Here is a 70,027-nt window from a genome sequence, read left to right as displayed (position 1 = left end):
TGTACAAAACCATCAAAATAAATACCATGAACATAAGAAAAAAAAAGCTGGCGTGGCGGAGTGGTTAGCGTGCTCGCCTCGCACTCCGGAGACACTGGTTTCATTCCCCAACTCGACCAATTTCCTACGCGGTTTTATTCATTTTTCTCGTCTGACTACCAGGGTTTCTTAGGCTAATTCGTTAATTAACTGATTTACTAAACTCAGTCACACTTACCTGCAGCATCACTATACCATCCCTTTAATTGGTTGCATGGTTACTAGCCAAAGTACAATTGGCCCCATTTGAAATTAACGCACTGTGACGTCAACACCATTTCGACCAATTGAAAAGAGTGAAATTTTTGTCGACAACTCCTGGTTCCAACGATGAGGCATTAAAGGCTTCCGCCTTAATACGGCAGGAGTGCCTTCCGATATCCTGGCCAGTGAGGGCCCTTCGAAACGGCCGAGGGCTCAAGACATCGCATTAGTCTAATGAAAGTGCGCGCATAATAACAACGAAGAACAGTTGGAGAGTTATAATAAAATTACAGGACACTTAAGACTACTGTGAATGCAAAAGAATTTGTGTGTCATCGTGGGCTACCTCTTATTATATTCTTCTATTAGCTCGTACTAGTTAGTAAATAGAAGTAATGATTGACAGGCCTTTAGGACGGACGATACGACATATGCCTACATATAAAGTGTCGCTTTAACCAAAATCCCGCATTATTTTCGGTCACTTCCCGCTTGACTTCCGGTTCATTCGGCTTCACTTCCGGTGTGATGAGGCCATTTCTGGTTGCGAAGCCGCTGTGGCATCACACTGAATTGTCGCGGCCTGGGTTGAACTGAAAATGAGCATAGAAAAAAATTCAGGGGGCACTTTGACTGTCTAAAGAGCGTAGAGGCGAAAGCGTTTTCCGCACCACTTTGGCTGCTTATGTGGCAGTGGTGGCGTCACATATAATTGAGTACTAATTACTAAGTAATGACAAATCACTAATTAATGGTTAATTGCTGATTAATGCCTGAATACTAATTAACTGCTAATCAATAACGCTTAAGCTTCGCCTTTAGGAGTGGAACGCGACAGCGTGTTGTAGCGCTGCCAGGAAGTCCACGGAATGCCACCACTCGTTCACCGCAGTGCCTTGACCTTTGAACGCAACGCTTTTTGAGGAAAGGAAATGCTTACGGTAGCGAAGGGATGCAAAAGGAAATGCTTACGGTAGCTGCCGGAATTGCAGATGAAAATAGCTCGTCAGGCTCGGGGGGCGATAGATCCCGGATATCTAAGGATGATGCATGGAAAGTTACTAGAGATAATGGGGTCCGCAATGTGGCGAAATAAGGTCAGAATTAGGGGTGCGCACTGTCATTGTAATAACGGTGCACCAACTTGTAGGGGTAGTAAGGGTAGATAATATCGCTAAATTCATCAAGAATGTAGAGGGCATTTATGATACTATTCTTATGTGGGTTCCTCAAGGCAGGCAAAATTAAAGTTCGGTGTGATTATCAATTCATAAACCATCGACTTCCGGCGCTGTTGAGAGTGTTGTGAATAAAGAAAAATAAACTAAAAAATGGCGGACGATTCAGCGTGGTTAGGCCAAATGCCAATAAGGTGCACCCGCACTTCGGTTTTCATGCGCTCATTGATAGTTCTCTAGCTTATACAGGGTCTGTTCTGAAAGTAGTAGGACTCATTTTTTTTTTAATTTATTTAAAATAGTACAAACGATTAGAATTCTTCAAAGTAGCACTCTTCCGCACATACACGCTGCTCCCAATGAGTTTTCCAGTTTTCGTACGCCTTCAGGAACGCCTGAACCGGAATGCTGTTTAGCTCCCTCGTCACGGCCAGTTGAACTGCCTCTACCGATCCATGATGTTTCCTCTTGACCATCGATTTTATTGTCGGAAATAGAAAAAAGTCTGGCGGTGCCAGGTCGGGGCTGTAGGGGGCCTGAGGCAGCGTTGCCGCCTTGTGCTGGGCAAAAAAACCAGAGTCCTCATTCACGTGATGAAGATCCTGGCAGATCGCTTTCCGGTTGGCCTTATGCTCCTCTGACAACACTCCCGGCACCAACTTCGCGCATACTTTCCTCATGGCTAAGTTTTCTGTCACGATCTCATACACTTGGGTTAGAGCAATGCTCAAGTCATCAGCAATTATTCTGATACTCATCCTACAATCACTGTTCAGTAATGTTTCATTTGCTACACGCTTTCGTTGGTCTTGCTGGTCGAATTGCGTCCGGAGCGGTCGTCGTCTTCCACTCTTTCCTGACCTTCTCGGAACAACTTGTGCCACTCAAAAAACACCTGATCTATCCATGGCAGCGTAACCGTAGGCCTTAATTATGTCGCGAGTCTCTTTGCCCGTTTTACCAAGGTTTACACAAAATTTGATCACGTATCGCTGATCCAGAAAACGCTCTATGATTCTCCGTGACGAGACGTTTCGACAGGGGTCCACAGTACAAGCGACCTGCTCTCTTCAACGGCCGAGAGCCGACTGCCGATTTTCCCCAGCATTCCCAATATCCCCCTTCAACGATCCTGCACGACCAGATCGCCTCTCGTCCGCCCGGTTTCCCAGGAAAAAACCAGTCCTACTACTTTCAGAACAGACCCTGTACTCCTACATCGCTTCAAGTCATCATACAATTCCTGGTGCAGTAGAGCCGCAGCTCGCACAAAACAATAATTAACCTGCCACCTGCCACGGTAAGCAGTTGCTCACAATCCTGTAGGCATGTTGTGATGATCTCTTCAAGGTTACAGAGAGACCGGACGAAAATCGGTGAAATTGGCTAGGAGGGCTCCTGTGCTGCCGCACCAAAGCCCCCAGAGAAGCAATCTAGGTGGAAAATGGGTCAGCTAGTTCGCATAACCTTGTGACCTTATCGCAGCAGGACCCCAAAGAGGGACCGTACAGACAAAGACTGAGAGGCCGGGTAGAGGCTCTAGTGATAGCGTAGAAAAACATATGCACTATGTCACATGATACACCAAAGGTACTGAGAGGTGAGCTGCATTTGTGCGCAGGGTGCACTTTTTTTTCAGCTGCGCGAAACATTGGACGCACGCCGCGCAGAAACAGTTGCACCCTCTCGCTCCCTCGTGTTCCAATGCTTGCCGCTCTGCATGGGGGCGCCACCTGACGAAGCCCTCCTGCCGTCGGGACTGGCCGACAAGCTTAGGAACGCGAAGGGCGCTCTTACTTTTGCCCACGGCAGAACATGGTGCACACTCCCGGCGGTGACGTGCCAGCTTCTGATCACGACGCTCCGTGGCCTTTAACAGAACGGCAGATTGGGCGAGTTGGTGTTCCATGGTGGCAAGTACATACAAACGGCGCCGTGGGCCCCACCTACGTTTGTGCAGCGCGGCGAAGGAACTCATGTAGTTGACACACTCTGCTTCGACACGCACGTATCTTCCGTCGCTGCCCTTTGATGTGTGTGGTCACGACAGGCCATTTCTTTTCAGACTGGTGATCCCCCTGCTCTCCTGTCTGTATCGTGCTTCCTTTATCCTTTCCCTGCTAAGAGAACCGAGTGAACCCGCTTCGCGATTTGCTCTCTTCTGGAAGCTTCCACCCTGCCCGTAAATGAGGAATAGGAAAGGGACGTGTGCGTTTGGGGGGACATCATGTGGGAATTGTCGTGGTTTCTGCATATAATAAAATAGTGTGTGGAAGTTTTTAGATAAGTATTTAAAAGACGAATGACATTAGGTTTGTTGCTTAACCGACACTGGTGGTGTAATCTGATTTTTAGTAAAGCTAGAGGACAAATAACGGGAAATTAGAGTGTAAAAAATACGTTTGGATTTCTGACATTTGAGAATTATCTCTTGACATTGCTTTATTCTAGAATGTGTGGCATTTCTGGAGAACTTGTTTTGGGGGATGTAATTTACTACTCCCACAAATGACGCAGTTGTTTGAGAACATGTCAATACAGATAGACGCACGAAGTGAGACGCCGTAATGGGTGGACACGACTTTCAATGCAAAATTTATTTTAGATTTATTTCAATGAAACATTTTTTTGTTAGTAATGTTTTGAAACGACGGTGTAAAAACTGCACGGTTATATGTGAAGAAGCTTTTTGCTTGAATTGTTTTTTCTTCTGTATGTTGTGGAAAGCCTGGAGATTTGACAGATTATAGTACAGCAGTGTTTCAACCGTCATTGAATATTTCAACGTATCCTAAACTTTATGATAATCTTTTTTTCTCAGCACAAAATTTTTACGGTTGAACTTTGTAGTGTGGTTGCTACAAATGTTTTTAGAAAATGACCAACGTACCAAGAACAAAATATTTCTCACCTGAAAAAATTAATTATCATGAAATTATTTTATGAACCACGGAGTGCAAATAGTGGGTCAAAATAGACGCAACAGCGCTCAAGGAATCAGTTCTCTAAAGTGAGCGACAGCCTTAAAAATCTGGTTGGAGAAACAGGCAATGAAAGTTGAGTATCGCGTTTATTCCTTTGGAGGAGAAAAAGATTGTAGTCCTCGGTGCCATTTCGAATGCAGTATAAATTGGCGATCTGGTGTTTTCTTTTCTCCGCAAGGCATGCTCCCAAATTTCTTATAGCAGATTGCTGCGTGGTAGCAAAGCGCACGAAGAGCTCAGCTGTGCCTGCGTGGCGTATGCTGCGGGGTTTCTAAAGCCGATCTAGCCAGTTTCCTTGGACGCACTACCAGCGGACTCTCAAGTGGTCGAGTAAGAGTTTGTGACGCCCTCTACAATAAATTCACTCGCAACAGTTCGCAGAGGGTTTTCATTATTGTTCTTGGTAGATGGCGGCTTTAGCCGGCGACAACTGTAAGAATGCGCCGTTTCGTACTTATTTTCGAAGGGGCGTCGCTCGCCGAAGTCTTCAGTAGCACTTCATTAATATGAATCGACACGGGGAAGCGTATTGGCGCATCAGCAGACCTCAGGCCTTTGGCTCCACTGAAAAGTCCGCCGGCTGCTATGAGCAGCCGCAGGGTGGGCGAATGCTTATGCGGGCAGCCTGATTCTGATTCCATCCTGATTCCGCGTTGCTCTAATGCCTAGGCATGAAAACCAGTGTTAAGAAATTCTGGCAGCCAGAGATAGGCAAATGCCCTGATTTCTGGCTTCCCTCCCTCACCTTCATTCTGAACTTTTTAGGCCTTCCTCACCCTCATCCTCATGCTGTATAATTCCCTAGCCCTCATTCGCTTTTGCATTCAATTCGCCGGCCCTGTATTGCGCTCACAACCACCAGTCTTGACATTCGAGCCACTTTTCCTTATTACAGATATGTGCTGATGTTACAAAGTGGCACTAGACGCAAACTATTGTCCACTGATTCCAGGTTACACTGCGACGAGACCCGTAGATCTTGCTTAGTAATCCGCTTGTACCCAAGAATTGTCGAAATAAATGCCAAAGGAATTGCGAATGTGCTGTAGCCGATGACTAGCAACTGCTGCCTAACTCGGCTACTTCCCCTGAAGGTGGTCAAATGAACTGTTCCCGGAGAACAGTTCCCGAACAACTGTTCCTGGAGGCCGCGGAGGGAACTTAAAAGCTCAGGGCACCCTAATAAGCAAAGTAGAGGAGACTGCCGGAAGAGTTTCAACCAGAAAACAAGGCAACAAACACTAGTCCAAGCCTGAAAACGCACTTAGCATACGGATTGCCAACCGTACAAGATGATTTCACCATCTTCGCTGCTCCTAATAAGAAGGTCGTAAGATGGTGCCCTTTGTTGGAAAGGTCTGTACACCGAGCCGTCGATTCTTCGGTGCTTGCTCAGGTCAGAAAGAAATGTACGAGTCACCATGAATAATATATTTAAATATTCCCCCAAAACCAAATCAACATTACCCTAAAAGCAATAAAGTTTTCGAGTAATTCCAACCTGATATGTCAGATATGTGAGAAATTTAGGCTTGAACCTGACAATAACGTGGGACAATTGCGAATGATTGCTTTCGCAAGTTCATAGTGGACAAATATTCTACTCTCTTTAGTCCAGTACCCGTGAACCCTTTTTTGTCACTCGTTTAGTTAACGTAGAAGTGTTCGAAAAATTTGGTATTGAGCGGATGAATTTTTAGAAAAATTGCGGGGTGGCAGCGGAGCGCCAAAACCAGAAGTGCAACACGGTAGGCTTCTAGGACCGAACTGCTGGTGCCTGGATTGCGCCCCCGGGGCTTGCATAGCGGGGCTTGCACCCCGGGCACGTGCCGCTCTGCTTTATCTTGAACTTCTGCCGCATTGCGCAGCAAGGAATTTGTAGCGCCCACCGCTCTGCGGCAACAGTCGGCGCTACAAATTCACGTTCTCGTTTGTTATTGATTTGGTTTTCGTGCGCTGTGGTTAATTTTGGGGCTTTACTCCAATAGGTTTGCTTTTATCTGTTTCGAATGATGTGACCTGCTTCGCTCAATTGCTTTCTGCCCGTAATCAGTAGCGCCCGTGGTGTGCATTTTGATTGTTAATCTTTTTGTTAAAGGCTTCTGTAATGCGTCTCGGATAGTTCATAAAAATGCAAGGGTTTGTAGGAAGAAACCTCAGTTGAAATTAGGCGCCTGTCGCCTCGTTTACTTGTGCTTTCCTTGTCGCTGCTCCTTTTACGCCGTCTTCAAAGTTAACCTTACCAAATATCTTATGTGAGCATAAAAAACATTTTGTACACATTCTATTTTGTAAGATAAATTAACTTCCATACTATGCATTTGTGACTTGACTGAGTGTGATAATGAACTGGCCTGTAGATAAATCGTGGCTACGTTCTTTTCCTGTTGTCTTGTTCGGCATATGATAATGAACTGGCGTATATAAGAAGCTGTTTTCAGCAATAAACTCTGTTGGTAGTTGGCGCTCTTCCTGTCCGTTTCTTTCTGTCTTTTCCTCTCTGTGTGCTTTTTTTGCGCCGTTAAAAGTATTGTAACAATAACCATCAATCCCTGCATCAAGTACTTTTGCTATGCATTTCGTTCCAAAAGTATCGGCAGTTTATGTCAGGACGGCACAGTTCATAACTACGGAAATCAAGCCCACAGAAGAACAGATGCTTCACAGCTGCTTTGCCTAATACTAGCTGGTTATAGTTTAATAGGTGTGAGCGGACCTCGAATTTTTGGGTGCCGCAAAACGCACCAGCAGTTGGTTTGCCGGAAGATTTAGTTCCATCTGTTCGACCGCGGTGGCTCAATGGTTATGGCGCTCGGCTGCTGATCCAAAAGACGCGGGATTGATCCCGGCTGCGATGGTCGAATTTCGATGGAGACGAAGTTCTATAGGCCCATGTACTGTGCAATATCAGTGCACGTTAAAGGACCCCAGGTGGTCGAAATTTCCAGAGCCCTTCAATACTCCCTCATAACCTGAGTCGCTTTGGGGCGTTAAATCCCAATAAACCAAACCAAACCAGCTCCATCGGACCAGCAGCATAGCAGCCAACCAGGTGTGAAGTTTTGCAAAAGATTATCTCGCAGAAACTATTTGCAACTGACTGCAACTATTTTACTAACTGTCACGTCTTCTTGGATATTGACAGCGAGAGTGGTTTTCATAAACAGCTCATAGGCATTCGTCAGCCTTTTTGCTTTTTATCAAATACACCACATTGACATGTTAACGAATACGCTTACAATGTTATTTCACGCAATCGGGAGGTAAAGCAAACACACCTAACACGCGACCACTCCAGCATATTTGAATCTTGCCTGTGTTTTCCACTTTCTTACACTGTCCCTTCATTCCTCTGCAAACATAGTGTCTTGTGCGTCACTCTTATAATTATATATGCAAAGCGAAATACGCCACTACAGGGCTATAAATGTACACAAAAAATGGTCGCGCTCAGTATGCATGCAGATTCATGTCATCATGTGTGCATATTTCAGACATGTTGAAAGAACAAACGCGCGTTAAAGACATTCTAGTGGAAATCACGAGGAAGAAATGGGCTTGGGCAGGGCAGGGCATGTAATGCGAAGGCAAGATAACCGCTGGTCATTAAGGTTAACGGAGTGGACTCCAAGAGAAAGCAAACGTAGCAGGGGGCGTCAAAAGGTTAGGTGCGCGGATGAGATTAAGAAGTTTGCGGGGATAAGGTGGCCGCAACTGGCAAAGGACAGGGTTAATAGGAGAGACGTTGGAGAGGTCTTTGCCCTGCAGTGGGCGTAGCCAGGCTGATGATGATGATGATGACATATGGCGGGAATTACCGAACGCCTCTTCAACACTTAACTGTCTTTGAGGGGACCTTGCTGTCTTGTGTCGTGCAGTAAACGCTATCATTAAAGGGGAGCCTGCATAATTCCGGCATCGTCTGTATATGGAGTGCGATGTGTAAAAGAAGCCACTTTGTATTCCGGTTCTTTCGGACTGAAGAACGTTATCAGAAATTTTAGTTGCCCCCTTCACCTCTCTTTCATACCGTCGAAAAATGTAAGTTATAAGGGAGTAATTCCTCACTGACGTCCACCCGAGCGCAGCCATAGGGCTACAAAGGAAAGCTATACAGCTTTCTCAGAAACTTCGTAGTTAAAGAAAAATTCGTCCTGATCCGGGGTTCGAAACCGGGACCACCGGTTCACCGGAGCAGTCGCTCTACCAACTACTAAGCCATAAGCTAACCGGGACGGCAAGCTTATAGCAGGGCGAGAGCGAATTGATCAACAACTCGGAGTCGAACAGTGTTGACCAAATTTTTAGGGGAACCCCCAAGGTGGAGTAGATTTGTAATAAGCAAGTAATTACTCATTGACGTCCACCGAGCGCAGTCATACCCGGGTGGTCCCGGGTATGGCTCCGTATGGCTGCGCTCGGGTGGACGTCAATGAGTAATTACTTCCTTATTACAAATCTACTCCACCTTGCGGGATTCCCCTAAACAATTGGTCAGCACTGTTCCCACTGCGAGTTTTTGACCAATTCGCTCGCGCCCTACCATAAGCTTGTCGTCCCGGTTAGCTCAGTTGGTAGAGCGACTGCTCCGGTTAAGCGGTGGTCTCGAACGCCGGATCAGGACGAATTTTTCTTTAACTACGAAGTTTCTGAGAAAGCTGTATAGCTTTCCTTTGTCGCCGTATGGCTGCTCTCGGGTGGACGTCAGTGAGTAATTACTCTCTTATTACAAATCTACTCCAACTTTCCAACTTAGGGGATTCCCCTAAACATTTGGTCAAAAATGTAAGTTAGATGACACCATGGGTTATCATCCTATGCTTCCTTTTGATTTTCCCTGACGGAATTATGTTAATTCTTTTGCACAATTTTATTCAGCGCCCTCCATAGAGCGGCCATAGAGTTCCCGTGAAAAAGGTCGGAACTACCAGTGTTCTGTAAAACATCCGTACACATTTCACCTTTTATGAAATGCATAAATACCAGATCAGTATTCTTCCGAACATTCCGCTAATCCCTATTCACCTTTCATGTTTCGTATAAGCCCCGCACTCACCCTTTGCATCACATGGACGCACATGATTTCATCAAATTACTCTCTGAACTGCCCTTCACAATATAAGGGGGAGGGGGGGTGCACTTGACGCTGTTCCGAGAAAGAAAAAAGTCCTTGCTGATATTTTTTTACTCCCACAGGATATGCCAGGATCATCTGGAGGCGAGGGGATCTTAAATGTTGCGGTAATGGCGCGTCGGAATTGTGAAAAGTCAAACATAAAGCTGTCGAGGTTTCTCCCGTACGATTAGTTGCAGTACTGGCCGGTTCGCCCGTTCATAAGGGACATGCCAGCATAAAACTAGTGTAGAACATTCTGTGGTTCAAGCGACTATCTCAGTGCAAGCATGCTACCGCACTCTGGGCAGCAACATGTTAGGCGTTCCCAGTTCTTAAGAGTTTGCCTCTTCTTCCTTTTACGCACTACTGAATGCGCCAAACGTAAGTCTTTTTTTCTATGGCAGAAATCCACAGGCATGTTTAACCTCACCAAATCATATAAACTGCTGTGGTGCCTTATTCACTCTAATTGCTGCGGAATACGACGTGGTGTATAAACTAATTTCGAAATAGCTCTTGGATGGAAATCCATGATCACTTAGGGAATTTCTTCATGATTTCTTGTGTATTACTGTTGACCCTAGTTTTCAGTTAGAGAATTTTTTCGCGACTTCTTTTATAATACTATTGACCCTAGTTACATTTATAGTGAATACTTAAGGAATGTGAAAAATGTGAACGTGATGATAATAGGTGTAAGGATCTTCTGTTTGTCATATGTCATCATCATCATCATCAGCCTGACTACACCCACTGCAGGGCAAAGGCCTCTCCCATGTCTCTCCAATTAACCCTGTGCTTTGTCAGTTGCCACCACTCTATCCCCGCAAACTTCTTAATCTCATCCGCCCACCTAACTTTCTGCCGTCCCCTGCTACGTTTGCTTTCTCTTGGAATCCACTCCGTTACCCTTAAGGACCAGCGGTTATCTTGCCTTCGCATTGCATGCCCTGCCCAAGCACATTTCTTCCTCCTGATTTCAACTAAGATGTCATTAACCCGCGTTTGTTCCCTCACCCACTCCGCCCGCTTTCGATCTCTTAACGTTACACCTATCATTTTCCTTTCCATAGATCGCTGCGTTGTCATATGTAATCGCCAACAATTTTGAGCACTAATTGAGATCAGGCTGTCGGGAGAAATTTTTACCCCCTGCCCTTGTCAGACCCTTTTTCCGAAACACGTGCATGACCCTTTTAGTCTGGGACATAGAGAACTCTTAACGACCGCTCACCTGCTTCCACGGCGGTGTGGTTGGGCGCCGTCGGTGCCACTGCCTATATAGAAGGCATCTAAAACTTTACGCAACTTTTAAAAAACAGGTTTTATCATATCTCTTTTTTTTCTCTCCCTCCTTCGTTTGTCCCTTCCCTCACGGCGCGGTTGAGGTTTTCATCGAGACGTGACAGATATTGTGCCAATTCCTTTCCCCAGAAAACCAATCTAATTTAATTTAATTTAATTTAAATTAAAAGAGCACTCTTATCGGTGTAGCATTGTCTGCGAAGTAATACATCAGAATACAGAAAAGCTGTAGTGATACATCATAATAGAGCTAAGAAATGCTAACTATAACTAGCATACTGTTCAACTAATATCGAATACTTAGCTTTTTAACTATTACTGTTAGGCTGCTTAATTATTAGTGGCTGATAGTCAACCGCAAATATTATCCATATAGCTTTTTAAAATTTTGAAAGCGCGGTTATCCTTGGCGCTGAGTGGTCCAGCAAATTTCGGCTACATCGCGCCGAAATACATGCGATTAGAGAATCTTGCATGCAAAGCAACCTCTGGAGTGCTCCTATCTCATCGAGAAAGCCAAAATTTGTTGGGCCACAGCGCCGAAGGCAACCTCACTTTTGAAATTCTGAAAAGTAATATTGACAATGTTTAAGGAAGGCTAGAGGCCTTTGAATAATTAAGTAGCCTGAAAGTGGTAGTTAAAAAGTTAACTATACAATATTAGTTTAGTTAAACAGCCTGCTAGTTAGCGCAGCTTCGCTGTATTCTGATGTACTTCACCACTGAAAATGCTATGCCGAAAAAATCACTCGTCTGTCTCAAAAACCGTATTTTTAAGAATTATGTAAAATGTTAAGTGAAGCACCTTGTACATTCGACAGCCGCAGTCATTTCATCAACACACTGGTGGCTGATGGCGTCAGGCTGCGAGTACCACTGAGTCGTCCTTGTTGAACTCATCGTCATCAGCTTCATCTCTCTCTTCACCAGGCGATACTTACGTAGCAGCTAAGCGAGAAAGGCGCTGCAGCACCAGTGGGATACAGAGAGAAGTAGAGGAAGTAGGGCTGCTATACCAAGGCCTCCGAGATCACCCGCTCGTTCGTTGCGGATGATCTGGGAGGCCGTGACAATTCCATGAAACGACGATCACAGGCGATGCCCGTCGTCGGTAATTGTCGGCGATCGCCCACTACAGCGCCGTCCTAGAAAACAAATTTTCGATGACGACGTGACCGATCCTAGAAATGATCGCACAGGATTAGGACGTATTTTAAAGGCAAAACCTTTACAGGCTCATGACTCGCCGGCGTGTATGTCCGCACAAGTTGTCGCTCTCTAGGTGTCAGTCAAACTGATCACGTCATCAGCAAGTTTTCGTCATCAGCATTTCGTGTTTCGTAAGACGAAATTAATTGTAATACCTTAGCTGTCAATTAATTAAAACTGATGACATCTTAACATAGCGTAGTACGTCTTAATTCGAAATTAATTACTTAAAATTGGTTACATAAAAATTATTAAAAATATAAAGGAAAACTGATGACGTCATTGGCATTGCCTAGTATATCGTAACACAAAATCAATTAATACTAATTAAATAAGGACTAAAAATAAAAACAATTAACAAAAACTGATCACGTCATAACATGACGTAGCATGACGCAACCGGACATGTACAGCACATAAGCACGACGTACCCTATGACGTCATCATCACGGTCTAGATATGGAGTGCTGACCGCCGCTCTGACTCCACCCTGGAAGCGGCCGCTTCATGCGCGTGACGTCACGTATGAAATCATCACTACAGCAACAGGGGCAGCAACAGAGGCGGGAATAGCTTTCGCCTTATAGCACTTTAGTAAGAGCAAAGTGCCCCCCCCCCCAAATTTTTCTACGCCAAGTTCTTCAATTTTGAGCGAAGAAAAGAGCAAGAAACTTCGGTATGGCTCAGTGCTTGGCCCCTAAACGTATCCTTAAGCATCACATTTGTTTGGACGGCTGTTTTTATGAAGCGAAAACAAAATCCCAAGTCGATTCGCTTCACCGTATCGACAGACACGCATACTTCGCCAGAAAAGTTTAACTGAATTTGCGACAATTGGCAAAACACGTCCGCAAAAATCTTGGACGAAGATGTCCCACCTGTCTATTGGCTTGTGAAAGATGAGGTTGCGGTCCCTGAGTGGGTCAACAATCACAGCGCGTTTTTCTTGCCTCCCCCTCACACAGAAGGCAAAACACTTGTCTAGAAGGCCCCAGCGGCGTGTTTCAGACTGCGCGAAAACGGCTACCAGAGCCATAGGGACCAGCGCGAGCAGAATTGACGATGCACTCCTAAGGGTTTAAGTACGAATGCTTACATACAGACCATTTTCAACCACGAATTATCGCTATAGATCTCCGGTTTAGTCTCAAACTCGTCCAGAGCGTGCAGCTCAGGTGCTTTGAACGAGTGTTTCGCTCTCTGTATATGATTTTCTCAAAATAGGTGGAATTAAAATGCCGACTCACAGAACCTTACCTTTACTAAAAGTCCTACGGCAACCTATTCGAGCATTTTCCCGATTTCGTTTCCTACAAAGTGTACAAGTATTAAGTTCATTTTCATGTACTTTTATTGGTTTAAAGTAGAAAACGCGAGGACAGTGGTATCGCCCTCCCTGTTTCCTCCGTTTCTACGTGGGGTATCAACGCCGCGTTCTTCGTGCAAAAGAAATGTGTATCCACCACTGAATTTTAATGTATATGTGCTGAAGTCAATGAGCTTAATTATATTAAGCCCAAAATGAGCTTAAGTGTATTAAGCGCTACACGTAGTGAATCATTCTACATGTTCAGTTAATCATAAAGTAATATCCACAGCGGGGGCTTGCAAAATATGACCTTCCGCGGCTGACCTGAAGTTAGCAGGAACAAATCTGCTCAGTGGCCGCATTTCAGTGCATTCGATGGAAAAAAAAAAACATCCCGAACTTTGTATACCAGTTCACGATGAATAGCATCAGGAGACAAAATTGACGCCGAGTGCTGTTCACAACTTATAGTATTGCCCAATCGGAGCCTAGATACGTCAAAGCCACCACATTACACCGATGTCATAGCACACTACAGGAGACGTCCTACTATAGTGTGGCGAAGTGTTTTGTTTTGTTCTTTGCCTATCGGAGGAGGTGCGTGGGTTTACCGCTTTTTGTTGTCTAAGCGAGGTTCTGCCGTAGTGGTGAACCTGTCATATTCGCATGTAATATTTATTCCAGTATTCGCAATTGTTGTCTTTTTATTTGGCCCCTCATCTTGAAGCTTCGCTACCGTCTTTGATTTGACCGCTGCTGCTAGCAGCAGGCGTCTGGATCATCAACGTCCGCTGAATTAGTTGATGGTGTCGCCATCGCAGAGTTGTTCAATTCATCAGGGCAGAAGTTCGCCTAGTAGAGAGTTCGTTTGAGTGCTACGCCAGCCTGCTTTGCATTTGTCAACCCAACTGTCCATGACTGCCAGAGCAGCAGTATCTCGATACCTGCACTATGTACCATACGGTTTCGTGCCATACCATATCATACCGTACCGCACCCTACCGTACCATGCCGTATCTTACCTTACTGGACCTTACCGTACCTCGCCCTGCCGTGCTGGCTCAGTGGTTACGGCGCTCGGCTGCTGACCCGAAAGACGTGAGTTCGATCCCGGTCACTGAGGCCGCACTTCAATGAAGGCGAAATTCTAGAGGCCCGTGTAGTGCGCAATGTAAGTGCGCATTGAAGATCCTCAGGTGGTCGGGATTTCCGGACCCCTTCAATAAGACGTCCCATATAGCCTGAGTTGCTTTGGGACGTTAAACCCAAGAAACTAAGAAACCAAAGCTTACCGTACGTCATCGTACCTTACCGTGCCTTGCCGTACCGTACCATGGCATACCACTCGTGTCAAACCCACCGTCAAAGACTGCTGGAACAGGCGTATCACGAAACCTGCGCTATATGCCATACCATTTCATGCCATACCACACCTTACCGTACCGTACCGCATCGTACCTTAGCGTACCTTACCGTACCATGCAATACCATACCATACCGCACCGCACCGCACCTTACCGTACCGTGCCGTATCGTGGTATGAGTCCGCCATGAATTTATGGGCACTTAAGTGCTGTGCATGTATTAGCTGAATTAATCGGAAAATTCACTCCTCTTTCCGCAGAAAGACGCAGTTTTCCGCTCTTTGGTTTCAAGGGTCCATTTGTCCGCGTGTGTGGAATGCCATGCAAATTTCATCCGTCCATCTACGTATACATATCCTGATAGCAACTTATTCGCATTTAGGAGATTATCAGCTTCGTGTGGAACATTCAATGTAATCACTGGTAGTGATGACAACTTCCGGATTTCGTTCAAAGGCATGTTCACGCTACTAGCATTTGTACTATTTACGCTCACTGTGCAAACAATCGGTTTGCTTTTTGTTTCTTTTTCAGTTTCAGAAGGACAAACGCTCGTTTTTCCCACACTTGTGGAGAGCCGCAGTAGCAATGGTGTGAGAGTCGTGCAAATAACAAAGGATCTTACGCTCAAGTTGGAAAAAAGCTCTGTTGTAGGAAAGGAATTCCTGCTTCGCACATACCAAGAAGGGTTCATGCAGCACACCTATGTAAGAAGGCCAAATTATCTTTCAGTCTTTTTATGCTTTGAGAATTCTTGTTCACTTCATTGTGCACTTCGCCTGGATCCAATCAATGGAAAGAAAGTTGAAATTTTCATTATCACAAGTAAATCGGCTGAAATAGGACTATAGTGGCAAGTCTCGCAACAATGGCTGTCCTGATTGTCTGAGTGTTTATGCCATGCAGGTAATCTCCTAATTTTGATTTTGCCGTATTTTACTTATAGACGTTTGGTTTATATTCACTTATATTCAAAAAAGTAGGACATTCAAACACAACAACATATACTGTAGCCTTGCTCGTGGAACCTAGAAAATACAACGATTTTATTTGAGCCAGATTTACTGGAGTCGTAGAAATTAAACAGCTTATTCCACCATGCATAAACGTTTTGCACTGAGAACATTGTTCGTCAGTTTATATAGGACGTATGTGAGCAGTCGTTTATAGGAGGAAGCCGCACTTTGATACTAACCGCTAATATTTAAATGGCTGTACTAGTCTTGATGTTGATTGGTTCGCCAGCGCAGGCCAAGGACTAGAACTGAATATCTTGCATACTGTCATGGGCAAAAAGGAAACTATAGTTTTTTACCCCAGAAGAGTCCATTGTATCAGAATTTTTTTTTTATGTTTTGGGAAGCTAATATCGTGTGCATCATTATTGAATGGTTTGAATTTTCTTCTCTTGAAGGCGCAAATCAAGCTTCTTGAACGTTTTTTGTGATTTTTTGTTTTCTTGTCTTGCTAATGTTTTTCATGGTTTGTTTTGGTATTCAGAGTTTCCCTGTATATTTGCTGGCTTTGATGCAAATAACGACAGACAGCGCGTTTCCTTGTCTTTCTCGTCCTTTTGATGAACGTATTTTTCTGCCTTATTATTTCATTTAAAAAATGCTATGCACCATATAGCCCATTTGAAATTTTTCGAGTTAAAACTGCCATATAAAAGCAATGTGGAATATTTTTGATGATGCAAAAACGTCAATAGCGAAAAATGTAAGCTTACCGACCTGCGGGTATAGTGATTTTTATAGAGAACTCTTACAAGATGTGAAAAAATTGCTTTCATAACCTCTGTCTCACTAGAAATACTTTTGTCCCGGTTTGCTCCATATGCAAAAGTTAGGTTATCGTGCACTTTGAAGTATCCAAATTCGTTGTGCCATCATTTTAAATGACAATATAAAGGCCATTTTTTGTCTCTGCTTGGGGTATTATTTATAAGAAGCAATAAGTATCTCCTTTTAATCTCGAAAATAATCATCCAGTGGATACTTGGAATTCCAATCAAGTTTTCGTTTTTTGCTGATGTCACTATATGCATTTCCCTCCTTCAGTTAGACGGCGAAGCACTCGAGGAAGACCTCTATCACGACGTTGAAGCTCTGGCGTCTGTAATGGTGTCTGAAGGAGACGGACTTAAAGTGGTCTGTATATTCAAAATAACTGGTTTAGGGAAATGATTTTCGGATATTTCAGTATTAGAAACGCGTTTGCTTTGTTCAGGCTGGTGCTTAATTCTTTACTTCATTAATATACTTTTCTGTTTGCTTTTATTCTTGAAGCTCTCGTTTTTCCGTAATTATTAAGTGATGCCAATTTGCAACTTGCATGCAAAAACACAGACATCGTTCTGGACTCTTCGTAAGTAATGTCTATTAGGACGGGAAGGGAAAATGTTAGGTGTAGCGTCAGACACCGGAAACGGGCAGAGTGGGTGAGCGAACAAACGAGGGTTAATGACATCCTAGTCGAAATCAAGAGAACGAAATGGACTTCGGCAGGCAAGATAACCGCGGGTCCTTAAGAGTGATGGAGTGGATTTCAAGCGGAGGCAAGCATAGCAGGGGGCGGCTGAAAGTTAGGTGGGCGGGTGAGATTAGGATGTTTGTGGGGATACGGTGGCTGCACCTGGCAAAGAACAGGGTTAAGTGGAGAGACATGGAAGAGGCCATTGCCCTGCAGTGAGCGTAGTCAGGTTGATGATGCAAGATGTGAACGTAAAGCTTGAAAGCTGATTTTGCAAATATGGGCTTCTGATGCACTCGAACGTGAGAGACTGTAGCGTAGTAAAAAAACCTAAAACCCACATTTCACTAGAGGCAGCAGACAAGGTAGGCGAGTCATATATCTAGCACTATCACTGAGGAGTTGCATTTTTTTATAGGAAAAAATAAATGCGGAGGGTTGTTCTACTTTTTATTGTATTCTTCAGATGTGCTACACTAAGGTTTTAGAAATTAAATTTTTTTATTTCTCGATGTTATTCTGCATTTCGTTGCTTCCAAAAGTTTACATCCACAACAGTCACTGTGAGTTAAAAATTGCTTTGTTGGTTTTCTTATGTGTTACGACATTGTTGTAGAGAGAAAATTGTATTGATATGAGCACAATTGTGATTGGCATGTTTAAAACGGAAATATACTAGTAAATATTGTGAATTCAAGTTTTACTAGGTTTCACTTTTGATTGCACAGGAGGGAATGCTGGGCCTAACGCTCAGAATAAAACCGCTGGATGGGCAAGAACGGACTACCGAAGGACACGTTCCACATGTGCTCTATGAATACACGGACGACGACTCTATTGATGACGTCAAAGGCAAGTCATTTGACTGGAGGAGAAAACCAATGGCGGTACTGGTCATGTGATAAAAAGGTCAAAACGCCAAGTGCGCAGGCATAAGAGTTATTGACCACACTGGGAAATATCAAACTATCTGTAAGGCGGAGAGAGGGCGAACTTTGCGCTATCCAAGGATCTCATCTTTTAGTAGCGAAATACTACAGGGCTGGTGGTAATGCCAGCCTATGCTTTGCGAAAGTACACTGCCCACACAGTTAACCTATAAATGCTGAAATTAGAAATAAAGAAAGGACAGATACCTTTTCTGCTCGGAGTCGAAGGCATATAAATACGAGCAAAGATTTTCTCGACAAAATGGACGCATAAAAATAGAAAAAGGACCTAGCCTTGCAAATTTGACTCAAATGTTCCTCGTGGACTGCGCGGCCATGCTGCCCTTGTATAGAGCAGGAAGGTTTCGATATTCTGCCCTGCTCACAGACCACAGTATGATTAAAGTGAATTCTATAAACGCTGGTGTATGTAGATTTTGCGGCACGTTATAGGTTACCCTGTGCTTAAAACTTTTAAGAACTTTGATGTTATGGGTTCGCCCGTAAATTTCAAATATGTGATCTCACGAATCTGATAATCGTTTATTAAAAAGACTAATTTTGAAAGCAATAATTTCGCAGCCCAACAAAAGCAAAACCGTGATTTGAGCTAGTTGGTACATCTTAACAACTTCACCAGCGCTGCGACGAGGAACAAAGACAGAGAAGGGAGAGAAGCGCTTGTCCCTGTCCTTCCTTCTCTGCCTTTGTTCCCCGTCGCAGCGCTGCTGAAGTTGGGAACAGAAGCAGTCATTCTTCTAATACACCGAGCTAAATCTCTTGGTACAGCTTTGGCGTTCTCCACCTATAAGCTCGTCGCTTTGCTGTCAAGTTGTGTATGATAATCGCATGGTGCCGTCTATTGGACTTTATTGCGTTGTATTCCGAATGCATTGAAGCCGCCGTGGTGGCAGAGTAGCTATGGGTCTCAGCTGCAGACCGAAAAAAACGCTGGTTCGATTCCTGGCCTACGCGGGCGCGCTACCATAGAAGAAAAATGATTGACGCCCATGTACGAGGGGGTACCCAAAAGAAACCGGACTAAATTTTTTGGTCGGCAAACCTTCTGTGGTACCGCGTTTTGCCACTAGGAGCGCATAGAACGAACATTCCAGAGTCAGTAAACCGAGTGCCGTCGGTGAAGGAGGTCAGACTAGTTTAGGCAGAGTTTTAGAGTGACGACTGTTTTGTGTGAATGTCGTTTTTGCAATGGCTGATTTTCGTGAACAGCGTGCGCCGGTGATGTTCTGATTTTTGCTCGGAAAAAGTTGAATGGAAACTCTTGAAATATTAAGAAAGACGTACAAGGACGATGCTACGGGGACAACTCAAGTGTTCCTGAATCGAATCCTGAATCAAAGCAACAATCATGCCAATGGAAAACTTCCAATTCACCTCGCCTCAAGAAAGCTCGTCAGGCGAAACGAAACCTCAAAACAATGCTGATTTGTTTTTTCGACGTGAGAGGAGTCGTCCACTGCGAATTTGTTCCACAGGGTCAGACAGTTAGCTAGGCTTTCTGCTTGGATGTTTTGAAAAGATTGGGCAACAGTGTGCGGTGGAAGCGGCCAGATTTGTGGCGGTCTGGTGACTGGTTTTTCCATCATGACAATGCCCCTGCTCACAGAGCCCTGTCTCTACGAAAATTTTGGACCAAAAATGGCATGACCACTATTCCTCAACCCTCATACTCTCCCGACCGTGCCCCGTGCTACTTTCTTAGTTTCCTAGAATGAAAAAATAGGTGAATGGAAAGCGTTTCGCTGATGTTGCTGAGGTGAAAAAAAAAAAAACGACGGAGGCACTGTCAAGCATCACAAAAGATGAATTTAAACAATGTTTTGAAAAATGGAATAAAAGATTCGACAAGCGTATCATTGCAAGTGGGGAATACTTTGAAGGAGATTGAAGGTCTGTGCTTAAAATGTGAACAAATAAGTTCAAGCAAAAATAAGTCCGGTTTCTTCTGGGTACCCCCTCGTACTGTGCGATCTCTGTGCGCGTTACAGAAACCCAGGCGACCGAAGTTATCTGCAGCTCTAGTACAGCGTCCTTAAAAGCCTAAGTCGCTTTGGGGCATTAAACCTCATGAATCAAATAAAACAAGTGAATTAGAGCATCCTCAGTTGCTTGCAAATCTTCTGCAAAGAAATTTTCGAAAGTACTAGATTTTTGATCACCCACGCCTAAAAAAAGGTAATCTGCTAAGTTTTGAACGGGCCGGTTTGGGCAATAAGAATTTGTTCTTCACGTTTTTCCACTCGCGCCAATGCATGGGTTGAAAGGAAAGAGCCCCGATTTCATAACTGTCTTCCAGTTGTGATTGCGCGATGCCTAAGACAACAATGATCACTGGCTGTTCATAATATGCAAATATATATCTCAATCATGTAAGCTAACGGTAAAGGCGTGACCAGAACTTGAGTCAGTTAAACGTAGGAGCACTTGAGCAGATTTAGCGAAGAATTTTCTGTAGTTGGAGACACACTAGAGTTATCTTCGTTTTGATGACTGTAAGCTTCTTTGAAATGTGCGTCATAAAGAGCCCATCCTGTCCCTAGGTTGGATTCTCAATAGCTTGAAGAGAACGAAGGTTCTGAAAGTCTTTCTGCCTTTGGTAGCATAAAAAAATTATCGCATAACTGCCGCCTTCACCATTGAAACCCGTTCCACGTGTTGCCTGCACTATTATACATGGTGTGTGTCACAAAATTTGCACCAAAGATTAAAAAATAGTGCCGCATCACAGCTAGATGAAACCAAACGGCATATGGTTCTTTTCGTGTGGTGCACATGAAAGTATTTTCGAAATCTCATTATATTTGTAGTTAGGTGAGATTCTTTAATCAAAATTTTAAATATTCACTTTTCTGTTCACATGTTGTTTGTTAACAGACAGTGGGGTTAAGAAAGAATCGATCCATTTTTTTAGAACCAATGTAGTACCTCTTACGTGGTCATTTTTTTCCCGCTACATATAGCTGAAGAAGAGGGACCGCAGGAACCTCGACGCGATGATTAGGGCGGCGGTTATAAAGGCGCTAGGACTCCCTGTCAAAGCATCTACGGAGCGCCTGCTCCAACTTGGTGTCGAGAACTCGGTGGAGGAGCTGACTGAGGCCCAAAGTACAAGCCAAAATGCCAGGCTGTCGGTGATCAGCGCCGGCAGACAAATCCTTCGGGATCTTATTTTCGCGCAGCTCCTCACCACCGAACGCAGAGTGCACATCCCGGAGGCATGGAAAAATACTTCTTCTGTTAAGCCTCTCCCCAAAAATATGAATTGGGAGTATAATCAGGGGAGCCGTGAAGCCTGGGCAAAATTTACTGAAAATATGACGGAAATAAGACAGGCATATTCTACGTGGATGCAGCGGGTCCAGCCGAGGGGGGCATCTGCATCATTGCAATGTTGCAGGTCGGAAAGCAGGGGAGCGGGCTCTCGGTAAAAAGCAGCGATGCGCTAATGTGGGAGCAAGGGGCGATTGCACTGGCCTCCACCCACTCCGACGCAGCGTACATTATGTCGGACTTCGAGCAGGCCTGCGGAAATTACGTGCGGGGTAGAATAGCGCCACTCGCCCGCAAAGTACTTTTAGCATTTGAAAGCAATTCGGATTCGGCTATGAGTAGAAATCAGATAGTATGGGTGCCCGGTCACCACGGGGTTGAAGGGAACGAGGCCGCTCACGCGGCTCACGGAGCGTTCCTTCCCCCGGGCTCCGCTCAATCCCCCGGTTCTGCCGCGGCGAAAATACCTATTACGCTAATCTCTTAGGCGGATATTAGAAACCATTTACGCCTCTGCAGGGGCCGGGGGGGGGGGGGGGGGGTACCCCCGGGACCCACCAAGGGTCTTGACAGAACCGAGGAGTGCCACCATAGATGGCTCCAACAGGATTCTTTCTTAAATCCCGCCGTATTAAAACACGTAGAACCAACATTCACGGGCAGGTGCAAATTCTGCGGGCAGTATGCTGACCTATACTAAAAGGTGTGGTGGGCCTAGCGGTACAATGCATATATAGCCGTTATAAGTCAGCCAACTAGGAAGGGAAGGGAGGCGGCCCTGTCCAGCTCGGACCTGGAGGCCCAGCGTGCCCTGGTCCAGAGAGCACGGGCAGCGGCGGCGGCGAATGACGTCCGGGAATAGGGACTGCCACCCAGCTCAATGACAATCCCCACCTCCCTTTCCCAATTCAGTACAGTGTTGCAATAAATGTTTTCTCCTCCTCCTACCACCTTTTAAGAAACCCCGCGAAATATGGTAAAAGAAACCCGAGGCTGCGTTCATGTGAAACCATTTACAGCGTTCCCAACCATGTATAGAACGAACGAAATGTACGCGCTTCACCCCATTCGTATTCTAGTTATTTCATTCTCGAGATCCGGAACTGCGATGGCTACTTGTTGGAAGTAGATGTATGAGCTTACCACTTGAACTGCCTCTTTACCAATTATAAACTGCTGTTCCTTTTGGAGGCTGTTGAACATTACTTTGGGGGTCCTGCAAAATATTAGCGTGCAAAAAAAGAAATGTTGATACGTGGGCAGTTCCTCATTTTCGAACATTTTATAAATATCAGCCACTTACCCATAACCTCCTTACAATGCTAAACAAATATGGACACATAGAGGGCTTGAAGACAAAACAATTACATTCCTATTTCTTGCAGTTGTGATCCATTAATTTTTGTTTGTTGTTTCCGCGTATTTGTTTTTCAGTTGTTTTATTTTGGTTTCAGTTCATTACTGGCAGCTTTATGTGATTGACATCATTATTATTTGTCACAGTAGCTGTTTTATTATTTCCTTTATTACTGTCTCCTTATGTACTTTCCAACCTATTTATTACGCTGCTGCCTTGTAATGGTGTATTGGGCCTCGTCAAGCTTTTGTGTAGCTTTTAGCCCAAGAGACCATCCACTTGTTTCCTGGAAAATAAAGATGTATTGCATTGTATTGTATTGTATATTTCGATTCCCTTTTTTCTCTGTCTGCCTAAGTAATTGATCGTGATTTGCAGTTAATTCTATGACTGTCTTGCCAAAGCAATACGTAAGGAATACATTAGTCAAGGAGGTGTTTAAGTGATTTCCTAAGTCCTTCTCGTCTTTTTTCTTATAGATTCAGATGCGGTTAGCAGTCTTCCAAGCTTCTGGTAGGCTCGAGGTAATAAGGAATTGCGTATAAAGGGTGAATAATGTTTCTCGCGTAAACTCCCTTCTGTGCTGCAATTGATCTGCTCTTACCTGATTCTGACCAGCACCTTTCCCCCTTTGCATTGCTCATAAGGCTTTGTCACTGGTGGGATGCCCCATTGCTATGCACTACTGCCGCTCTGATTATCGTCCTGATTACATTAGCTACTGTGTAGATTTCAATACAACTTTAGGCTGCTTTAACTATCTAACTCATGTTCCTAATGACCATCATATTGCTACGTAGTGGTGACTTCAGTCCGGCGAGCAGAAAAACGGCGAGAATGGCTTCCAAACGAAACTCTTTATTTAGACTGATTCTCCATCGATGGAATGACGTCTACATCTCTAAATGAGTCGCTTGGCGGCGGCGTAGCAAGAAGCGCGCTCGACGGTCGTCGAACAAAATGCCGGCCGCCCTCGGACGTGCTCAGTTTAAAGCTGATAGCGAACTTTCTAGATAAAGCGTGCAAAGTTACTACAGCATTCTGGAACAACGTAGGCCCAGTTCCGACTGGATGTGATTGATCGAGATAAATGTGGCCGCGTCTTGCATCACAAAGCGATGAAGACTCGTGTCGACACCTTTAAAGAATGAACAAACACTACGAAGATTCGCTGCATTACTCTCCTCTGAAAAAAAAAGCATCGACCAGGCGCTCTAAAACATCAGGAGACTACAAACGTAAAGTAACTACAAACATAAAGTGACTGCAAACGTAAAGCAACTGCAAACATAAAGCTTCTGCAAACAAACAAAACGGATTGTGAAAAAATAAAAACCCAGTGTGGAAAAACAGCGCACTTTAGCGCGCATATAGGGCTTTAAACGGACGATATGGAGAACTTCTAGTCGCACGCGGCGTCACTGGGATGGAGTCATTTAATCAGGGATGGCTTCATAGTCCAGGTCACCTAGCCGACGGAGATCACACGGGCCGAAATAGCAGAACAAGTTTTTCACTCCATGCGCGGCGGCGAATGAGCGTACAAATCCAGACTCGGTCTCCTGGCTTCTATTCCGCGTTGCGTCTTTTTAGGCTTGAGCATCTGGCGTCGACCCGCTGCTGGTCTTTGATCCGTAATCAGCCAATCTTCGGGCTTCCTCTGTGCGTTGAATGTAGGCGGCGACGTCTGCGTTATCCCCTTCTGTAACGTTGGGCAGTACGTCATCTTGCGTGGTCGCGGCCTCTGAGCCATGGACGAGCCTAAAAGGCGTCACCTGGGCGGTCTCCTGCACTAAGGTGTTGTAGGCGAAGAGTTCGTAAGGCAGTATGACGTCATAGGCCTTGTGTTCGGCATCGACATACATGACGAGCATATCGGCGATTGTTTTGTTCAGGCTCTGGGTAGGTCCGTTGGTCAGCGGATGACATGCAGTTGCCCTTCGATGGTTGGTTTGGATGTAACGCAGGATGGCTTGCGTCAGTTCCGCTGTGAATACTGTTCCTGTGTCCGTGATGAGCAAGCACATCGGGGGCACCATGTCGCAGAAGAATGCACTCCATGAAAAATTTCGCTACTTGTGCTGCGTTTTCGTACGGTAGGGCTGTTGCCTCGGGGTAGCGGGTCAGGTAGGCGGTCGCTATGATGATCCGATTTTTTACAGACGTTTACTTCGGTAAAGGGCCAAGGAAGCCCATGCCAATATGCTGAAAGGGCCTTGATGGAGGTTCAGTGGGGTTCAGAAATCCTGCTCGTCGGCTGGGAGGGATCTTCCGTCACTGACAATCTCGGCAGGTTTTCACATTATGTGCGATATCCGCAGACAGTGGGGCCAGTAAACATTTCCTTGTATGCGGTGGTTGGTGCGAGAAAACCCGAGTTATCCAGCTGTCGGCTCGTCGTGTGAATAGTGTAGAACATATTCGCGAAGACTGGCAGGTGAAACGAGAGGGTAGGCTGTTTTGTTTGCTGCAAAGTTCTTCGCAAGGACATCACTCTGTACACAGAACGAAGACAAACCTCACTTTAACGAGGCGGGGGTGAAGAAACCTTGCCTTCGAAGTAGTCGATGAGGTGTTTTAGGTCGGGGTCCGAGCTGGAGCCGATAGGTCTCAAGAAGGTGTCCTCTACGTCGTCCGGCGGTGGTGTAAAGGGGCTTGTGACAGGCAGTCGGCGTCAGAGTGTCTTCGTCCGAACTTGTAAACGACTGTGACGTCAGTCTCCTGGAGGCGCAGGTTTCATCGAGCGAGACGGCCAAAGCAGTCCTTTCAGAATGGTGAGTCAGTACAACGCGAGGTGATCACTGACCACCTTGAACGGCCGTCCGTATAGGTAGGGGCGGAATTTTCACGTAGCCCAGATGATGGCAAGGCACTTCTCAGTTGTCGAATAATTAGCCTCGGCTTCGGATTATGAACGGCTAGCGTATGCGATTCCTTCCTCCAGGCCGTCGGTTTTTGGAACGAGGTCGGCACCTAAGTCCACGCTGTTTGCCTCGGTATGAATTTAAGTCGCTACGTTTTCATCAAAGTGAGCGAGGATGGGTGGAGACTAAACGACGCTGAAGTTCCTTGAAGGCTTCTTCTTGCGGCAATTGCCATTTAAGTGGCATGTCAGCCTTTGTCAGTTCGGTCAGAGGCTCGACGATGTGCGAAAAGTTCTTGAAAACTCGTCGCTAATACGCGCACAGTCCAAGGAATCTGCGAACAGCTTTCTTATCGGCTGGCGGTGGAAACAATGCGATAGCTGCTGTTTTCTGCGGGTCTGGCGTACTCTCTCCTTGCTAACGATGTGGCCTAGAAGGAGCAGCTCTTCTTCCTAGGCAAAGCGGCACCTCGCTGCTTTCAAGGTTAGATCGGACGACTTGATTGCGTCTATTACTGTTCGAAGCCTTTTTAGGTGTTCTTCAAAGTTCTAGTCGAAGACATCGGCATCATCTAAATATACCAGAGAAATCTGCCACTTCATGCATGCCAGAACTGTATCAATTACTCGCTGGAACGTCGCTGGAGCGGAAAATGGGCCAAATGCATCACCTTGACTTTAAAGAGGCCATCCGGAGTGGTAAATGCGGTCTTCTCGCAATTTTTTCCATCGACCACTATACGTCAGTAGCCGCTCCTATGATCCATGAATGAGAAATACTTGGAATTGCAGATCCGGTCCAGTGTATCGTTCATGCGGGGGAGGGGGTAGACGTCCTTCTTTGCTACGTTGTCCAAGCGGCGGTAATCGCCGCAGTATCGATGTGCGCTGTCTTTCTTCCGGACTAGAACAACCGGTGCTGTCCAGGGGTTCTTTGATGGCTGGATGACGTCGTTGCAAAGCATTTCTTAAACTGGTCCCGCATGGCTTGTCGTTGTCACGGCGACACACGCTACACGATAGGGGCTTTGACGGATAGGCCTGGCGTATTGGTCTGTTTAAATGCGGTGCTTAGCAATCGGCGTTTACGGGCTGTCGGCGATGTCAAACACTCGCTGTAGCTTCGAAACAGATTGCGGTTATGGTCTTGTCTGTTCTGCGGCAGGGCTGTTTTATGTCGAAGATGTCATTGTGATCTCCTTAATTGAATCTTTTGGGACTCGTTCGGAGAGGGCGAAGGCGTCGTGAACATCGGATAGTTTCACAAAGAAAGCCATAGTCGTTACTTTGTTAACGTGCCGGTACTCCTTGCTGAGGTTCGCCAGCAGCACTTCAGCTTGTCGACTGCGAAAATGTGCAATGCCTCTTGCGATGCCAATTCCTCGCCATAGAAGCAACGCCTCCTCGATGAACGCTTCCATGTTCTTGGCATCCGTGGTACCTGCGGTGGCTATGACGCTTATCGAGCTAGGACAATCACTTGTTCATCCAGAACACTCATAACAGCATGAAGTTACGGAGTTCTTATCGAAGGGATGGCCTCGTGCGTCAAAAGCGTGATCATCTTGGATCGCAGGTCGATGATCGCCTGATGCTCGATAAGGAAATCCATGCCCAAGATCACTTCGCGAGAACATCGCCGTAGCACAACGAACGTCCCAGGATAAGCATGTCATTTGGCGATCACTCGCGCTGTGCATCGTCCCGATATTGTCATGAGGTGGCCTCCTGCGGTGCGGATTTTTGGACCGTCCCAATTGGCCAGGACCTTCCTCAGTTGCGCGGTGAATGTTTCGTTCATCACCAAATAATCGGCTCCAGAGTCGACTAGAGCGGTAACTATACGGCCGTCGATAGCCAATTGTAAGTAGAATGTCCTAGCTCTTGCGTTGCGCGTCGTTCTCGGTGTGTGGTCACGGCTTCGTCGAGTATGTGAATGATGGGTAGGGCGTGTCGTCGGTCCTTTTTTGGGCGGTGGCGTCATTCTAAGTCGGATGGCGTCGTGGTTGAGCACCTGTTTCTATGCGGCATAGGCGTAGTGGGTGCGGCTTCTTCATACGGCGACGTCGGTGGAGGATCTTCGTCGTTTTCTAGGGAAGCAGCCTCACCTCGACAGATTGCTTTGTTTGGTTTCACCCAAGAGAGGGCTAGGGGACCTTCCTCGGATAGCTGTGGCCTAGCTGCGGCCTGGTGGTAAAACGTGTGGTAGATGGCGACGGGAGCGGGATAGACAGCTTGACGATACCTACTCACGTCTGCGTAGGTAGTCGTCGATTTCCCGTGGTCGCTGGATAGAGAGCGGTCGTGGAGCGTCGATGTCCAAACCACGCAGTCCGATGCGTCTTTATGGGAGGTGGCGAAGTATGCGACCGGCATAGGCACAATGAAAACAGAGTGCGCGTTTGTTGGAAGCCCTCAACTAGTCGCATTTCCTACAGCCGTTGCATCGCTCGTAAGGTGAGCGGGCGGAAGCTAGGGGCTGTCGTTCTTGTAGACCTGGTGCCCGTCGAAGAGGGCTTAGAGGGTTTGGTAGGGGCGCAGGACTGTGCAGTGGGGGGTGTAGGTAATGGCTTCAACTTCCGTTGTGCCGGCGGAGACGGGGAGCCAAGTGCATGCTGTACTTCTTCATGGATGATGCCCGTCAACGACGCCAACTGATTCTGCTGTGTTCGGTTTGTTGGGGTTGGAAGCCGCCGACGAAGTTCTTCGCGAGCAATTTCGCGTATTGCATCTCGCAGGTTTCCCGCCTGCAGAGGTATCATTTGCCGGGCTTGCTCTCAGCACTTGAAGTGGTTGGTTGTACTGGCTGGCGGGTCCGAGTGTCAGGAGCCTTTTGTGTGGTAGAAGCTTCGACTATGAACTTGGAGACAGTTTTTGGAGGATTCTGGATCAAAGAGGTGAACAGTTGCTCCTTTACGCCGCGCATGAGGAACGTGAGCTTCTTTCCTTCATTAATGTCAGCGTTAGCGCTCGTGAGAACGCGTTTCATTTCTTCCAGATACGTAGGCATGGCGCGCTTGGGTGTTGAATTGGTCACTACAGCAGGACCTCCGCTTTTTCCTTCCGTACGATGTTAGAGAACGCACCCAGTAGCTGCTTCTTAAAGGTATTCGTGGTTCGTGCTTTCGTGCTTTTCAGATTCGTGGTTTTCAAACCACGTTCTGGCAGGACCGTCTAATGCAAAATAAACGTTCCAAAGCTTGGCGCTGTCACCCCTGCCGTTCAGCGCTGACAAGGTCTTACGCGTCCAGCCAGTCTTCTACATCTTCGTGTGGTTCTCCAACGAAAGCCGGTGGCTCGCGGTTTCCCCTTAGAACTGAATCGCTCGGCGGCGGCTTATCAACAGGCATGCTCGGCAGTCGTAAAGAGAATGCCTGCCGCTCTGTGCAGTGCTCAATTTCAAGCTGATAGTGACATTTAGATATACGCGTGCAAAGTTGCTACACCATTCTGGAACAACGTAGAATCAGCTTCGCCTGAATGTGATCAATCGACATAAATCTTTCCGCGTCCTGTATCACAACCAAAGCGATAAAGCGGCATTCCGGCAGCTCTGAAGAAGGAACAAAGAAAATACAAAGATTAGCTGAAATATGATGTTGTGCGTCAGCGCTTAGGGCCGGTGGGGTGGGTGGTGAATACATTTCAGGTAAGGTTACCTGTAACACCCATACAATCGAAAAGAGATGGGACAGCCATTACCGTATGTGTGTTAATATAAGTTTTATACGCGGCATAAGGAGATGGTTGGTGCTGGGCTCTGTAGCGGCATACGGTAGATAACTTTTTACTGTCTAATCAATAATCACTTATGTAGAAGATGAGTAGACTGCCAGTTTTGAATTCATAAGCACTACAAATTAAGAGAAAACAATCCCCCTTTGCTTTCTTTCCTTCATTTCGGTGACTATTGTCGTGACTATTAACAACAGAAATTCGGGGATAATGGTTGCCCTTTATTGCCTTTCTGAAGTACGAAAAAGACTATGGTTCTCAATTTTTCGCCTCGGTAATTTTAAAGCCAACTCAGGAATGCCTATAGATTCTGTAGATGTGTAGACAAATATTAAATATGACCTTTCAGTATTTTGGCCGCTGGGTCATACTTGTGACACTACTATGCAATGCACCACCGTCGCAATTCTTGTGCTCAGTGTGCCTATAGGTAGAATGTGATGTCTGGTACATAATGTGACATGATGAGAAGTCATTCGCGCCCTTCTGGTAATTACAACAACACTTAGAGGCTAAAATAATTTTCGGCGCCGTGCACGGGCTGTGCCCGTGTTGGGCTGCTACTTTAAAGACTGCTAGGAGTATAATAATTATATATTTTCAAAAAAAAAATTTTTGGAGCGCATTGAAATACTACGAGGATTACTACACTGAAGGGCGGCTTAGCTGGGCAAGTTTTGCAATGAACCCTTCGTGACATCGGGAAGGGGATGAAAAAGACGTGCCTGGAGAGTTCGTCGTCCGGATCGCGAACTAGAGAGACTTGTTTATCTGGCGGCACGATTTGATAAAATTCCGGCGCGAAAAAAACAGCTATTCAGTCTGAAACATCGAACAAAAATCAGCCTAATATTTTTATGTACTGCTCGAAGAAAGCTTACATCAGTACTGATCTGAGTTGCCTTTTGTAAATGAGAAAGTATTCTCGGTAGCGGGTACAATTTTAGTGCGAAAAGCCTACATCACGCGGTCTAACCATCTCACCGAGTTTATGTGAAGCTTAACCTTGAAGGTGACCTTCGCAAATCCTAGGTTAGCAACTACCTATGCAAAAATAATGTAAATATTGTGGTGACTGCGCTACGAACCCACGGTGGCGCGTACAGATCAGCTTCGGTGGCCACTACACGACGGCAATATGCTATCGCCGCATGCGATCATGCCTCGCGTTAAACTGCAACGCACTGTCATGCTGTGGAGTGCACATCGTCGCCATCATCAACTTCCATCTGCGGCGCGAACAGGTCACATCAGCTTAACCTCGACCAGAGCTTAACCTTAGTCTAATATCGCCTCCAGACGTGCCGAAAACCTAGTAAAGCAAAACTAAGGACCAACCATGCTAAACACATGCTTTCGCAGGTCTAGCCGGTTCAACTACGTTAAAACCTTGCCACATTATTGAAGAGACCAGCTAAACAGCCAGTACAGGAGGCAATGGCCCCTGCCGTACAAGAAAGGAACCGAAAGCTTGACTCGGTGGATTGACGTGTTGTGCGGTTGTATTGACAATGCCGTTTCACATGGCCGTTCAAAATAGAGTCGCAATAAAAAGTCGCCTCGTTTTTTAGTACAAACACTATAAAAATATGTCAATAGCCCCTAAAGCAATAGCGCAGCTCGCACATGCACCGAGCCTGGCATGCGTTGACTCGTCGTCCAGAAGGTGCCGTAGACTTTAGGACTCACTGCTCAGCTCACCTTTGTAAACCTGGCCTCATAGATGAAAGCAGTTTCTCATAATTTCCGTAAAATTCAGGCTAGTGACGCTGTTAAGTAATTCTAAACCATGTATACTAATATATTCTACTATACAGCGCTATCCTAAATTCAGTGAAATACTGTTAAGTGGAATAAGTTTCTATAGGCGGAAATCACTCAATATCATGCACCCAAACACAGCCATACCCCTGCAAAGAAAAGCTGTCCACCTTCCATAGAAAATTCATATTTGAATAAAAATGCTTCTAAACAGCGCTCAAAACCTTTGATAGCTCTGACCAGCCGAGGTGGCTGAGGACCTTCAGCTTTCGGGTGCTGATAACAAGGCAGTGAGTTCAAATATGGCTGACGCGTTTGCGCTTCAATGGAGGCGAAACAGAAACATTCCGTGGCTTTTTGCTGCGTCACCGGAAGAAGAAGAAACTTTCTGGTCTAAATAATTGAGTAGCCTCAACACAGCCGTATCCCTCGTAACCTGTGTTGCAGTGTTACGTGAAACGCCGCATACCATACGAGACAATAACGATAGCTGCTTCGCTCCGGCTCTAACTGGAAGACAAAAGCATCACACGAGAATAAAGCACGGCATTGCCTAATGCCGCTCTTACTTGTGCCTGTAATGACGGGAAAATTAAGCGCGGCGACATGAGTGACCTCTCAGTTATTTCTCAACAAAAACTACATTCTGTGCGCGAGGCACTTTTTGTCGGTTTAATTTTAAACGGAGCCAGTAGTCCGAATAGCCACTTTGAGTGAAATGTATATTCGCAAGTTTTTTTGACGGGAAATTTCACATGCGAGACTTTTTTCTACCCTTTATTGCCTCGCGAAAAATGCTGAAAAGTTTTTCTCAAAGTCTCTTGTTTGTTTCCGAATACTGTCATCTCTTACTGTCACCTCGTAACTCCCACCTGGAGCCGCGAAAACTACGACCCGCCTACCGCCTACTGAGGAGAGATGTGAAGTGTGCTGCGAACGCTCCAGAGCTATGCGGTTTTAGCGTCGACAGCACTCGGACGCAAAATTTCTTGCGCTAGAGTGCTCAAGCGATTTACATTTTGGAAAACCTCAACGTGGTGAGAATGCTCCTGACGGAGAGCGACAGTTATCCCATATAGTTTGGTACCTTACTGCAACAGTTAAATTTTGGCTTTTGTAAGCCGTCTTGCTATTTGACAAGGCAGTAAGGGAGTTATTACTTACTTGGCAGCCAACGAAGCTCGGCTTCCATAAACACTTCGAGCTTAAGAAAAGTTCTACCTTATCTGGCGTTTGAACCTGGGACCAGCGGTTTACCTAAGCCACCGAACTACCAACAGAGTTAACCAGGACCTCTAGCACATGGTAGGGCGAGAGCAAATTCATAAGTATCTCGAAGGGGGGAGTGTGTTGGTCAGATGTGTTGGTGTAGGAACAGCTCCAATGAAGCGGTGATCCCTCGTTCGAACCCCAGACCTGGGCGAATTTTTTTAAAGCACGATGTGGTCATGCAAGCTGTATAGATTTCTTTTCTATATGCATAGCTGCACTTACTGGATGCCACTGAGATATTGCTACCTCATTACAAATCTAGTTCACCTTGATGTTTGAGACACTAAGAAAGTAACGTCTTGAGGATATGCAGTAGATAGTTAAAGCAGCACAAACCTATAAAGCAGCCAATGTAATCAGGGTGTTAGTGAGAGAGGCAGTAGTCCTCAGTAATGAGACATCCCGCCAATAAGAAAACAGGAAGACAAGACAGCCATAACAGCAATGCAAATGGGCAAAGCAGCGGGTGAGAATCAGATTTGAAGGGCACGGGGGGAATGTACTAGAAAAACTAGGCATCCTGTATGCGCAACGCCTTATGACCTAGAGCGTACCGGAATCATGGAAGAACGCTAACTTCATCTGAATCCATAAGAAAGGAGACGTCATCAACATTAAAAATTGCAGACCGATCAGCTTACTCTCCGTTGGCTACAAAGTGTTTACTATGGTAGTCCCTAATCTAATGAGGACAGCCTTGAACTTCAATCAACCCTCAATAATCACGTAGGCTTTCATAAAGGCTACTCGAAAATATACCATATCCACTCTATAAATCAGCGGATAGAAAAATACGCAGAGCATAACCAACCCCTGTATCCAGCCTTCATCGATTACAAGAAAGCATTTGACTCGGTGAAAACCTCAGCAGTTATGCTAGCATTATGCAGTCAGGATGTATATGAGACCTATGTAAAATACTGGAAGATATTTACAACGGCTCGCAACCGCCACAATCGTTTATAAAATTAGTCACAGAGCCTTTTATGCAGTCATAAAATTCATTCATTCATCTTTATTCGACATCTTTACAGAGGTCTGGAGCACAGACAAAAAGCTGAAGAAGACAGCTTGACGGGGTCTGTGCCCCTTAGTAATGAAGGGCGTCAGGCAGAGAGACGCGTTCTCGCCAATGCTATTAACCCCCTCATCAGAAGAGGTATTCAAAGACTTGGGTTGGGAACAGTTGGTGATAAAAGTTCAAGGAGAATATTTCAGTCATCTCGGATTCACTCAGCACATTGCTAGTCGCTCGGGGGGATGAGATGAAAAGCCTGATCAATGGCCTGGACAGGCAGTGCAAGATGGTTCGCCTAAAAATTAAAATGCAGAAAACCAAATTTTGTTCAAAAGCCTCGCAAGGAAACAGCAGTTTACAATTGGTAGCGAGGCCCTGGAAGAGGTAAAGGAACATGTCTACTTATGATAGGCTCTGTGGGACCACTGGCTGTACGTCCCCTTGCCCGACCACTGTCTTATGCAGCTTGGCAGGGCGCGGGAAATTGAAGCCAGCGCCAGTTTTTTGTTTTCTGTTACGAGGTAAAACGAAGATGGTGAAAAATACCTTAATTCCTAGATCTCTTCCCCAATTCTTTTTTCTCACGCTCTCGACAATGATATTAATGATCAAATTCATAGATGAAGAATGCGTCGGGATATCTGGACGATATTGTTGAGCGAAGGATCAAGACGTTTCGCTGATTTCATGAATATCAACGCCTCAAAGCAAGTCAGACTGTAAGGGAAGCTGCTGGGGAAATCTCCGAATATTTTCGTTCTCCTTGGGCTGTTTGACGTGCACTGATATCGCGCAGTAGACGGCACTTTAGCATTTCTCCGCCATTGAAATCTGACAACCGCGGCCGAGATCGAACTTCGTCTTTCCAGTCAGTAGCCGAGCACCATGGCCACTCAGCCACCGCTGCTGGGTGGATTCCACCTTGAATTTGGTACATTTTTAACAACTCTTGCCTCAGCATGACATTCCTCGATGTTTCCGTTCAATGAATATTTTTTTTTTCAGGGCTTAATACAGTGGAACCAAGAGCACGTGTTTCTGAGTGGCATTACCACCAACAAGGTGAGACAAGTATTTCATTGCAGGAAGTGTCATAAACTGAAACAATTTTTTCCCTTTGTGTTCAAAAGGTCAACCGGTGCCTAAAATCATATATCCGGAATTGCTAGTACTGGTTGACAGCACACTCAGAAGCCAATTTAGCGCAAATGCAAAAGTTCTAAAATATTTTATTATATCCCTGAATGCGGTAAGTGAAGCAAAACTTTTCATATCGGGAATAAGTTCCAGGAATAGGCGGGTTCTGCTCTATTTTCTTTGCGTTTACCAGTATGTTATGAACGTTCAATAGAATATAGCTTTTCCACAGATGCTAAAATAGCATCGTCTAAATTAGGCATGGCCTCCTAAAGGCTGATATGAAAATTTTCATGATGACATATTACAGCTTTGATGCTTGTGACCCCGAAATTAAACTTGCGAAATCTAGGTCTCTTCGCCTCAGTATGCGCATGTTGAAAGCAGCGACGTGCAAATTCAGCGTTTTAGTTTTTCGGTAATGATTGCCAGTGCTCCGTCATTTGCGAACCTGCAAAAAAAAAGAGAAAACTCAGTTAACGAAAGTGAAGTGCCTGCGTAATGAAATCGTCAATGGTTTCCTTTATTTAACTGAAAAGTTGCGAAGAAGATGGTGACTGTAGGAGACAATAATACATCATTTTCTTCCAGTTATTCCGTATCGGTAAATTTAGACGATAGTTTTGAGTGACTAACTTGAAGACACTTTTCTTTGGATACCAGGTAAACCTCAGATACATGACTGTGTCCGAGCCAGACGTTCGACTAATATTATCAGCGCTAGAAATTCTTACGGTAAGACTCTGAGATTCCTCAATCATATTCCTTTGTTTTGTTAATATTTTATACAAATTGTGTTACTCTAAGGCAATTTTTCTTCTTTTTGGCGTTTGTTTTTAAAGAGGGATCAAGAGCCGTTTTTGGACCGAGTTGACACAGACAAGGTTGAAGGATATAGCACAATCGAGCGGCTCAGAATGCACGTTTTCCGCAACTATTCAAGATATGGAAATTATGATGTCGTATACCTTGCGACTGGGTGTGTACGCAGCGCACTGTTTTGAAATATTGTATCTAATTTTCTTGCTCCTTTTCTGGCTTCACAGACTGGACATGGGATGGGAAGCGCCTGAAGGCTGGAAAAGTGGGTTGAAGGGTGAGCCTTCTCGATTACTTGACTTGCAAATTTTTTTCTCCTCTCTACATTTCGCCCTCAGCCATATTATAAGAAACCTGTCCCTTCTGAAAAGCATTACCACTCGCCTTTCGGCATTAGAGTAGGAACGATTTACTGAATCGGCAAAAAAGTGGCATCACAGCAGAACTCTTTCCTGAATTCATAAATGATATATGAGTGGCTAAGACATGCATTTCATGAGAGTAATGAAGAATACTTGTACGTGCTGTGGTCACTCAGCTAGTTACAACTCGAGTAAAATCATGCCTAAGGTGCTTGCAATAAAAAAAAGGAAATATTTATCACAAAGGTTTGCCAACATTTAAATAAGCGGAACTTTCGTCGTCAGCGCCCCTAAGCATTCTTGCAGCGCTTGGACGGAACTTCCAATGATTCATCCTTACTTGAAAGTTGCTTAGTCCGTCTGCTGCCGCACCTGAAAATACCGTGTCTGTCTTCATAATAACTTGTAATTCCTGCAGGTATACATCAGAGAGCGGCTCCAAAGTGACTTGCGGCGTCGTGAACCAGGCATTTAAGTCAAAGATCGCAACTCTTGCACAGACGCGCACTGGGGGGCTGAATGGCGTTTCGAAATATTTGTCGCATTCGTGCAGCCGCCATCTAAATCAGTTACTAACAGTCACAGCACACCCGCGAGCGTTTTCGCAGCTCCAATTACGGCCTCTTGTCCCACCCGAAGACCGCGAAGGTTGTCCGATGCGGGACACACGGCCTATGTGAACGCGGTGGTCACCTGATCGTAGGCGACCAGCTCCGCTTGATAGCCGCCAGGTGCATGTAGTCCGCTGTAAAAGGCTCGCGCGCCAGCCAGGGGCACCGCGATCATGTCACGAGTCACACGTGTATCGCCTTACGGATGCCCTCCCAGGAAGACTTCTCACTTCGAAAACAAGTGATAATTTACTGATTTCGTTTCGTTTTCGTTTTTTACCTGAAAGACTCCTTTCAGGGTACTCCTTACCAGTCCCTACTTATGTGGGCGCCCCTTCGACGTCGTTTCTGACCACCGTGCGCTTTGCTGGCTGGCTACCCTTCAAGATCCTTCTGTAAATTTCGGCCCTTGGGCAACTCGTCTACGAATTCCCATTTACACCGTAGGCACTCCTTCGCTGATCCATAGTAGCGCTGGCCACTGGCATCGCCTGTGCACCCGTCACTAATATCCGACTCCCTGCTGGCCGCCACAGGCCTGCCCTTAGAGCAACTCCAGCATTCCTGAATTTTACAGTCCTCGACACTGCCAACGCGCCCATTACGGATTCCTTCGCTCAGTTCATTCATCGCCAAGGTTACCAATTTTAAGATCCATGACACTCTTCTCTATAGACTCAACTATCGCCTGGGTGTTCACAAAATGGTTCCTCGTCCTTCCTCGACGTATTGGCTGTAATGTTTGTACACATCGCCATACCGACCCACAAAACACTAACTCTGGCACGGTGACAACTGGCTCGGAGACAATGTACAAGTTTTTTCGTTACTATATTCTCTCATGCATTGCCTCTCAGCAGCGAAGGTCGACCCCTCACTGCTCTGCCGGCGAGTTACAGTCATTTCTATGCCAAGTTCACTCCTTGAATGACGTGAGCGTCGACATGTTTGTGCCACTTTAAGCCAGCGCCGCCGGGAATCGCTGGCTCTGAGTCGTCGCGGAACACCTCTCTCGGTACTCAGTGTTGCAGCCCTGCTCACCGGTAATGCTCGTGACGTCGCACCCTTCATCCTTCATCACTTCGTCCTTTTTCACGCGCCTTCTCTGAAACTGCTCATGGAAAACAGCGATGTTTTTTGTGTCGAGAAGTCGTTCACAAACTCCTGGATTGAATGCGTTGCACGTAGCTCATCGAAAGACTACTGCTATCACCCTGATACCAATGGCGTCAGCGAGAGATTCATCCGGACTTTGAAGACATGCCATATAGATCTCTTCTGACACCTCCAGTGGCGTCAAGTCCTTCCGCTTGTTATTAGAGCATATAACAGTGATTCTTAAGCAATGATCGCTTTTCCCCTCTTCTTTCTTTTATCCGGCCTGGAACCATGCTGTCGTCCAGATACCATCCTTCCCAATCACCCAGACGACTAGAAATACACCTCTCTCTTTGAAATTGCCCTTCATGCTGAGCAGTGCCCGCAGCTGGATCGCTCGTTCACGACCGCCAATGGAGGCCTCCACAAATATGAGAGCGACCAAGGGAAGTCCGCTCCGAATTTTTCACTGGAGCATTCTTCCGGCAGTCTGTTCCAGCTGCATGCAAATTTTCCTTAAAGGCCCTCGGCTCTAACAATCTTGGACTGTACGACAATCTTGGTCTTGGACTGTACGACAATATAGGTCGGAGCAATTTCAAAACTGCATCGCCGCAATTTCTGACGTTTCCCTTCTGTTTTCAGGGCATCGATGTGCGCACGCGCGTCAATTTTTAATCGTAGCCGTATATTTTTCTTCACTTTCAGGAGCAAGCTGGTGCACAAGGCGCGAAGGATCACTCACTCTTGCCGGCCCTGACCCGAAAGACGCGGGTTAGATTCTATGGAGGCGAAATTCTAGACGCCCGTGTGCTGTGCGATGTCAGTGCACGTTAAATAACCCTAGATGGTTGAAATTTCCGGAGACCTTCACTACGGCGTCCCTCATAGCCTGAGTTGGTTTGGGACACTAAACCCCAATAAACCAAACCAAACTAAACTTTTGGAGACCATGTCGAAGGCGCGATTCGGCGGCGCACGATAGGCTGTGAAGCGTTGACTATCCCGTTCTTCGGTGATCAGCTAGAAACAAGAAACTTCAGAGAATGTTTACTGCATTCGAATCGGAGCGAAAGCACGCACTTGTGCTACGTAGAAGACAGCGGTGAGCGGGCAGTGCCACGCGACCGAGCTGATTGAAGTTGACGAAGAAGGCGGTATCCAATGCACACCCCGAGAGTGTGGTGCAGTTTAGCACGAGGAGTGTTGGCTGCGGCGATAGCCTATTGGTCTCGCTGGTCTCTGTTAGTCTCGCTGAGTGGCCGTTGAAGGAAATCTGTTCCCGCAGCCGGGGGTTCGACTCCCAGTCAGGGATATTGATTCCATTTCTGTTTTCCGTTTTATTGCGAAAGCAATACTACGCCAGGTGTCGCCTCTTCGCGGTACCGCAGCCTGCCTTTCACGGTCGGTGGTCAGTCATGTGACTACTGACGTCATATCAGAGCGAGAGATGAGGCACCAAGTCGGCTATTCAGCGCGCCGCAGCTAGACTTCGCGGCCGAACGACAGTTGGCGGTCGGTCATGTTACTACTGACGCCATACCATAGCGAGAGATGGGGCACCAAGTCGGCTATTCAGCGCGCCGCAGCTAGAACTTTGCGGCCGATCGACCACCTGCGACCGAACAAAGGCGCGTCTAGCTAATACGGCGTCTTCGTTCACTCCCATCTTTCTCCCTTCCCTTAGGAGAGGTTCGGGTTTCCACCCAGATATGCGAGAGAGATACATTTCCTTCCCTCAAAAACCAATTTACCGTCGAGCAAGGCGTAGAGCCGAATGGGTGATGGCGTTCTGTGGACCCCCTGGCAGCGTTGCAAGACGCTGTCGCGTTCCACTCTTAGAGACGAAGCTCAACATCTTAAGCGAAACACATAAGCGAAACCCTTAAGCGAAACACATAGCGTAGCCAAGGGGATATTGCTTTCGCAATTACCCAGGCTGAACCAAAGCTAAGCCCCAGCAATTTTTTCGTGTTTAGACCTCTAACTCAGCTGAAGGTCAGAAGTAGGCACCCTGCGATCGAAGCACGAGGTCCCTTAGTGAAACTTTTGCTGCAATATATCTCCTTATGTGAGGGAATAAACTTCTCTGCCTACATTACTGCCTGGCTTCACTGCGGTTTTCTAGCGCTTAAAAAGAGTGTCTTATCAGGAGCTTACAGCGAGTACCTCAAAGCGGAAGGGGTAGGCAGGCATAACACTATTTTGAAGCGAACGCGTCACTACAGTACCTCGGGCTCCAATCGCGGAAATTGTAATTTTTATATGCCTCCTGGTGCAGTGGTGCAGTGGTTAATAGATGCGCCACTGCCCTTCGTTAGGAGGTGCTCCCCGTGATAGGCCTTGAGCGGTCAAGGTTGATTTTCCCGTGCGACCAATCCTTAGTTTAGTTGCCAGCAGCAACGTTAGGCAGTTTGCTCAATATCTGATGGGCAACTTTTCATGACGTCGCAAGCTCACGTGACCTAAGTGGCCCACTTGCCTCCCAGGTTGCTCTAAGGGGACCACCTACTAGAACTATGCTCGTGATTTATCGCTGACAACGCCGACGACCGTATTTTCTGGCAAATAGTGCCTTTAGCGCTGCGTGTTAAATGATACGGTTGTAAGCATGGCAGGACTCGCATTCGCGCAATAATGTCACGACATCAAACCTGCAACGACCGACCACTCGGCTATGCAGTTTAGCCAGTTTCCAGCGGATGTCGTGTGCCACGACTTCCTTTGCTGCCCGTTATACGTAACCTTTAATCTAAGACATCGAACCAGTGACTCCTTCTTGTCCCACCGCCTTCTAGGCCACGAAGTCTTCTAAGGCCGCGAACCCTCTTGCCGTCTCCTGAACTTGAGTCGGTAGGATGGCTGCCTCTTTCAGCCAGGGTACTGCTGTGATGAAGAGAATTCGCGAACGCCTACGACGACAAAATTAATTACCCTGCTTCAGCTGACGGCTGCCGCACAAGCTTTGATCTAAAGCTGTTTCTAGTGACTCGGGCTAGCGTTGCGCGAAACAGTCGGCTTCCGCCAAGGCTACCCTCTAAAACCCTTCTAGCGTCCCCACAAACCTCTCTTCAGTAAGGAAAACAATGCTGCGTTTGACATGACTGACGGTGTATATCTGCCCTACTTCAGTCTTGGTAAATAGTTAATTCAGAACGACGCCGGTAGCACTTACACGGACACAGATTAAGAGCGATAGCAGAGCTGCTGGGATGCAATGCAACTCGCATTAGCAGTAGGTTCGCTAGTCCTACTCTACTGCCACCTTCCGACACAAGGTGTTTCTATAGGTGCCTACGTCACCACAGCCGTGGAGTTACCTCCGAAAAAAGGTGTCCACTCTGGTCACACATGCTCTAGTGCACTCTTAAAATGCAACGAGTACTTTCAAAATATGTCTCTGCCCAGCTGGTTGATAATGCTCAACAATGAGTATTGCGGAATTGGGCACGGGTTTTAATTGTGTCGAAATTTCTTGTAATGTGCTGTTGTAAAGTTTTTTTTTAATGCCACCGGCGTGCGGTCTCATCAGTTTTTCTTTCCTCGCGGGTAGCGGTCTCCTCTAAATGCTCGTTACATATCGCAGAATTTGGTAGCGAATTATAGCGAAATCTGTTATCTAGCTTCAAACTATACAGTACACTGCGTACTCTTAGTGATCAACTTTCGTGTAGTAAATTTAGTACCATTTGTCCGCTCCTCCTACTTGACTTCTCGTATTGAAAGACAACCCGAAGGTAGAATTCACGTTAACACCATTGAAATACCAAGCTGTTGCTGGCGGCTATTTTAAATCTCCTTCGCTTAGCGACTGACGACGTCGAGAGGGGGCAACACCGCTTTGCAGTGGTGTTGCCCCCATGAAGTCAGAAGAATTCTCAAAATCTCACTTCTTGCGTGGCGAAGGGCATAATTGCTGCCATTTTTCGCCATTTTGTTGGGTGGAAGGAAAAAGCGCCAACAGCTAATTGTAACTCGATGTTAACTTTCGCAATAATATGCGGGCTTGTATCATTGGGAGCGTCCCTTAATAACGCTACAGTTTCACAAACAAAGCGATAAAGCCGCACGCCGGCAGCTTTGAAGAAAGAACAAACATTGCAAAGATTCGCTGCATTATAATACGCTCTGGACGTCACATCCTTATGTACGAAACCTATTTATATTATATAGGGGATCCAGTACCTTTATACTAGGAAGGTTTGCGTGTGGAAAACGAATGCGTGGGTAGCGATTCAACATGTATACTGAATCAAACACTGCAAGATAGAGTACCGACGAATATGTTCATTCTAGAGGTATAACTGGAAAATAAATAATAAAGATGAGCTGCGATATCTACGAAAAGCTTCTCTTGTTTTTATAATTTGTGTTAGTAAAAAAATACATAAATACATTCCGCCTACCAGTTGTACTTTTAGATGCCTATTATTTTTGAGTATCGAAATGAAAACCCCCTGCGTATCAACTTTACCATATAAACGAAATACTTTGCTAAGAAGAGTACTCTTTCTTTTCTCCGTTCTAATGAGGCCTTGCCTACATTGGAGGAGCCTGTACCAGTGAAAAAGTTGGCTATGGTGAAGACCGCGTGGGAACCTTCATGGGCGTGCGAATTCTAGCTCATGAAGTTGGACACACGTGAGATCGTTCTTCCTTTCCTGCTCAGTTTTGGAGTTGTTTAAGAAATTAAGAATAAAACGAGAAGAAAGACTTAGCTAGGTACTCCCACTGTAGGCCTAATGAACGAGCAAAAAATACACAGGAATTCATAATTTAATTATGTGTTGGCAGTGCGACAGCACTAGCGCCTATTCATGGATCTATCAGACCTGCTCGCCTACGTGCAGCAAATACAAGTGCTCCCGACTAGTGGCATCAGTTTCCTCCATCCAATCTTACGTTGAAGGTTATCTTTCGCAAAGAATGCACAGGCACTGAAGTGCGAACGGCAATCAAAAAATCTCCCTAAGACAAAGGGACTAATTTTTCTCTTCGCGCACTGGTGATCTCATCAAAGAATGGCAAAAATTAGCTGTTTTTTTATTTTAGACACTGACCTCAAAGCAGCTAAGTTCCTAAGCAAAATTTATGAGGCATTAGGTATGAATGAAGAGCACAGAGAAATCTAAAAATGGCAAGGAAGAATGTGTGCTGTTTCAGAAACCATAAACCGGTTCGCTTAAGTTCCGCTCTGCTTCTCTCAGCAAACCCTTAGCTGAGTAACATTTAGCGAGCTCGAGCGAAATGCTGCTTTGAATGAGGAGTGATAAAGATCTACGAGCAGTTTTTTTCGCATGCCATGGGTGCACGAAATTTCAAAACAGAAAAACTAAAGTTTATTTCGCAGGGACCGGAGTACGCCAAAGCGGCAATATGAGATTTGACCCAACCGTGGGTTCTTTACTACCACGCAGCCTGGGATGTCCTCATGACGGTAAGGGGAACGGCTTCTTTGACTCAAGACAGTGCCCCTGGAACGACGGGTACATCATGAGCTATCTGGAAAATGACAGCAGGAGCATGAAATTCTCGAACTGCTGCAGTGATATGATCACCAAGAAAGTGCGGTTAGTATCATATTTCTGCCAGAATGAAAAATCATGAACTTTCTTGTAAAAATGCCATGTTACACTAAATGTGCGGCTAATACTTCCTAACAGGCTGCCATAGTTTCTAAAAGGTTGCCGAAGCCACGGTTTAAAACGAAGAGAAAACAAGACTATAAGGATGCGTCTAACAATATCGTGTGGCTTCTTTTAGTGACAACTTGCACAACAGGGAGCAGCGATTTAAGATAATATTGCGCTGAAGCAAGTGCTCGAACGCGCCCGTAGTTGAAATATAAATTATGTTAAGTCAAACCACACCTTTTACTTTCCTTTCGCACCACTTTGACAGGATTTTCGCAGATTTGCTATCAGCACAAAAAGCAACAGCCACTTTGCTTTTTCTACCCAAAGCTACAGAGCTAGAGGTATATTTTCTGCGCATGCTTTAAGTGACTGTTTGAGGTGAAAAAATAATTATTCGCGCAGCTTCCCAGGTGGGCGGTGCTTGCTGGTCCAAAATACTACAAGTACCGTAACAAAAGAAAACTATACAAAGCTTCTGCCTGGAGATATCTACAACCGGGACAAAATATGCAGCATGGCTTTTCCTAACGTTACGAACATAAAATTTATGCAAGTGAGTACCAGGTATTTTTTTAACTTATTGATTTTATTGCTTTCGCTCCGGTAAATTTGATATAGCTTGCACAGCGACGCTACGTCATACGTTGACTTTATACAATGCGATGTTAGCGAATAGCTGGACAGCCACAGCACGAGCGGAGGGGAGTTTAGGGAGGAATTTCACGTTTCATGTGCCCATTTTTCTGCTACCTTGAGATTACTGCCACGTGAGGTATGGTGGCGAGGGTGAGTGCGAAAAAGACTGCTACAGGTCACCGCCCCTTCTGTAGCTCAACTACAGTCAGCTTCTTCACTCCAGCTCACCTCAAGACACCAGCATTTCAGGACCTATTTCAAAAATCAGGCTTGAATTGTAAAGCAAAGAGGGAACTGTTGCGCCATCGAAAAACACTCCTACATAATCATAATAGCCTCTCTGAGCTAGGCCGCGGCCACGGGTGACACCTACTCTCAAAGTTTTTCCTGGCGATGATACCGGGCAGTGGTTAGGCTGCTTTTATGGCAACGATTTCAGCGCGTGAAAGATTTCAGCAGGAGGGACGGCGTGGGGCAACGGGGTGCGCTTCTTTCCTTGCCATAAGAACTTGAGCTCGGTCGCTGTATGATGGCAGCACAGCTCGCATGAAGACCGTGCACTGAATTTAAAGGACACCTCAATAGTAATCTGTAAACGTTGACGAAAATTAATGGAAGGGGGCAGTGCTTGAAAAAAGCATCGAGTCAAAAATAAGATTTATTGTATGAGCAAAAAAAAGCAGGTTGCTTTATTTATGTATTTCTCTTGTGATCTGAGCAAAAAAAAAATGCGAGAAAAATTTGAACGCCTTCCTTAAGCGTCGTTAAGAACTTATCGCTAACACCTCACTTTGCGCAATGCTAAACGATGAAGATTACGTGGCCTCTATTTTTTTCGCAATCAGTGAGCGCTTGCGCAGTGTTATTTTCCAAATATTCCTGCCCCAAGATCAATACACATCCCAGACTCATGAAGCGACATACGCGTTTCTTTTGCTTTGCTATGTATAATAATGTCACAGGGTCTTACATGAGCTGGGTAGTTTTTCATGGCTTTGTAAAGCCGCTGCTGCCACACTCGCGTCCGTCCTTTCGCTTGGGTTCGTTTTATGTAGTTTAACATACCAAAGCTACTGAGGCTCTGAGAGACGTCATAGTGAGTGCTTCGGAAAATTTCGGACACATCTGATTCTTTAACGTACTCTGACATCGCACAGTTCAGGAGCCTTTAGCATTTCACCTCCATCAAAATGCGACTGCCGCGGCCGGGATCAAACCAACGTCTTTCGGGTCAGCCGCCGAGCGCCATAGCCCTTAAGCCACCGTGGCGGATTTGCTCGTCGTTTGATGTTATTAATAGTGCTTTATGCGAACTACCACATCAGTACCAGATCTTTGTGGCTCACTGGGCGCTCTTTTTGTTTTCTGCAGGAAGACAATGGAACAACAAGGTGTCACGCCCGGTGTTCGGTGTCAGGCACCCGTGAGGACAGTAAGAAAGAGCTTCGAGTGTTGCTGCCAGACAACTCTCGGTGCAGCGAAAGAGGCGGTGTACGCTCTCCTCTGATATTTTTCTTCCCTATGTCATCCCGCAAACAACACTCTTCATAAAAATCTCTGCACGTGTTTTCAGGAATCATTAGAAAGAGGAAACAGACTGGTACTCAGTGGATTAAGGCAATCACAAAAGAGAGCATGATAAATGTATGCATCTAGCAGTTTACACTACAACGTTTTAGAGCACAGCGGAGGAAGGACTGCTCCCGGAGGTTTTGGTCCGTAGTTGTAAAATTGATATTTTTATAGGGGTGTGGGTGCTCTGACCTCTCGTAAAGAATGAAACAAACGAATAGAGACAGCCTAGATTTACTGGATTGACTGATGTTATGGGAGCCATGTTCTAAAGTTTGAAAAAAAAGCTTGTAGGATGTCATGCGCCTCATATTGGCAACCAATACACGTAACAACAAAACGCTGTTATATCGTCTAATGAAAATAAGTCGGGGAAATTTGAATATAGAGCAACGGAATGTCATCTGCAAATGTTCGTGGGAATGCTGAAAGCAAAAAAGGTATTTTGGTTTTTATTTGCGAACAGGACAACAAAACCGAAGGGTGGAAAGTTGTCAGAAGCTGCAGAAGTACTGCCCTATAATCGCTAATGTGGCGTCAGATTATACCGTAAATGGTAAATTGATAACCCATTCTAACAGCAACGGCTTGTTAATGATTCTGCCTTACCATATAGGCAGAGATCCGGATTTCGAAATTTAATTCTACCGTTTCGCACCTTCTACCAGATGGAATGTTGCAGTGGTACAGCAGTAATTTGTTCAGAGCGATCCCCGCACAAGCATCTATGAATGGAAGAGTGGCTAGCATAGAACCGATGAGGTTAGCAAGTCACCTGGGAGTGGTCGACCGTGTTTGCGTGAAGGTAGAGGAAACTTCTAACAGTGCTCGCTAAACACTCTAAATTGACGTTTTCTCAAGCCAGCGTATTTTATCTGAGTTACACTCTGTAGGGTGAGTAAAGTCAAGGTCTGTGCGTGCTATACATTACTGAGACCTGTTTTCAAATACTTAAGTGCCTTACGATAGCCTAAGTTCACTTTCCAGGAAAAAAACAGCTATAACAACTTGCTTATTTTGAATAACTGTCTATTTCGAGCACAGGGATTGACCATTGAAACTCTTGGGTATAACTGAAAAGAAGTGTCGCTGTACAGCGAAATCAGATGTCGTCGCTGGTGGGATATATCGAAATGCGTGCCGAAACAACGAAAATGGCGATTCTCCTAACGACCCTCTGTAATCACTTTCCTTCTGCGAAGACGACTCGGCTGCCTGGCCTTCGGCCCCTACCGGCAGCGCCAGCGCTTTCAAAATGCGTGAAGAAGTGCACGTGGGGTGCGCTGGTTGGTGGGTTTTGGCCTCGTGTGCTAAATTTCTACGCCGCATCACTGTCACGCGGTGAAGCCAATCTAAATAAGGAAACCTTGAAAATTGGGAAAAGAACATGTAAAAAACAAGGTAGGCTTAAATAATTTCACAAAGACAAAAAAGAGACGAGGAGACAATGGACAGGAGCCTAGGTGGTTTTTTTTTTCGAAGTTTCAAGATGAATACCAACTAGCCAGTCAACATGCATTACTAAGCTACCAAGGAAAGCCTAGCGGTGGTCTTTGCCAGGCGCGCTTGGCTGTTGAAGGCGTTGCGAAAACCGACTGTATCTTGATTATAGTTAGTGATCAATCCATTCTTAACGTGCGGTAATACTCTTACGCTCTTTATGATAGAAAGTGGCCACTTCCAAGGTGCCGTACGCTGCTGCTTGAATGCGAAATTGAGAATTACCGAGCGGCAATTTGCTAGCACGCCAGCGAGCGGCGCCTGTGGAAGCGCTTCACTACAGTTGGTGCAACTTATGGCTTCTAGGTTCAATATAAGCTTAGCTATCGCTATTTTCTATATTTAAATTAGTACACCGAATTATCGATGTGTCATAATAATTCGCGATCCACATCCCGTTAATTACATCTAGGTTAGCCTGTCGAGATCTTCCTGTCTCGTGGTTGGTTACTGTTTTAAATAGAGACTAATGTATGCGAGAACAAGGAACGAGTAATACCAAGACATGTTTATCCTCTGGGTACTCTGTCGTGTTGTTTAGAAAAATTTCTTCCGGAAAAATTTCATAGAGGGGTTTTCTGAACTGTTGCATACCTCACCACGCATCAGCTACAGAGTTTAAGGTAACTAGTGCATTGATACTAACAAAACATCAAGCTGAGTGCACAGCATAGTGATGTGCGTGGTTGCTATTGTAATGTCTAGGTAATAAACAAGCCTGAAGGATGTAAACAAAAACACTTCCGGAAAGGCATAAACATGTTAGTTGAAAGCTCAATATAACGTTGGTAAAATATTAGAGAGAGGGGTGGGCGAACGGACGAGCGGATGGATTGATAGATGGGTAGATTTATTTATTCGTTTATTTTACTGTGCCTCGGCAGCGAGTTGGCCTAAAATGAGTGCACACTAACTCAGCTACAAACATGTCATGAACAAAATACATAACAAAGAAAATTTAAAACATTTATTTAAGATGAGGTATGAAAATCAGTTTAGGCAAATATGGCGGTGCTTAAAATTGTCGAATTATATGTGTTCTGCAAACGAGTCAATCGGCACATGGCATGCATTATAGGGTAAAAAGTATGAACACATTTGGCGTCTTTTGAATGAGGCGCACGAAATCTAAATTATATCAATAATTGTTCAGAGTCAGTGGAGCAACGGGGAAATTTTTACAGAAACTGCAAGTCATGCATGAGTCCCCTATCATGGAGAGTCTACATACTGAGATATGCTAAGCGGGAGTCGCAGTCGTAGAAACAGCGGCGACCAGTATATTGTCGCGACCAGAGGAGCCGTGAAGGTAGGCGTCGGGAAGAACCCAAGACTGGGAGCCTCCTTTTAATTGCAGAACCAGGTCCCAGGACACAGGACCGAGCAAGCGGGCCTCGAGAGCCCACCGCCGCTTCGTCGTCGTTTTCGACTGAGCACGGAAGCCGCGTGGCGCGTTAGGGGCGTGGCATTATCCTCCCCGCGAAACAAACATCGTCTCGATGTAGAATGGGATATGTAGAGGGAGAGGAGGAGGAGGGGAAAAAGAATAGGCGTGAGGTGAGCTAAACAATTCACGCTAGTTGAGAGGCGGGGAGAGTCAAGCTCGCACGTGGGGTAAGGGGAAAAAATTGCGAAACACAGCGTAACACAGCGCTCAGTCATGCAAAAAGTAGGGCTTTAAGCAGAATACATGCATGATTTCAGGCCGTTGACGCTGAGAGCTGACGAACACAGTCTCATGGGGCACAACTTCGCAGTTGACGCTGTTCAGGGGGCGCAGGACTCTGTACGGGCCACAATACCTATTTATAAGCTTTTCGCACAACCCCTTGCGGCGCACGGGTGTCCAAACCCACACCGGATCACCCGGCTTATAGTGAACATCCTTTTGTCGGGCATCGGCGGATTGCTGGTCCTTGATGTGCAAGCGGGCCAGCTGACGGGCCTGCTCTGCTTGCTCCACGAAGTGGCCTGCTTCAGGGGGAGCTCTTCGTCGCCGTGCGGGAGCATGACATCTAACATTATGCGGACCTCCCTGCCATACAGGAGACGGAACGGGGTAAACTGGATGGTTTCCTGCGTCACGGTGTTATGTGCGAAGGTGACGTACGGCAAAACCTCATCCCGGATTTTGTGTTCAACGTGACGTACATCGAGATCATGTCCGCCAATGTTTTGTTGAGCCGTTCCGTTAGACCATTGGTTTGGGGATGATACGCTGTTGTGGGTCGATGAGCAGTATGGCGAAGCGTTAAGATGTCCCGTAGGAGCCGAGCTGTAAACGCCTTGCGTCGGTCAGTAAAGATGAGCGATGGGGCGCCGTGTCTAAGCTCGATATCGTGCATAAAGAAGAGGGCAACTTTGGCGGCAGTACCTCGCGCAGTGTGGCGGGTCAAGTAGTCTGTGGTGACTACGATCCACTTGTGGCCAGTCAACGAGAGAGGAAACGGCCCCAGAAGGTCCATGCCGACGTTGTCGAAAGGTATTTGTGGCCGTTCGATGCACTGAAGCCATCCGGGAGGCTTGAGCGCAGGTTTTTTCCGCCGCTGGCATTGCCGGCATGTCCGGACATAATGCTAGACAATTATAGTGAGGTGGGGCCAGTAATAGTTCTGTCGGATTCGGGAAGGAGGACTTCATCCCGTAGGTCGGACGGTATGACAAGCAGGTAAGTTGTCGGACTGGAAGTAGAGTTCTTTTTATAAATCTCCCCTCTCCGCATGCAGAACAATGGCAGTCCAGGAGCTAGGTATCGGGTTATTTCATGGCGCCCAGCTTCTAGATGTTTGATGAGCAGACGCAGCTCGGCATCGGCACGCTGTTTGCAAACGAGGTCTGATGTGCTGACCGCTCCAAGGAAGCTATAACCGTCGGTGGTGTCTTGTGGAGGAGGTTCGACGGGAACGCGTGACAAGCTATCAGCGTCGGTGTGTTTCCGGCCGGACTGATAGGTGACGGTGAAATAAAATTCCGGCAGGCGTAATGCCCAACGTGATAGGCAGCTTCAAGGGCCCTTTAAATTTTTCAGCCAGCACAGTGAGTGGTGGTCGGTGTCAATACAAAACTGTCTGCCATTCAGGTATCGGCGGAACTTAGCGGCGGCCCAGACTATCGCCAAACATTATTTTTCGGTGGTAGAGTAGTTCAACTCAGCGCGCGACAGAGTGCGGCTGGCGTAGGCAATTACTTTGTCGACACCGTTTTGCCACTGAACTAGAACGGCGCCAAGACCGGCGTTGCTCGCATCCGTGTGTACCTCCGTATCGGTATATTCGACGAAATGTGCCAGTATGGGCGGCGATTCGAGTAGGCGTCGTAACTTGTGGAAGGCAGTCTGCTGTTCGTTGCCCCAAGAAATGACGCGTCAACACGGGTTAGGAGCGTCAGAGGGCTGGCGAGCGGAGCGAAGTTTATAATGAAGCGACGATAGTAGGAGCACAGGTCCAGAAAACGTCTTATTGCTTTTTTGTGGGCGGGGACCGGAAAGGCAGCAACGGCAGAAAGCTTCTCTGGGTTAGGTCGGATTATGTCAGCACTAATGACGTGCCCGAAAAACTTCAATTCGATGAACCCAAAGTACATTTTTCTGGTTTGAGGGTGAGGTTGGCGGATCCAACGGCTTGGAGAACTGTTCTGAGGCGGTACAGATGTTCCGGAAACGTTGCGGAAAAAATATCATCAAGATAAACAAGACAGGTCGCCCACTTCAGACCTGTGAGGACGGTGTCCATCATTCTTTGAAATGTTGCAGCAGCACAGCAGTGCCTGAATGGAAGGAGGCGAAATTCGTACAGCCCGTCCGGTGTGATGCAGGCAGTTTTCACATGGTCACTCTCATCAACTTCTTTCTGCCAATAACCACTTCTGAAGTCGACCGAAGAGAAGTTCTTGGCTTGACGAAGTCGGTCGAGGCGGTCGTCGATCCGCGGCAGCGGATACACGTCTTCCTTGATCACACTGTTAAGCTTCCTGTAGTCGACACAGAATCGTAGTGTTCAGTCTTTCTTTTTCACGAGGACGACAGGAGGCGACCATGGACTGCTTGACGCTTGGATGACGCCGTCTGTGAGCACCTCTTTGACCTGTGTCTGGATAGCATCTCGCTCCCGAGGGGACACACGATAGGGCTGCTGATGGATGGGTCGGGCTCCTTCATGCGTGATAATGCGGTGTTTAACTATCGACGTTTGTCGCACTTTAGACGACGACGTGCAGCACGCACCAAACTCCCTCAAGAATTCCTGGAGTTCCCTCTTTTCAGTGAGTGGGAGGCCTATATTTATGTATACGTTGTTGACCGCTTCGGCGTCAGCTCCAGGTGTTCCCTCCTCGCAAGCAAAGCATTCGGCCACTTCCTGAACTTGGTCGACGTAAGCGATGGCTGTGCCACGGAACTGATGTCGATGCTCTTTGCAGAGGTTGGTAACAAGGACCTCTGTCCAACCGTCATGAAGGGATCCAAGACCTCGTGCCACCGCAACCCCCTTAGTGAGTGCGAGAGACATTAGGCTCGACAACCCGGAGTCCCCGATGTGGCTCGTCACAGGTAACTAGCGAGAATGCTGGCGCGTGGTGGCACCGTAACGTTATCGTCGGCTACTCGCAGGGCGGACCGAGAACCTTGGTGCGCAGGTTCTTCTGTGACCATTGTGGTAGAAAACGGCACCAAGCGATTCGGGAGGTCTATTATAGCACCGTGCTCGCGAAGAAAGTTGATGCCAAGGAAGACATCGAGACAACATTCGCGCAGAACGAGAAAAGTGGCGACGAATGTGCAGCCTCGAACCGGAACCCGGGCCACAAACATACCGAGCGGTGGAAAACACGTCCGGCGGCCGTACGTATGTCGGGGCCTTCCCCGGTGTCGTCACTTTCTCCACGGCCGTCGCAAGCCGTCCGCTAAGGATAGAGTAATCTACCCCTGTATCGACCAACACGCCGACCTCCTTCGTGTCGACGAGAACAGGTATATCCAAGGAAACCCTGCATTCAGCGCGGCCCGTCGATGGCAGTTGGGGGCGACTCAGTCGGTGCGGCGGCGGAAGCTGGTCGGCGACTGGGGTTGCGTCGTCGGGGCGATTCAAGCGGCGCGCTGGGATAACTCTTCGGTGATGCGGCGTTCTACGTCGGGGCGAATGGGGCGGTGCGGCAGCGGAAGCTGGTCGGCGATTGGGGCTGCGGCATCGGGGCGATTAGAATGGCGCGGAGGAGAAAACTGTTCGGTGATGGGGCATGCGACATCGGGGCTATTTTGTTGCTGTGGCGATGGAAGCTTTGCGGCGGATCGGAGTTCGGCGGCCTCGCCTCAAAGGCCGCCGGAGCTAGTTTTCCCGACGAGGGCTCGAGGAACCATGTTGTGCTGAGGCATAACGGGACCTAGAGGGTGAAGACCGGCGTGGAGAAGTCGATCGCGACTCGTGGCGCGAAGGAGAAGGGGAACTACGCTTCCTGGTGACATACTCGGCGATGTCGTGAGGGCGCCCTCCAAGTCGTGGACGGGGGCTGTCAGGAGAAAATCCGCGCAGTCCCATTTCGCGATAGGGGCACCGCCCGTAGAGATGGCCGGCCTCATCACAGCTGTAGCAGAGCGGTCGTTGATCCGGAGCGCGCCAGAGGTCAGTCTTCCGCGGTGCCTGGCGCCGATCCACCCAGTAAGGAGTCGGTTGAGAAGAGTGCACCGCGACCACTGGAGGGGTGTAAGGCGAAGGTCCAGGAGATGGGGCTGGGCGGCGCACGACGTCCGCGTACGTGACTGGCTGGTTTCGTGGTAGAGCACCCGCCTCGGCTTCGGGAGGTGGTGGGTTCGACTCCAGCCGCCGGCCGGGTACCCACCGGTTTTCTAAAAATGGGCACAAGCTATGCCCCGGCCTGATGCTCGGCTTCCTAGGGTTGCATTGCTCGGGAAAGGAGCCTGCGCCTTCAAATCCCGTCATTGTGGGCAAAGCGTCACGTACGGCACCGGGTACGGCGCGGGAACGTATGAGGTCAGTTGCAGCGCTGGCAAAACTGCAGTATCTTGTGCCCCGAGTGCCTGTCGGACTTCCTTGCGGATGACGCTTGTAACGGAATCCACGCGAGGGGCAAATGTTGCTTTAAGGTGCTGCAGCTCCTCGCGAACCACGGAACGGATGAGTTCGCGAAGGGAGCCCGGATTTGTCCTGGGATCATGGTCGAACCGGTCCAATGTTGACAGCGTCGACACTGGACGCAACTGCCGGGCGTACTGATTGGATCTCTGCTGTAGCAATCGCTCCATGTGCAGGGCGTACGCCAGAAACTCCGTGACGGTGTTGGGCGGGTTCCGTACGAGGCCGGAAAAGAGCTGGTCTTTTACACCGCGCATCAGGTGCCGCAGCTTTTTTTGTTCAGTCATGTTTGGATCGGCGCGATGGCAAAGATGCGTCACATCCTCGACGTACATGGCCACACCCTCGTAGGGGAGCTGAATTCTAGAGGACAGGGTACGCTGTGCGCTCTCCCGGCGGTCGCTGTTGGCGTACGTACTCAGGAGGTGACGTCGGAAGTCCGGCCGCTTAGTCAAAGTAGCCTCACGGTTGTGGAACCACGTGCGTGCAGAGTCATCAAGGCTGAAGTACACGTTACGCAACTTTGTAGCGTCGTCCCAGCAGTTAAAGGTCTCAACCTGTTCGTAGTGAGCCAACAAGTCCTTGGCATCCTCGAACAAGTCACCGTGAAAGGGCTTACCAATTCGTAGGGTCTGAAGGGTGTGATAGGTGGGGCTGCGTGAAGGGACAGTCGTAGGCAGGGCGGGTATTGGCGTCGCCATGAGTGGAGTGGTAGTCGAGGGCGCGGCGTCAAAAGGGAGGACCTCGGGAGATAGGCCTCGGGGCCTCCGGCTGGAACGATGCACAGGGGTGGTCACAAGAGGCGGGCGCGTCGAATCGTCCGCAGGAGTATGGAGCATCGGTCGCACCTCCACCAGTGTCGCTACCAGAGGAGCCATGAAGGTGGGCGTCGGGAAGAGCCCAAGACTGGGAGCCTTCTTTTAATGGCAAAACCAGATCCCAGGACACAGAACAAAGCCAGCGCGCCTCGAGAGCCCACCGCCGCTTCGTCGTCGTTTTCGGCTCAACTCGGAGGCCGCGCGGCGCGTTAGGCGCGTGGAAATATTTATCATAGATAATGCGTGTGAGCTTACGTTGAACATTTTCAATTTTCTTGCAGCAGCTAACAGAGACGCTAATACAAGCTACTGACGCGAACTGAAGACGCGGTCTCACGACAGCACAATAAAGAGTGCGCAGGCTCTCGTATCGACAAAATTTCTTCCTGCTCTAGAAATAACCCCAAGCTGTCTCAGTGCGCGCAATATAATTGCAGATACATGTGATCACAAATGAAGCTTTCAGTCCAGAATAACACCGAAGTTTCATACATGGGCAATACGAGATATTTGGCTGGCAACAAGTGCATAAACACACATGACTGTGCCGTGTTTTGTAGTTAAGGACAAAAGGGAACTTTTTTTGAATGTACAATTTAAGGCGATTCATCAAGCTCTATTTTTCAATGTTGTTAATGTCAGCTTGCAATCTCCGGCACTCCCCTATGTTCTCAATCTTGCAGGATAATTTCAGATCATCCGCAAAAAGTAAAACCTCGAGGTCATAACGCGTAGCGGCAAATAATTATTAAGCACTAAAAACAACAACGGTCCTAAGTTTGAGCCCTGAGGCACTCTCGGTGACGATACAAACATGTCAGATATACAGCCGGAAAACTGGACCACATTGTGGCTGTTGTCAAGTTTGGTTTTGAGCCATTTGCAGTAAATGGGGCAAAGTTCATATTTTTCCATCCTCATCATAAGTTCTTCAGAAAAATTGTCGAAAGCTTTAGTCATGTCGAAGCTCATTGCATCTACCTGGCCAGCGTTAATAAACACGTCAGGCCCACTGTGTCCCAGAAAACTGCATAAGTTGGTTTCCACGGAACGTCCTTGTAAAAAACAGCGCTGATGAGTTGAGGTCTTTTGTGTGAAATACGAGCTCATGCGTTCGTACTTTACCATTTAAAAAAAAACTTCTGCAAAAGAACAAATCAGTGGCACAGGCAGAAAACTATTCACATCACAAGCTTCACCAGGTTTTTAATACAGGACCAGCAATTGACAGCTTCCTATGAGAAGGAAAAACACCAGTGCAGAAGGATAAATTAAACAAATGTGCTAAAACCGAAGCAAAAATGCTGGCGCATTTTTTAATTATAAAACTGAGAATTTAGACCATTCCTAATGATAATTATGAGGTGTCCTAGTGATAAGTATGAGGTGAGCAACGATTACATAACGCGAAAAAAGACAGCATTATGAAATACTGGATTTAGAAGCCTGAAATTTGTTGTGTATTACCAGAGAACATTTTGCGTTCAGAAATCGTTCTTTTTTCACTACATTTGACATTTCCATCAGCTTTAAAATATATAATGTACAATAACTGATGAGAGAGTATGCAAAAAGAATTTAATAACAAACATTCCACGAAGATCTACCCGTAAGTTGCCCTCATAGCTTTGTACTTAAGTTGTTCACTCCACTACAGAAATGATCGTTCGTTATCTGGTTCTAATTCTTTTCAGAAGGTTTGCATAAACGGTGATTGTGTGAGGAAGAAAAAGAAGCCTCGAGAATACAGACCGTACATTTGACAGCTGCAAAGACAAATATTTCACTATCTTGTTCGGCACCCAATAAAGGTTCCTTCTGTTCTTTCAAGAGCTTCGGAGTAGCTTTCATTTTCTGTCCCAGTGAGAAGGTATTAAAGACAACAAACCTTTTGCTCCACCAACCGTAAAAAGAGGTAGGCACAATTGTTTGAGAATGATCGGCATCTATGCGACTACGTTCAGGTGTAAAACCACCAAAGTAACAGTATCAGCGCAGACACTAGTGGCGGTGACTGAGGTTCTCCTGGGCCGGAAGGTAAAGGTTCTACTAAGAACCACATCGTTGTCATGTGTGTTCGCGGTGGAGACCGCTCACCGCCCTCCGAAGAACACATCCTTCGTCCGGTCTGTGCTACCAAGCGACAACGTCAGACAGCTTCAGACGCAATAGGCCTCTATGCAGCTCGACGCTCTTGTTCCAAATGAAATCATTCGGCGACAGAGTGAATCGTTCAGCAACGGTCCCTGTGCCGTTATTGCGCCCACACTGCAAGAAATGCCGCGGAGCGCAGGTTTGCCTGGGAGGCTCTTTTACCGGTGCAGTATATTGTTATTTGACTGAACGAGTCCTCCTGCCACACGCTATAAACACAGCTTTCATAGGCGGCTCGTTATACTGTCAACACGGCTGCACTGCCGTCTGATAGCCTGGTCAGTGAGGGCTCTCGGCAAAGGTTGGGGGCTCAAGACCGTGCATTAGCCTCATGAGAGCGCGCGCATAGAAACAAGGATGAACTGCTGGGGAGCCATGATAAAATTACAGAGCACGTAATGCTGGAGGTGTCAAGGCTTGAAACCTAGATGACAAAATGATATTTATCAAGGATTCGTCATGAACTCAAAGAGAAAAGCAGCTGTTGATGGTTCACGGAAGGAAAGTTTTACACTTGATATGAAGGAGAATCAGGCCATGTTCATAGAATGCACTCCTGTAGTGCGATAGATATGTGTTGACGCATGAGCAGCCAGCCTTGCGAATGAAAAAAGCCTCAAATAATTCTCTAACATTTTGATTCTTGTGTACGAAGATAGCTGCGCTGTCTTATAAAATTGATATGACGTCGTGTTCCTTGCAGTGCAAGTGCAGGTTTGAAGATGGCCTCACGCGCTTCAAACAACATTTGTGCCTAATTGGGCGCCCGTTAGACGACGCCGTTTTGCTGGTATTTAAGGCTGCCGTTCTTGTCTTTTTCGTCTCGCGCTACTCTATATATGCATGACCAACTAGCCCAAATTTACGCTGTTTTATGGTTCAAGGATTTGCTCCTGCGTCACAACAAAAACTACGCGAAAACTGATCTTAAGGTTTCTGACATGGTCCTGAACGTACAGTGTGTGATAGAAAAGGAAATAACAACATGAAACACTAAGCAAGAAATCAGCGAAATGGCGGTTTCAAAGGGGCACATACTGTTGTATTTCCCATGCTCTAGGTATATATTTGATCACCGGGAAATAAAACTGGTTCATGTACTGATCGCATACCCGTCACCAATTGAGGGGGCCTATGCGTAAACATACTGTAGTTCTTCCCATCTCTAACCTGTATTTTTCTGCATATCATGAGTTTCGATCGCCTTTACCGACAAAGCACGGCTGGACAAAGCACAACTGTTACACATCTGGCGGAGGTGCTGGGCACGCTTCCGGACCTGCGTACGCCTGCAGGATAAAAACAGAACTCACACCGGTCCATCAGCGCCCAATCCCCAACTGATCGCAACTGCACTCTGTTCGGCAACTGATGATTTAAGCTGTTGGAGCTCGTAGGTACTCTCTTCGAGGTGCAATGCTGCCTTCCAGTCTTGTTCGGAAACGTGTTTGTTGTTGTTGGTTTCCTGCCGAAAGGAATAGTTCTCGAGGCGAGAAAGTCAAATTTGAACTGAAAATTTTATTATCAGCATTTCGCGTCTACCGACAGCTTTGATGTTGGAGGGGGCAAGGAAAAAGCCTAGCAAGGCCTTCACAAGGCCTGCACCCTGTGCAGTTGACAGAGCGATGGAGAGCTGACAAGTTGTACAGTGTGTTGCAAAACAAATAAAAGGTTCAACAAATGGCAGCAAAAATACATACATGCATGCATACGTATATACGAACATACAGTACGTACGAACATGTAACACACACACACATACATACATACATACATACATACATACATACATACATACATACATACATACATACATACATACATACATACATACATACATACATACATACATACATAGATACATACATACATACATACATACATACATACATACATACATACATACATACATACATACATACATGCATACATGCATACATGCATACATGCATACATGCATACATGCATACATGCATACATGCATACATGCATACATGCATACATGCATACATGCATACATGCATACATGCATACATGCATACATACATACATACATACATACATACATACATACATACATACATACATACATACATACATACATACATACATACATACATACATACATACAAACAAAAAGTAACTGCGAAAAAACAAACACCATATTGTCACGTAGTTGTGACTGCTGTCCGGCGAACAGGAAAACAGCGAGAATGCCCTGGAAACGAAAATCTTTATTTGGGCTTATTTGCGCCCGCAATGAACTGAATCACTCGACGCCGCCGTGGTGGCTCAGCGGTTATGGTGCTCGGCTGCTGACCCAAAAGACGCGGGTTCGAACCCGGCCGCGGCGGCTAGAATTTCTTTGGAGGAGAAATTCTAGAGGCCCGTGTACTGTGCGCTGTCGGTGCACGTTAAACAACCCCAGGTGGTCGAAATTTCCGGAGCCCTCCACTACGGCGTCTCTTATAGCCTTAGTCGCTTTGGGACGTTAAACCCCATAAACCAAACCAAACCGAATCACTCGAAGGCAGCATAGCAACAAATGTGCTCGGCCGCCGTCGAACAGAATGCCCGCCGCTCTCGGCTGTGCTCTTTTTAAAGCTGATAGCGAATTTTGGCGATAAAGCTTGGAAAGTTACTAGAACACTCTGCAACAACGTAGAGTCGGCTGTATGTGCTGAATAGAAATAAATCTGGTTGGGTCTTGCATCCCAAACAAAGCGATAAAGCCGTGTGGGGAAGCTTTGAAGACTGAGCAAACAGCACAAAGATTCGCGACATTACTCCCTTCTCAAAGAAGCATCGACTGGATGCTTTAAAACAAATAACGTGATTTCAAACAAATAGAATGGACTACGTACAAAAAACACCGAAAGTGAAAACGCAGTGTCTTTTAGCGGATGACATGGGGAACTTATGGTCGTACGTGGCGTCACTGGGATGCAGTAATTTCCGGAGGGAGTACTTCACAGTCAAGCCACCTTGCCGACCGAGAACCTTCTATGAGCCGAAATAGCGGCACAAAAGCTTTTCACAATCCACAGAGGCGAACGGGCGCCCAAAAACAGACTCGTACTCCTGGCTTCTAACTCGCGTTTATGTGTTCCTTTGTTATAGCTTCTGTAGTCGCTTCGCTGTTGATCTTTGATCCGTAGGCGGTGGTCTCTGATCCGTAGGTAGGCGGTGACATCCACTTTAGCTTCTTCAGTAGTGTTTGAGAGCATGGCGTCTGGAGTGGTCGTGGCCTTCCTGCCATATACATGCATAGAAGGCATTATCTGGGTGCTTTCCTGCAGTGCGGTCTTGTAGGAGAAGACGATGTGAGGAAGGATGACGTCCCAGGTGTGGTGTTCGGCAACGACATACACAGCCAGCATGCCAGTGACGGTTTTGTCCAGGTGCTCCTTCAGTCCGTCGGTCTGCGGATGGTATGCAGTTGTTCTCCCGTGGCTTGTTTGACTGTAGCGCAGGATGGCTTGCGTCAGTCCCGCCGTGAACGCTGTTACTCGGTCCGCGAAGAGCACATCGGGAGCGCTGTGTCACAGAAGAACGCACGTACTGCACGAAATTTTGGGGACATCTGCTGCTGTTCCGTTCGGTATGGTTTTTGCCTAGGCGTAATAGGTCACGTAGTCGGTAACTATGGTAATCCACATTTTACAGACGTTAACCTCGCAAACTGGCCAAGCAGGTCCAGGCCATTTTGTTGGAAGAGCCATTAGAAGGGTTCAGTAGGGTACAGAAATCCAGCTAGTCGGGTAGCAGGGTCCTTTCGTCGCTGAAATACTCGGCAGTTTTTCAAATAATTGACGAGATCGGCACAAAGTCGGGGCCAGTAATACATGTACTGAATGCGGCGGAGGGTGCGAGAAAACCCGAAATGTCCAGGTGCGGCTAGTCGTGTGAAACCTGTAGAACCCGCCGAAACATGCAGGTACAAAAAGGAGCCTGGCTGTTTTGTTCGCTGCGACGTTTCACATGATGATATCATTCTGTACAAAGAACGAAGGCAATTCTTTCTTGAACGAGGCGGGAGGTGCAGAAACCTTGCCTTCTAAGTACTTGATGATGCGTTTTATGTCGAGGTGCGAGCGTTGCTGCTGTGCAAAAGAAGTGGAGCTGATGGGCCCGAGGAAGACGTTCTCATCGTCGGCCGGCGCGGGTGCGTATACAGGGGCTCCTGCCAGGCAATCGGCGTCACAGTGCTTGTGTCCGGACTTGTCATCGGCGGTGACGTCAAGGCGCAGGCTGTACCAAGCAAGGCGGCCGGAGCGGTCCTTTGAATTGGCAAGCCAGCAGAGTTAGTGGTTTTGACGTAGCACAGGTGATGGCAAGGCATTCCTTCTCAGTTGTCGAATAGCTAGCCCTAGCCTTGGACAGAGAATGGCTAGCGTATGCGATTAGCTTCTCTAGTCCATCGGTTTTACAAAAAAGGACGGCGCCTGGGCCCGCGTTGCTTGCGGCGGAACGATTTTCAGTTTCAGCGTTTTCATCAAAATGCGCAATTATTGGTGGGGACTCTATACGACGATGAAATTTTTTGAAGGCTTCGGCTTGCTGCGACTGCCATTTAAATGGCACATCTGCCTTTGTCATTTGGGTCACATGCTGGATGATGCACGAATACTTTGACTAATCGCCGGTAATAAGCATGGCTTGAGGACTCTGCGCACAGCTGCCTTATCGGCCGCTGGTCTAAACAGTGCGATAGAAGCTGTTTTCTGTGGATATGGTCGTGCTGCGTCTTTGCTAAAGATGTGGAATAGAACCAGCAGCTTGTCATAGACAAAGTGCTACTTCTCTGCTTTCAATGTTAGACCGGAAGACTTGATTGCCTCCAGTACTCTTCGAAGCCTTTTTGGTGCTCTTGATAATTCGAAGCTAAGATGGGGAAGTCATCTAAATATATTATTAGAGAAATTTGCCACTTCAGGACTGCCGGCATTGTATTCATTACTCGCTGAAGCGTCGGTGGTGCGGAAAAAAGACCAAATGACATCACCTTGAGCTCGATGAGGACATCCGAAGTGATGATTTCAGTCTGCGCGCGATCTCTTTCATCGACCTCTCTGCGCCAGTAGCCGCTCTTGAGGTCAAACAATGAGAAGTGTTTGGCGTCGCTGAGGTGGTGCAGTGCTTTCTGGATGCGGGGAGAGGTAGAGGTAGGAGAGGTTCTTCGTTATGTTGCTCAAGCTGCAGTAATCGACGCAGTATCGAAGTGCACCGCCTTTCTTCCTCACTTAAACAATTGCTGCTGCCCAGGGGCTCTTCGATGGCTGGATGACGTCGACGCGAAGCATCATTTAACTTCAGCCCGGATGGCTTGCAGTTCTCGCTGTGACACACAGTAGCGGCTCTGGCGGTGAGGTCGGGCCTACTGGTCGGTCACAATGCTATTCTTGGCAATCGGCGTTTTTTTGGACTTTCAGCGATTACATGAAGCGCTCGCTGTAGCTTCTAAGCTGTTGGCGGATTTGGTCTTGTTTGTCCCGAGACAGGTCTGGATTTATGTCGAAAATGTGCTTGCGATCTTCTTTAGGTGAAACTTCAGCGGTAGATCGGAGAACGCGAAAGTGTCGCGAATTCTGGATAGTTCGTCAAAGAAAGCAGCCGGTTCCTTTGCTAATATGCCGGTACTCGCTGAAGTTCGTCAGCAGCACTTGGCCATTCCAGAAATGTGCAATGTTTCTTGTGATGCCGATTATTCGCTCTATAAGCACGCTGTATTCCCCGCGGTGAGAGCTTCCATGTTGGTGGTATCCATGGCACTTACAGCGACCATGGCTCTGGATCTGGGCGGCATCCTCACTTTTTCATCTAGGACGCCCATGCCAGTGTGATGCTCTATGCTTGTCATCGAAAACTATCATTCGTTCATCTAAAAAATGTCAATAGCTTGGATCGAAGATCGATGCCACTGATGTTCATTTAGAAAATCCATGTTCAATATGACGTCACCGGAACTTTCTGCTAACAGTGCGAAGGTCCCATGATATTTATGTCCTTGACACTCACTCGCGCTCTGCACCGTCCCGATGGCGTAATAAGGTGGCTTCCTGGGTGCGAATTTTTGTGCCATCCCGAGCGGTTGTGACTTTCCTCAGCCGCAGGGCGTATGTTCCGTTCATCACCGAATATTCGGCTCCTGTGTCGACTAGAGCGGTAACTAACAATGGCCAGTTGTGCTCGCTCTTGTGTTGCATGTCGTCCACGGCGACAGGTTCCGCTTCGCCGAGCACGGGAGTCACGAGAAGGGCGTCTCATCAGTGTTTTTCTCGGTGTGAGTCATTTCGAAGTCGGATTTTGTTGAAGTCGAGCTGGTGGGTGTGGCGTCCTGGGTGGCATCTTCATGCAGCGTGGTCGCTAAACGATATTCGCCTATTCGTCGGCAAGTAACCTGACCTCCACAGGTTACTTTGTTTAGTTTCTCCTGCGGAGTTGGGGGACCTTTTGCGAATAGCCGCTGTGTCGCTGCGGCCCGACCCGTGGCCCGTGGCTGCGAGCGCGACAGATTGCTCGACGACACGTAATCGTCTCCACGCAGGTACTCATCGATCTCCTGTAGCCGTTGGCCGGCTTAGGATCATGGGCATTAATTTAGAGGCCATGCACTCATTCTCATTCTTTTGTAGGGGCAGTGCCGAAGAAAGCGGTTGGGTTCGCGGCAGTGAAAGCTGCGTGCGCGGCGCTTATCTAGGGTTCTGCTTAGGCCCGCTTTTTTCACTAAACTTGCAGCATACGTGGACGGGCGGGCGGCTGATATCTTTGGAACGGGGCACAGGGCTCCCGGCGGAGAATGGCAGGGTGCCTTTCGCTGCCCACTGCGGTGGCGTAGGTGATAACATGAGGTTCTGTAGCCGTTGGAGTTTAGGTTCCATTTCCCTGTTACACTTCTTCCTGTACCACGTCGATGAGAGTCGGGGCTTACGGCTGTAGAGAGGATTGCAGCAGTCGTCGCAGCTCCTCGCGGACAATGTCACGGACGATGTCCCGTAGACTGTCATTGGTCATAATAAAGGATTTTTAGCGCAACGGGGACACAACACAAGAAAGACGACAACACGGGCGCTTACTCCAAGTGTGGCCGTGGCCGTTGAGGTGTCCACATTTCTCTATAGAAGACTGATAGTGTGCGGTCGTACTGTCAAGCCCGCATGTCAAAGATCGTCTGGATTGTAGACGCTTCGGTTTCGAACTCAGCAATATGTTTTGTGTGAGTTTCGGACTAATCTGGTGAAAAGTTCCTCTCTGATACCCCACATCAAGAAGCACGTGTTATTCTCCTGTCTCATGTGAGGGTCATCGTATAAGAAGAGACGGCACGTTTCTTCGACTTACACAAATACGGCCTCATTTGGCAGCTGAATGCTGATCTCAAGTAGTAATTCAGTTTTTTCTCGGCCAACAATGCTTGTGAACGTTTGCACTAGTTTTTTCCTGAATCCCCTCTACATTCGCACGATAGCCTCGTGATTTTTATACCAGTTATTGAAGCGGTAGCTTCAATACTAGAGGTCTCAGGCTGAGATTATCGTGCGTGGCCGATGAACTACAAGGCTCACCTAAGGTGACACCTTCAGGAGAGTGCACACCTTAGTAGCGCTTTAAGATAAGAAACGGATAAGGAACGGCAGCTTTGAAAGCAAAAAAAGTCGCATAACTGGCCCTCTGGGACAGTGGGCACCTCAGTCGTCTTTTAAGGTACATGGCGGTAGGGACAGGTATGCACTGCTAGCGTTTGCACTGACGACGGTGTGGTAGAAACGCGGCACTGAAGTCATAGGCCGTCGGCGTCCAATGTGTTCATTCGCGTTGGCGTTGACAATGTTTTAGACTCTGATGATTTTTAGGAAAGGAGGTGCCACAACTGGCTCGAAGGCTGGCCTCCTCTCGGTCAGCTCATACCTCACCTCATGAAGTTTATCTGTGAATAAATGTTTTCCACCACCACCATCCCTGTGTCAGTGGATGCCTGAATCGCGCTTTGGTACAGGGGATGGCCAGGGAGAGATGTGGGCCGCCAAGGGGCTGAGTAAGGCGGAGGAGCGAACTCTGCGGCGCCTGCAGACAGGAACCCTTCTCTGTCCTGCAATAGCAAAACACTTCGATCCGAACACAGATGGGCGCTGCCCGCACTGTGGAGAGATCTGCGATATCTTTCACATGGTGTGGGCATGTACTCAGAATCCTCACCTTCCCCCTTCCCCCACCCGAGAGGCATGGGAGACTGCCCTCCTCAACTGCTCCACACTGGAGTCCCACAGGGCTCTGGTCAAGCGGGCGCGAGACGGGGCCTCGTCATGCGGTGTCCCGGACTAAGGATACCGACCATGCAGCATGGTTTTTTTTTACCCTCAAGCTCTCTTTGATTAAAATTTTTCACCACCACCATGCGTTAGCGCTGACAACGCTGCGGCAGGGGCGCGGCACTGCAGCGGTAGGCGTCAGCGTTCATTGGGTGACCCTTCGGGCAGGGCACATGAATAATTTAGACCAGCTGGGGATCTTTAATGTGCAGTGACATCGCGCGGAACGCGGGCGCCTTTTGAGTTTCGCCTCCATCAGAACGCTGCCGCCACGGTGGCGTTCAAACCCGGTGGGGTTCAAACCCGAGCGTCCTAACCATCACTGAAGTAGACAAAGTTTGGAGACCCGATGGATGGTCAATGATCAGACCAGTTGTCAAGCAACTGGACAGGTCAAAGTGAAGCTCACTTCAAGGTCAAGTCAAGGCCAAGACGGGGACGTCAAGGCCACGTCAAGGTGTCAACCAAAATTAGGTCACGTGATCGAGTACGGGCTCGCCGAGGACCCCAAAGGAGGCGTTCACGTCATAGGGCGAGGCGTCGCACCATCTTTAAACAAGTACATTACGGAAGGATCTCTGGCGTGCCTAGGAAAAAAGATTGGCAGTGGCTTAGCTCAGCTATGCCAGGATATACGTAGCGAAAGCGAGCACGACGAGGCAAGTGGTGTGACGTCATGCCAAACGGTGGCGGCGGCTCCGTGGCGAGGCGCGCGGTGTGACGTCATGTCAGGTGACACGGTCAGCGCGCGGCGTCCGCCAGCGGTGGTGCTAACAGCGATGGCAACGGCTCAAGGTTGGCCTCTGTGCCTCCTCGGAGCACCGCCACAGCAAAATCCCAAGTTCATGGCCAATGTAGCTTTCGCTAAAAATCGGGCATAGTATGCCTAATAAAGATCTCATCTGGGTGAAAGTTGTGTCTTCATTCCCGGACAGCTTTAGGAAGATAATTTAAGCAAAATTTTCGGGTTGCCAGAAAATTTCCGGCCTTCCACGTGAAAGTTGCCACAGCCGATGTCAATTGCATTAGCTCTCAAGCGCATGCCCGCGTCCCTACAAATCCACGCACCAAACTCGTCCCACCCCGTGCAAAGGGCTGGGGAAGGTCAACGAGCGGGTGCTCCTGCGCCTGCTCACCAACACGATGTTGTGCCCGTCAACTCTACAACATTTCGATCCTCAATTCGACGGGCGGTGCTCACACTGTGGGGAGGTGTCTGACACTTACCACATGGTGTGCGCCTGCCAGCAGAGCCCATCCCTACCCCCTATCCCATACCCCACCCGAGAGGACTGGGAGGCGACCCTGTCCGGTTGGTGCACCCTCGAGGCCCAAAGGGCCTTAACGCAGCGCGCCCGGGCTGCGGCAAACGCCATTGGGGTACCTGACTAGGCATCCCACCTAGTGGTTGTAAGGGCGTGACCCATCAAGTCACCACCCCCAACACCTCTCTCTATGATTTAATAAATGTTTTCACCACCACCACCACCAGCGTCCCTCCAACAGCCGAGCGCCGTAACCACTGAGCCACCGCGGCAGCGGATAGGCGCTACCATGGATAACCATAGACCTGCCAGGTCCGCTTGCACAAAGCAAATGAGAGAGTATATATAGTTCCAAGTATAACCTGATTCGATGTCTAAACCCTCTCGGTTTTGAGAAGAGGAATGCCCACGACTATAGTTCACTTTTTCGGTGGAAGACTCAAGCTCGCCACAAGCGCAGAATAAAATTGACAGCGGCTTCGCTCGGCTATGCCAGGATACACGTAGCGAAAGCGAGCTCAACGATGAGGGAAGTGGTGTTCATACCAAACGGCGGTGTCGGCTCCGCTACGAGGCACGCGGTGTGACGTCATGCCAGATGGCACGGCGAGTGCTCGTTGTCCACCAGCTCTGGCGGTTGTAGGCAACGGCTCAAGGTCGGTCGCTTTGCCTCCTCGGAGCACCGCCACAGCGAAATCGCAAGTTCGTGGCCAATGTAGCTTTAGCTAAAAAATTAACGATGCTTTAGCTTTGATTGATCCGAGTGAGAAACGGTAGCTTCAAGATGGTTTAGCCTGAAAATTACGAAAGAAACCCTCAACGAACAGCATAACAATACTTTTTAACACTGAACCATCGGGAAGCTACCGCTTTGCACTCGGTTTAACAAAACTCGATCAAAACGCACGACAGAATTTTCTGTCGCGCGACAAAATTTTGCGTTGCAAGACAAGCTTTCTTATCAGCTGTTGAGTCGTTCGACAGGCGCTCGTGTCCTGAGTTATATCGCGCGAAAAAGGTGCTTGTAGTGCTTTCTGTAGCACGACAGTCATCATTCCTTTATTTTTTGCGGAAAAGATGCCTCTCACAGCATTTGTTGCGCGACAGGTATCTGTCGCGCAGGTGCTGTCGTACAACAGAGAGAGTTGTGCCACGCGACAGGGCCTGCGTGCCTCGACGGAGTTGCCTGTCGTGGGTTCAGTCGGCCGTCACAACAGCCTGTCGTGGGTTCTGTCTTGCGACGGATACCTGTCGAGGAATATGTCGTGCGACAGATTGCTGGCGATGGTTATTGTATTTTGCTACAGAATTCTGGAAATTCTGTTGCGCTGTCATGTGATAGCGATAGGCTGACGTTCACCCCTGACGTATTAGATCGCTTTCACTCTGGCGAGCCGCGAAGACGATGCGAGTCGCTCTGATCGATTGGCGACGACTATCGAGCGAAATGAAGTCTTAATTCACAAACGCAACTCGATTTTGCAACTCGCTTCTCGAGACTTGGCTACCCACACGAGAATTGGCAGGGAGGAGAGGTTCCGCTCGCACGCCCTCTTTCCTTTCGTTCACATAGGACAGTCTGAGCAAAAGAAAACCATGCCTAAGAGAAATGCGGCTTCAAAAGCCCATAAAGCTGTAACGCACCAGCGACAAAGTCAGCGATGCCTGTGAATGCTCCCGTGCTTGCGGCGGCGGCAAGCAGCCACCCAAGCGAGCGTCTGCATGCAAATCCCCGTGAGCGTGACGAATGATGCTACCTAAAGACAGTGCCTTCCTGGCTGCTGGGATGTGTGGGCCTCGCCATGTAGCATACTGTGCCTATTACCACATGCGAAAAAAGGCTAAGGTCACATATACGCGTCGCCTAACAACACATAGTGTGAGTAACCTGATCGCAAAAAAACTGGAAAATTACTCGCATTAATCATCGGGTTAGTTTTTCTAGCACAGTCTCTCCTCTGTACTTCAACATATCTGCTGTTACCTGGTCCTTAAGGGTGAAAGACTGGATTGCAAGAGGAGGCAAACGTAGCAGGGGGCGGCAGAAAGTTAGGCAGGCGGATGAGATTAAGAAGTTTGCGTGGATACGGTGGCCGCCACTGTCAAATGACAGGGTTAATTGGAGAGACATGGGAGAGGCCTATGCCCTGCAGTGGGTGTAGTCAGGCTGATGATGATGATGATGAATAGTTCTGCTATCACTAACGCAACATGTATGTTATATGCACGCATGACCTGTTGTCTGTGTAAATGTTGAAGGCGAATCCCATATGAAGTTTCCACGTTTCAGTTTGATAGCGGCGCATGCCTGTTTATCATAAAATATGTATAAAAATTCCTTTTACTACTTCGTTCATTGCCTCCGCTGAAAATTTCATGATACTGACCCAACCATCTAGCTAAATTTAAAGAACAGTGTGCGGAGCTTAAGGTCCAGTACAGCCGTCAGCGTTATTGAACACGGACGCCTAGAAAGGGCGCGCGCGTAGACCATTACCTCGCGCCATCATTGCAATTTCCCGGCGGCGCAAGAATCTCGATATTTCTCAGTTGACGTGGCGTTATACTCCGCGACGCGAAGGATTTGGTGACGAGTTCGGCGACATGAAGTCGCGCCGCTAGAATTCGGTCGGTGAGGGGCTTCCCCACGGAGATGTACTTGTTCGGGGCTCTCCCCCCCCCCCCCCCCCCCCCCCGACCAACGGGCTGAATTAACTCGCGCGAACTCTGCGGCTCACTACTGCAAACACTCATTTAATGCCTGTTCACACTTGCAAGTAGCGAAGGGCATGCGACCAGCAGCAGCTTGCAAATAGGCGGCAGCTCCACGACACCGTTCCTCACACTTAGAAGGCTTACCTGCGGGTCGCCTCCTCGTTTGATTCTCACCTGTAATGAGAAGTCTTGGGAATGACTTCAGTCGCGCGCTTTGGCTCAGTCCCGTGCGCCCTCGCGCTCGGTCCTTTAATGTGTTCTGGCCCCTTGGTATTAAGTGTGCTACGACAACCTGAGCGAACAGGAGAATGTCTTGGCGGTTTTGATGTGCACCACGTCCATACAAGCGTAAGGGCGGGCTTCTCGAGGCCTGCCTGCCAGCGTGCATGCCGGCTGCCGGCGCCAGAAAAATGCATTGGTATTGTTTGTTCACGTCCAAAGTCTGAGATAGAGTATCGTTAGCCAGTATCGAGTTGTTCGTGGAAGGGATATTACCAACACAAATTTCCCTCCATAGCCGTTTTGCTGCTGCTCCATTGCAGCTCGCCAGGCCTCTGCTGGCTCCACTTCTGAAGGGGTCGCGGAAACCGAGCCTATCTTTATTACACTATGTTGCGAGGTTCGCAGTAGAACGGTGACGAGGGTAGCACCTATACCTGCACTCGTTTTGTTGCGTCAGTTGTGAGCACTCAAATGGCAACAACGCTGACGGAGCGCTTCCGTGATTTTGGAAGAAAGCAAAGTTATTGTCCGACGTCTGTGCGGCAGTATTTCTTTCTTGTGATAAAACTGTCTGCCAATGTTAGCATGTGTGCCATGCTGTGAATACGTGCTGTCAACACGAAAGCATGCCGCGAAGTGTTCAGCTGCGGCGATGGCTTACTACCTGAAAGCAGTGGTCAGAGAAGTTCATTTGTTCGCGCCGCACAAATGAAAGTTGATGAAGTCGACGATACCCAAAACCAAAGCGAGAGACTGGGAGTGTAGCACTTGTGGTGTTGTGTTGTGGTGATGGCGTACTACTGTAACGAAGTGGCCATCGAAGCTCATCAGTGCGCGCCTAGCAAATGCAATTTGATCACGCTGACGACACCTGCGACCGGAGCAAGAGACTGCAGAGCACGCAATATTGTGCTGCGATGATGTACTACTACCGCAATGCAGTGGCCAGCGAAACTCATCGTTCCATGCCGCCCGAACGTAAGTTGCTCGAGAAGACAAAGCCCAAACCCGTCGAGAGAGGCTGGCAGCTTAGCGCGTGTTGTGCCGGGCTGCGGTGATGGGGTACTACTACCCTAATGCAGTGACCATCGAAGCCATAAGTCCTTGACTACCGAATGGAAGTTGATAAAATCGACGATACCCAAAACCAGCGCGAGAGACTGCAGAGCGTGCATGTGCTGCGGTGATGGAGTACTACTCCGATGCAGTGGCCAGCGAAACTCATCCTTCCATACCGCCCGAATGGAAGTTGATCAAAAAGATAATGCCCAAACCCGTCGCGAGAGACTGGCAGCTTAGCGCGTGCGGTTTTGTGCTGCTGTGATGGCGTACTACTCTAGTGGAGTGGCCATCAAAGCTCATCAGTCCGCGCCTACTGAATGGAAGTTGGAGATGACAATGCCCAAAACGAGCACGAGAGACTGGGAGTTTAGCACGTGTACTGTTGTGGGGCGATTATGGCTTACAACTCTAATAGAGTGGCCATCGGAGATCATCAGTACACGCCTAGCAAATGAAATTGATCAAGATGACGACACCTGTAACCCGCACGTGAGACTAGTAGTTTAAGTCGTGTGGTGTTGTGTTCCGGTGGTGGCGGACAACTCCAATGGAGTGGCCATCGAAGATCATAAGTACACGCCTACCGACTGCACTTTGATCAAGATGACATCACCTGTAA

The 70,027-nt window shown here is 47.4% G+C and overlaps 1 protein-coding gene across 1 annotated transcript; it reads left to right on the top strand.

Annotated features, from left to right (window-relative positions):
• Positions 1-9,808: 9,808 nt before the first annotated feature.
• LOC149328568 (venom metalloproteinase Antarease-like) lies at positions 9,809-55,444 on the top strand. Its single transcript, XM_089560841.1, has 14 exons — positions 9,809-9,902; positions 15,243-15,415; positions 16,769-16,858; positions 17,909-18,032; positions 34,412-34,468; positions 34,537-34,655; positions 35,207-35,278; positions 35,386-35,522; positions 35,590-35,639; positions 41,966-42,074; positions 42,851-43,003; positions 43,472-43,622; positions 45,077-45,196; positions 55,376-55,444. Exons 1-14 carry the CDS (start codon positions 9,809-9,811, stop codon positions 55,442-55,444), a joined length of 1,518 nt encoding a protein of 505 aa, XP_089416967.1.
• Positions 55,445-70,027: the final 14,583 nt, after the last annotated feature.

Source organism: Amblyomma mixtum, chromosome 9, assembly GCF_055824585.1.
Source record: "Amblyomma mixtum isolate Tamu chromosome 9, ASM5582458v1, whole genome shotgun sequence".
Lineage (NCBI taxonomy): Eukaryota > Metazoa > Arthropoda > Arachnida > Ixodida > Ixodidae > Amblyomma > Amblyomma mixtum.
Note: the sequence above shows the minus strand (reverse complement) of the source record. Positions and strands in the feature narration are given on the sequence as shown.

Bases quoted from the DNA above. Each gene is read 5' to 3' on its own strand.
- LOC149328568 (XM_089560841.1), top strand. From the start codon at position 9,809: ATGCTACCGCACTCTGGGCAGCAACATGTTAGGCGTTCCCAGTTCTTA. The intron at 18,033-34,411 runs GCAAGTCATTTG...TTTTTTTTTCAG, and splicing joins CTCTATTGATGACGTCAAAG to GGCTTAATACAGTGGAACCA. The intron at 35,640-41,965 runs GTGAGCCTTCTC...CGTTCTAATGAG, and splicing joins CTGGAAAAGTGGGTTGAAGG to GCCTTGCCTACATTGGAGGA.